Source organism: Marmota flaviventris, chromosome 12 (assembly GCF_047511675.1).
Source record: "Marmota flaviventris isolate mMarFla1 chromosome 12, mMarFla1.hap1, whole genome shotgun sequence".
Classification (NCBI taxonomy): domain Eukaryota; kingdom Metazoa; phylum Chordata; class Mammalia; order Rodentia; family Sciuridae; genus Marmota; species Marmota flaviventris.
The window spans coordinates 91,814,175-91,879,159 of NC_092509.1; the positions used below are offsets into that span (position 1 = coordinate 91,814,175).

Sequence of the window (64,985 nt, forward strand, 5' to 3'; positions counted from 1 at the left end):
CTTGCACTCTGTCTCCAAGTCTTTCAGCAACATGTCCCACTGCCTAGTACAATGGGACTGTGGAGTGTTATGTAAAAGCTGCACCCTTATGTAAAATGCAGTAGTATTTGCATAATGCCTAAAACCCTCCTAGGCTGACTTTAAACTGTCCTCTGTATTGAACAGCATGGTTCTAAAACAGATGAACTTCTCCTTAAGATAGGCAACCCCCCCACACCCAAACTGTGAAGTAAATGGTTTTTGGTCATCTCTCAAGACAAAGACAGATTAAAATAAAGATTCAAATAAGAACTTAACAAATGGGATATTTAAATGGTCAGAGATCAAGTATTCAGTCTTATTCATCATCAGGGAAATGCAAATTGAAACCATCATGAGATACTGCAAATCTACTAAAATTGTTGAAATCAAAAAGATTATCTCAATGGTTGTTAAAGATATGGAGAAACAAGACCTCTCATAACACTACAAGTGAGAGTATAAATTGGTACATGAGAAAATACATTGGTAATGCTTATAGAAGCAGAGCATGTATCATATTATCCAATAGAAGAGCACACATCTGTGAACACAAGGATGTGTCAAAGAGTTCCATAGCAGCACTGTTCATGTGGTGCCAAATCAGAAACAATCTAAATGGCCTTTAATGGCAGAAAAGGTAAACACATCTCAGACGAGACATACCTGTAATGTTCTATGTACAGCAACACAAATAAATGAACGATGAATCTCACAAACATAATATTACATGAAGGAAGCCACTCAACATATATTGTATAACTCTTTTTAAGAAGACAAACTAAAAATCCCTGGTAAAAGTCAGAAATATTACCTTTGGAAATTAACACCTTTGAAAGGTCATTTAGGAAGTTTTTAGGTGTTATTGATGCTCTATATCTTGATTTGGTTAGTGCAAAGCTGCCTAAAATTCACACAACTCTATCTTATGATATTTGCCTCTTTCTGTGTCTATTATATTCCAAATAGAATGTTTACATGAAAAATCTCTGGTTATGTTGGAGATCTTAAAAAAAAATGCTTAAAGGAGAGAAACCCTTGGGCAATTCCTGGGAGTTGCACTGAGTAAAAACCAGAGTCATGGGTCAAAGAAAGCCTGGAGTGAGCCAGTGGGTTATTCTGGTTTCAATGCCTTGATTACTGCCTACCCTAAAACTGCCCTAAAATAATAAAGACATAAAATAATGATACTGCCAGCCCATGGCTGAGGGGAATGGGCATGGAAGGATGAGTAATATAAAATTGCCAGCATCTTGATAGAGCAGAGCACCAGATAAATACATGTGCAGAATAGTCTCCACTCCCTGAGAATTCCTCCCACCATTTTGCATACTCAGGCACCAGGAATTTCAATGAAAAGACTTCAAAAATATTAGTGAATACACCAGGATGCTCCCTGAGGGTCACTGCTGCTAGACTGAGTGGGATGGGGGCATGTGTCTTCACCACTTTGTGGCTTCAAAGACTGTCCTGAGGCATGTATCTCTATCACCAGGAGAGGCACATTACTGGTCAGTAGATGACATGCCTTGGAGAATGTGAATTCATGAGAAAAAAGAAATAAGAAGAAATAGGAGGAGCTCAACTCCAATAAAACAATGTCAACAAACTGGATAATAAGTATCACATGAAGTAAACTGAACAGTTAAGTGGAGAATTTCAAGTTTGCATAATGAATATCTTAAATAGAAAATGGAAGATACTGGTATTATAGACCATACATAAGAAGCTTTCGGTAGAAACAATATTGCTTATACATTTTGCATGTGCTTTGTATTCTAATAGCAGCTCTGTGTTTTCCCCTTAAAAGCTGTCTTGTTTTCATTCCTTTATATGCAGTTTGAATGACCACTGCAGAATCCCATTGTCTGATAAAATTTTCTCTTTGCAATTTTGCAGCTCTGTATGTTCTATAATGTTGTTGAATTATAATTGAGGCACGTTTCTTAGTCTGAAATGAAACAAATGTTCTGTGCATTCTGAAAGTCGCCTGAATGAGAACAGCAGCCCTCTGCATTTCTTGCATTTGTCTCCTTACCACCCACCCTCTGTATGATGACTGGATCTTAATAACTGCCTTTTGTAACTGAAGGAATTGTAAGTGATGCTTCTTTGCACAAAGTTTTGCACGATATGTTCTCAGAATCCCGGTCCATTTCAGCCTCAATGACCTGAGTGGCAGCTGAATCCCAGAGTAGGCCCTGCTGCTTCCCGCCACCAGCTGACCCCTGCTCTATCTCAGCATTCAACCAGAGAAGCCTTGCAGATGTGCACAGGAGCCTGGGCACAGGGTAGCCCTGGGAACATATGGCCACCACCAGACCCCCACCTGAGTTCAGGCTGAGCCAAGGACCAACTCGGCCCACAATCAGACCCCTGCCAGAGCTCATACATGGTCCAAATTGGCCTCACTGACCTGCACTGGAACCCGGGCAAGGGGAGGTCCAGATCCATCCTGCCACCTGCAGAACCCCACCAGAGCTCCAGCTCTTCCCACATCCAACTCAAAGACCTGGCAGGAGACAAAGCTCAAGTCCAGGATAGCCCAAGTCCATTCAGTCACCAGGAGACTGCCACCAGAGCTAAGGCTCCACCCACGACTGACTCTGCCCACCGGTAGACAGTCCCTGAAGTTCAGTCCCAGCCCAGATAATCCTTGCTGACAGGCACGGGAGCCTGGCCCAAGGTAGGACTGGGACCAACTGCCACAAGCACCACCTCCACCCACAGGCAGAACCCGGCTCAAGCTCATATGAGGCCCAGAACCATTGTGTTGACCAGCTCAGGAGCTCTGGAAAAGTAGGCATTGTTCCATCCAGCCACCGACCGCCCCCCGCCCCCCACTCAGGCTCTGACCAGATAAGCCTTGCAGATGTGCACAGGAGCCTGAGCACAGGGTAGCCCTGGAAACATATGGCCACCACCAGACCTCCACCCGAGCTCAGGCTTGACCCACGACTGACTTCACCAACAGGCAAAACACCCTTCAGAGCTCAGAGCTCAGTCCAGCCCAGGTCCACCTCGAACACCTGCACCAGAGCCCAGGCAAGGACAGGCATGTTCCATTCCTCCACTGGCCGACCCCTGCTGGAGCTCAGGCTCAGCCAGGACTGCCTCCACCCACAGGCAGACCCCTGCAGGAGCTCATAAATGGCCCAGATCGCCCTGCTGACCTGCACAAGAGCCCAGGCAAGGGGAGGCCAAGCTGCATCAGCCACTTGCAGACCCCGACCAGAGATCCAACTCGACGACGTGGCAGGAGACAGAGCCAGACCCAGGGTAGCCAAATCCATCCAGGCACCAGGAGACTGGCACCCAAGCTCAGGCTCCACCCATGACTGACTCCACCCACTGTCAGACAGTCACCAAAGTTCAGCCCCAACCAAGATCAGTCTCGGTGACAGGCTCAACAGCCTGCCCCAAGGTAGGCCTGGGACCAACTGCCACAAGCAGGCCCCAAGCAGAGTTCATGCCAGACACAGGACTGCCTCTGCCCACAGGTAGATCCCTGCTGGAGCTCATCCATGGCCTCGCAGACCTGCAGGGGAGCCCGGGCAAGGGGAGGCCTGGTTCCCTCCCGCCACCTACAGAACCCCACCAGAGCTGCAGCTCTGCCCAGATCCAACTCATATACCTGGCAGGAGACACAGCCTGAGCCCAGGATAGCCCAAGTCCATCCAGTCACCAGGAGCTCAGGCTCCGCCCACAACGGACTTCGCCCAATGAAAAACAGTTGCTGAAGTTCAGCCCCAGCCCAGATCAGCTTCACTGATAGGCACAGGAGCCTGGCCCAAGGTAGGCCTGGGAACAAGGGCCACAAGCAGGCCCTGAGCAGAGCTTAGACCAGACACAGGACAGTCTCCGCCCACAGACAGACCCCTGCCCCAGCTCATCTGTGACCCAGATACGAACAAGGACCAGGTGTTTATCCATGATATCGTGGAGAAAGGCATCAGGCTCCATTGCCAAAAAACGGACAGGGGGGCCCAATGCCCCGGGGCCCACAACCACAAATCTACGGGGCAGTGGAGGAACCCAGCAACACCATCAGGCTAGTGCCCAGGACACATTGTCCATTAAATCCCTCATCAGACAAACCCGAGGGAGCGCAGGGTTGGACATCTGCGCCTCTGCCAGAGCAGTATTAAATCCAGAGATGGGAGTTCAAATCATTCCCACAGGAGTAAAAGGACCTCTTCCCCAAGGAACAGTAGGCTTATTATTGGGACGTAGTTCATCTACATTAAAAGGACTTATGATAAGTCCTGGGGTAATTGATCCCGATTATGTAGGTGAAATAAAAATTATAGCTAGTTCTCCAAGAGGTATATCAGTAATTTCACCTGGAGATAGAATAGCACAGTTGTTAATAATACCCAGCCTACATAATAAATTTCCTAGTCATAGTGTAGAAAGAGGTTCCAGGGGATTAGGCTCCACAGGTGTAGATTGGGCTATGTTGTCTTTAAATTTAGATTCTCGCCCAATGCTAAAACTAAATATTCAAGGTCATGAGTTTAATGGGCTACTGGACACAGGAGCTGACCTTAGCATCATATCTCGTCAAGAATGGCCAAAACATTGGCCATTACAACAAGCCACTCAAACGCTTCGAGGCCTAGGAGTGGCGACTAATCCCCATAGAAGTTCTATGATATTAGATTGGAAGGATCCTGAAGGATGTGAAGGAACTATACAGCCATATGTATTGGATCATCTACCTATAAATTCATGGGGACGAGATGTCCTAGATCAATTAGGTTTGACATTAACAAATAACATCAATCCTAATACGCCCACTACTAGGGCTAGACAAGGCTTTAGGAAAGAAAAAAGATTAGGAAAACAAGGGCAAGGTATAGCAGCACCAGTACAAATAGATCAAGGAACAGACAGACATGGGTTGGATTTTCAGAAAGGGCCACTGAGACAATCAAAATTACTTGGAAATCAGAAAGACCAGTGTGGGTTCCTCAGTGGCCCCTGACTAAAGAAAAGATACAAGTAGCCCATGATCTGGTCAAACAACAATTAGCGGAAGGACATATACAACCTTCCATATCTCCCCATAATACTCCCATTTTTGTCATCAAAAAGAAATCTGGTAAATGGAGATTATTGCAAGATTTAAGAGCCATTAATAATGAGATGGTTATTATGGGACCTGCTCAATCAGGGATTCCTCAATTGTCTGCTTTGCCAAAAACCTGGCATGTTTTAGTTATAGATATTAAAGATTGTTTTTTTTCAATTCCAATTCATCCCGAGGATAGTCCACGTTTTGCATTTACTATCCCTGCATTAAATCATGAAGGTCCTGATCAGAGATATGAATGGAAAGTACTCCCTCAAGGGATGGCTAACAGTCCAACTATGTGTCAAATATATGTTAACAAAGCAATCCAGCCACTTAGAAATCAAAATCCTGAACTACAAATATTTCACTATATGGATGATGTATTATTGGCACATAAAGATAAAAACATATTGCTGGAATGTTATGCCACACTTACAAACTTATTAAAAAATTATAATCTAGAGATAGCAATAGATAAAGTACAATTAAATTTTCCAATTAATTATTTAGGAGTTCTATTATCCTCAACCATGGTCCATCCACCAAAAATTCAAATACGAGTAGATCAACTCAAATCACTTAACGACTTTCAAAAGTTATTGGGAGACATAAATTGGATAAGGCCTTATCTAGGTATACCAACAGGAGAGTTGGGACCTTTATTTGATATTCTAAAAGGTCCATCAGATCCAAATTCACCCCGCATGTTAACTCCTAAAACAAGAAAGGCATTAAAAATTATTGAAACATATATGGAAAACATACATTTGGATAGAATTGATATAAGTTTGCCATTATTATTTATTGTACTACCAACAAAAAATATTCCTACAGGAGTATTTTGGCAAGAAGGTCCATTATTGTGGATACATTTATCTTATTCTCCTAACACTATTCTTACTAGGTATCCTGAGGCTGTAGGACAATTAATACTCAAAGGAATAAAAGCAGCGAAGGGAGTGTTTGGAATTTCTCCCAATAAAATTATTACTCCATATACTATGGATCAAATTGATGAGTTAGCTAATGAGTTAAATACTTGGGCAATAATCATGTGTAAATCTAATGTTACATTTGATAATCATTTACCATCTAATCCTTTGTTGTCTTTTTGGTCTAAGCATCCTGTAGTTTTTCCTAAAATGACAAGAAAAACACCTATCATGAATGCTCCAAATATATTCACTGATGGGTCTAATAATGGTACAGCAGCAGTAGTTACCCCAGATCGAACTTTTACATTTTTAGTACCCAAACAATCAGCTCAAAAGGTAGAGCTTAATGCAGTTTTACAAGCTTTTTTGATGTTTAAAGATTCTGTATTTAATTTATTTTCTGATAGTCAGTATGTAGTTAATGCTATAGTATCTCTTGAAGATGCTGGTAGGATTTCCCCTTCTTCTACTGTTTTCTCTTTGTTTTCCACTATACAAAGTCTAATCTGGGACAGAAAAGATCCATTCTTTATAGGACATATTAGGGCACATACAGGATTGCCTGCAGCCCTTAGTTTAGGCAATGATTTAGCAGATAAAATTACACATGACATACATATTTTCTCTACATTTGAAGAAGCTACAAATTTTCATAAAAGGTTTCATGTTAATGCTAATACTTTACAAAAGCGTTTTAAAATAACTAAAGAACAAGCCAGACATATAATAAAACAATGTCAAAATTGTGTGACATTTTTACCACAAGTTAATCTTGGAGTCAATCCTAGAGGACTGATACCTAACCATATTTGGCAGATGGACGTCACACACTTGCCAGAATTTGGAAAATTAAAATATTTACACGTTACACTTGATACTTCTTCTGGATTTTTGATGGGCTCCCTTCATGCCAGAGAAAAAACTAAAGATGTTATAGCTCATTGCTTACAAAATTTTGCCACTGTGGGCGTTCCTAAACAGTTAAAAACCGATAATGGTCCTGGCTATACCTCTACCTCTTTTAAACAATTTTGCTCATCATTTGGTATTACTCATATAACAGGAATCCCATACAATCCACAGGGACAAGGCATAGTTGAAAGAGCTCATCAAACTATTAAAACATACTTATTAAAGCAAAAAGAGGGAATTGGAAGGGGGTATATATCCCCCAAAGATAAACTTAAAATAACGCTTTTTACTCTAAACTTTTTAAATTTGGATTCATCAGGACTTAGTGCTGCGGAAAGGCATATGTATCCAAAAAATGTACATAAGCCTAAAGTACTTTGGAAAGATATTCTAACAGGACAATGGAAAGGTCCTGACCCAGTGATTGTCTGGAGTCGGGGGTCTGTTTGTGTTTTTCCACAGGGAGAACAGCAGCTGATTTGGATTCCAGAGAGATTAACTAAAACAATTTCTACAGATCGAAAAGAAGATGATTTGACTCAAATCCATAACAGCTGATATCCAGAACTCCAGCTTGGCCATTCTTACATCTGCGACAGTGATTAACCAGGATGCTTTTTTCAATAGCTATTTTATTATTGCATTTTTCCACATCATAAGGTTGTATTTTTATTTTTTGAGCTCATACAAACCTAGGTTAATGTTTTTCTGATCAGTTTTATTTTTTTGACTGTGGAGTTTTTAAACATTGCAATGGAGATTTCACCCAGGTAAAGCTACAAGGCCTTTACTATTTTCTTATGTGTTGTACGTTTGTGTACACTCTTGTGTTTTGTGTTATATGTCTGTATGTGTGTATGTCCATATTTCTTATATGAGGAGCGCTCATGAAAAAATGGATCCGAATTATTATTTTTTTTATTCACGTGATTTAAATGGTTTAATTTAAATTAGGTAAACAGCTGTTAAGGATTGTTTTTAAAGTAGGTTAACAGATCAGTTTGTTTACTTTCACCTTTCTTTTTCATTATATTTAATAATTCTTTTCAGGATAATGTCTCTTTAGCATCTTTGCCAGAATTCCTATCTTCATCCCAGTGCCGGTGAAGACAAAGATACAACCAGACTACAGCTTCTATGATAGCTATCACAGTAAACTGTATAAATTGATGCATCAATGAATATAACTCAACAAGTAATGCTCAATCAAGGAGTTAACTTACTTTGGGAGGAAACGGATTTTGGGAGGAAATCGACATATTGATAGATTCCTCCGCTTTGAACTGCTTGCAGAACTTGCCTGGACTATGTAACTATCGTTTGGTGCAGCGAATTGTGGTAATGCTGGCATATCTTTGCTGATGGTGTCACTAGTGATGCAATTTTTATTTCCTTGCCAGCGCACCCCATGTTAATTGTGGTAGTGCTGGCATATCTTTGCTGATGGTGTCACCAGTGATGCAATTTTTCCCAAGGAGCCGTCAATTGGCTTGGTGTCATGGCATTTCTGTATCCTCCTCCCTTCTGCTAGTGATGGTCTAAAATTTGGGGGCCAATGGCTATATGATGGACCGGTAGTCAGTGACGGGTATGATCCAATTGCAGTGGTATCAACCTAAGACAGGAGGCTGACGCCTAAAGGTCAGTTTTCCGATGATGGGTAAGAACCATATGTTGAATTGGACAACCTACCAGGCACGGTCCTTAAGCCACATTAACCTCACTCCCCCACTGGCACCAAGGCCAAATTTGGGGGCCAACAGAGGTGAGACAAAGAACCTCACCCCCCCACTGGTGCATAGACCTATCCACAAGTATGGCTGTATGCTGGACCGGTAGTCAGTGACGGGTATGATTCAATTGCAGTGGTATCAACCTAAGACAGGAGGCTGACGCCTAAAGGTCAGTTTTCTGATGACGGGTAAGAACCATATGTTGAATTGGACAACCTACCAGGCACGGTCCTTAAGCCACATTGCTTGTTGTTTAATTAATCAGAAGGGGGGAGATGCTGGGAGCCATTAGCCAAGTAGGTATGACAATTTCCTTGCCAGCGTACCCCATGTTGCAGTGACATTGAATGTAGGTGACCTTGTTCAAGGACCAAGGCGGATTAGGGCGTTCCCAGTTTAGGTTCCAGGTTTAAGGTTTAAGATTATTCCTGCTGGGAATAGGGCGTATCCTGCTGCCTGAGTTCCCCTTGAGTTCTCACGGGATTCAGACAGTATATTTTGGAGATAGATGCCCAGTGGAGGTGGATTTGGGCAGAGAATGTGGATTTGGGCAGAGAATGTGGATTTGGGCAGAGAACGTGGATTTCCCCAGAACGTGATTGTAGACGGCTGGTGTGAGTTCAGGAATAAAGAGTTGCTGTTTGAATCTACAAGCTGTGTGGTGGCTCGTGATTGTGTGCCCAGCCAGACTGTGGCATTTGTGCCCAGCCAGACTGTGGCAGTGATAGTTTCAGTTCCCACAGTCCCAATAGACTGCTTCCCATTTCAGATGCTAATTGAGAGCCCTAGGATGTTTTACTGGTTTTTCTAAACAACTGGACATAAATTGGAGCATCCTATTAGGTTTGATTCATTTGCTAAAGTTTCACAGGCCTCTGGGAAACATTTTACTCAAATTTAATGGTTTATGATAAATGGTATCACAGGGGATACAGATGAAAAGCAAATGAAAGAGATGCATGAGACAAGGTTATGTGGGGAGGGGCGTAGAGTTTCCATGCCTTCTTTGGGCATATCACCTTCCAAGGGACCTCTATATCCTCAGCAAGCAACACAGAAGATTCCAAACTCTGTCCTGCATTTTTTATTTTTAGTCAATTTTCATTGGAGGTGTCATTATGTAGGTATGATTGATTACATCATTGTCTACTGATGATTTAAATCCCCTCTTCCCTCCTTGGAGGATACTGCAGTAGAGTGGTAATCTTTCTGGTGACCAGCTCCCACCCCAAAGCTACCTAATGGCCACCAGTCACTAATCATCTCACTAGGATACAGAAGACACTCATCTCTCCAAAGATTTCAAGTGTTTTAGAAGCTGTGTCTTAGGAACCATGGAAAGATACCAAATAATATATTTCCTATAATATCATAATATGAAACAGGCAGTTGAGGATGGAACATAGTGGATGAGTAAGATTGTGGTAGTCCACTTTGATAATTTTATCTTATAATTTAGTTCACCAATTGGTACACATCAACATTTACTAGTGATTGAACACAAATTTTCTTAATCAGATATTGCCACAGTCTGGCTGGGCACAAATGCCGCAGTCTGGCTGGGCACACAATCACGAGCCACCACACAGCTTGTAGATTCAAACAGCAACTCTTTATTCCCGAACTCACACCAGCCGTCTACAATCACGTTCTGGGGAAGTCCACGTTCTCTGCCCAAGTCCACGTTCTCTGGGCTTCTATCTCCAAAATATACTGTCTGAATCCCGTGAGAACTCAAGGGGAACTCAGGCAGCAGGATACGCCCTATTCCCAGCAGGAATAATCTTAAACCTTAAACCTGGAACCTAAACTGGGAACGCCCTAAACAGGATTATCTTAAAACCGGGAACACCCTAATCTGCCTTGGTCCTTGAGCAAGGTCACCTACATTCAATGTCGCTGCAACATGTCAGCAACATGGGGTACGCTGGCAAGGAAATTGTCATACCTACTTGGCTAATGGCTCCCAGCAAGATATATCGGGAAGAACATGTTATAGGGAGTCAGCAAGTCAATTATTTGAATCTTGTCTTAGTATCTTCTATGCTAGTGATATTTTATGAGCTTATTTTTTTTTTTCATTTTTCAAATTAGGACAATTTTTTAAATCTTTATTTTAAGGCTCTTAACAAAATACCTGGCATATAATAGTTATCCACAGTATAGCTATGAGTTTTTCTATTATTATTAATAGTTGTATGCTTTTATTCTTCAGCAGTAACAAAGTTATGAGCCTGTTCACTCAACTATTTAGCTTTTTATTCATCCTCTTTAAACATTCGCTAATCATCCATTTATAGTCAAGTTTGTGAAAAAGGCAAAGATGAATTAGCCATTACCTGTTTTAGGGTAAAGGTGAAAGGATAATCATGAATAGTGGTCCCTCCTTCAATGTACGAAAGAATAAAATCTAGGATACTAACATAAATATGGAAAAATTCAAGAAAAAAACAGGGATTTCCCTCATAAATAATATATATGTTATGCATATGGAAGCATAATGTGGGTATGATTTCTAGATTTTTATAAGAAATCGTGCTTTAAAGTTATTAATGACATTTGGTATAAAATAATTCCCATTTTGGCTCTGTTATCCACCCCCCCAATTCAGTCAAAGTGAACATTTAAAATTAGATAAATGGAGGTGATAGGTATATTTGTTTTTTGGCATATATCCCCCAAATCTCATGTTAGGCAATGTAGCATTGTGCAGAGGTGAAAAGATTATGCTTAGGTCTCTGACCTCATCAGTGGATTAGTCTATCTGATGGATTAATAATTTAAATGGACTATTTGGTAGTACTTGTTGGCAAGAGGCAAGTGAATGGAGGAAGTAGGGCACTAGGGGTATGGCCTTGGGGTTCTTTTTGTCCCTGGTCCTTTCCTCTTTCTCTTTGCTAGAGATGCCAGGAGCTGAGAAATTTTCCTCTGCCACACCCTTCCACCCTGAGGTTTCTGCCCTGGAGCCCGATGATCAAGGATGAGACCTTGGAAACTATCAGCCCCAAATAAGTTTTCCTCTTCTTAGTTGTTCTTGTCAGGTATTTTGGTCATATTGACAAAAGGGTGACTAACACCCACTGTGTGATCAAGAGTGATGTTGAATAAGATGTGTGCTTTGAGAGAAAGCTCTGAAACAAGGAAAGGGAGTAACAGGAAGATCACACAGAATATGACTACCCATACAACAGAACCTTAACTGTCTCCTGATCGCTGTCTGTTATAAGGTTTACATATATGTTTCACCTCACAGATGATATTTTATAACAACTAATAACAATTACTAGAAATGTTGGGTAAATGTATTAATTTTGGGGTTATTTTAATAAAATCTCCAGATGGCCTTCCTTCATATTACTTAACTGTGCTCCTCAGGTAGAATTTAAGAAACAAACGTGATATTCTGCTTTTATATCTTCTCTCTACTGCTTCCGATTGCCAGTGTGGTTGAAATAAAAAATGATTCTTCTCTTGTTTGCTGAACATGCTTAGAATATAGGACAGGTTTTGTTAAATTTTTATTCCTGTAGCTAGAACCTATTTTAGCTTGATTCAAGGGTCACAGAATAAAACTAATCAAGAGGAGCACATATCCCTTTACCCTGACAGTAGAAGTTGAATTCCTGTTTGGTTTTGCTCTGTCTGATTTATCTCTTCTCCCTAGTCATCTTTATGGGCTGTCTCTGCCCTCCTCTTCTCTCTCAGTGTAAGAGCCAAATACATTTATTCTTCCTCAATTTCAACAGCCACTTGAATACTGACAACTCTCAGTTTTAGATCTCTGGGCAAGCATTAACTCCTGATATTCAGATCCACAGTTTCAAACATTCTGGAATTTTCCATCTGACCTTTTGCAGATGGCTCAAAGTGAAACCATTTTCACATCCAGACCTATATCTTTCTCCTCATCTCACCCAACTGTGTTATCCTCCATCTACTCACACCAGAAAACCTGGAAAGTGTCATTGATTCACTCTCCATTAACTCTCAAGCCCTGTAAATTCTGTCTTCTTAATTTCCCCTGCTTTCTATATGTATTATAACCACTGTCTTACTCAAACAATTTAGTTATTTAACCTATTTATGCAATAGCATTCCTAACTGTTTCCCTTTTTTCTCTTCTTGATTTCCCTACCAATCAATTGGCTCCACCACTACAGGTGACATTTTCAAAGTACGAATTGGGCTTTTTCACTTACCTACTTTAAAATCCTCAGGAGATTCATTAAACTCATTGGCAAAGGTATACAAATCCCCTAAGATACACTTAATAAATGAAGACAAGGTAAGCTGCCTTCTTCCTGCCATTTTCCCTCCCTCCTTTTCTGTCCCTCCTCTACCTAAATATGCACCCAAACAGAAACTGTATGATAATTTTCATTGGCTGGAATCGCCCATGGCTTCTTAAAGCAATAATTTTTAGCTGCACTGTTGCTATTACCTTCTGACCCCACCTTACCCACTCATTGTCAAACTTCAGTACAGATGTCAGCTCCTCCAGAACCTCTCTCCCATCCCCCCACTCCCTTTCCAAATCTGGAACTAGGTGTTTCTACCTGCTCCTTAGTAACACAGCAGCCAGTCCAGATCACTACTGTGACCCATTGCTTTCTATTCTGACACCTGGATGATCTATTCTCTTAACCTTGCTTTCCTTCACCTGGGTGGCTGAAAATTTAATTCATTGTAACCATTTACTAAGTCTTGTTAAAAAAAAAAATAATAGAATGCATTCAGTCTGAGATGTTATGGAATTTAATTTGATTAATGAGATTATTTGAGTGTATTATTTTTTTCTCTTTTTGCCTTTACAGATGAAGCATCTAGGAAGTATGTAACCTAATATATAGAAATTTTTTTCCTTTTAAATTTTGTTTTTGAGGAGCTTGGATTTTAGTTTACTTGTAGAGTTGTATGTGTGACTAGGTTTCTATCCCAAGCACTGCAAAAAAAATTTTTTGGACAGTTTTTTACAGGGCTGTGTAGACATAATAATTAATAGTTTGTGAAAAATTTTATCATAAAAGTGATATGTATCTAGGCAAGATACATATGCTTCTGAATTTTGGATTAAATTTTGTCAATGTTCTATGGTTGCAATTATGTTTGTTATGCATAAGATAATTACCAATAAATTATTAATTGTTAATAAAATCATTCTTTACCCACAGAAATGATTATTTTCTTTTTTATGTTAAGACATTTGAATAATTAATCAATGTACTGGAAATCAAATATTTTAAAAATTGATTTTTTTTGTTAAAGGTGGCAAAAATTAGAGGATCTTCAAATTTATTTTCTGGAAAGTAAAATTAAATTATTTTTTTTTTAGTTTTGTCGATGGACTTTTATTTTATTTATTTATACGTGATGCTGAGAATGGAACCCAGTGCCCCATACATACTAGGCAAGTGCTCTACCACTATGATACAACCCCAGCAACCAGTAAAATTAAATTTTCTATAATTACGAAATCATTTTCCTTAATCCTCATTTTTTTTTTTTTTTTTTTTTTGTATTAGGGATTGATCTCAGGGGCACTCAACCACTGAGCTACATCTCCAGCCCTATTTTGTCTTTTATTTAGAGACAGGGTCTCACTGAGTTGTTTAGCGCCTCACTTTTGCTGAAGCTGGCTTTGAATTTGCTATCTTCCCCTTTCAGTCTCTGGAGCTGCTGGGATTATGCCAGGCTTAATCCTCATTCTTCACACTTACTCTCCAGTCCATCAGTGTAATCATTCAGAATTTTTTTTTTTAACTTCTCTTTTTTCAGAAGTGAACCAATCTCTTGCATTGCTCTTAAGCCACTCTAGATATTGGTTAGAAAACTTGAGAACATCAGTAAGGTATCAATTTGCAATGTTACAGAATCATTTTTAAAATTGTTTCCAAAAATTGAATCTCATGTCATAGTAGAAGAAAAACTTTCCCTCTCTTTCTCTCTCACACACACAGAAAAAGACTTAATAAAATAAAAGATTAAAAACATACAGGGAAAAAAGGAAAGCAAGGTTAAAAGAGTACAACAGAAAAATACATTTTAACAGCAGGGAATGACATGACAAGGAAAAAAAGAATAAAATTGTTGAAAGACAGGTAGTAGAACTAGAAGTCAAAATCAATGACAAACATAAAAAGTCTGCCTATAGAAGACAGGAACTATAGAGAGAGTGAAAGGATATTAATTTAACTTTTGATGACCCAAATTTGGTAAATTTTTAAGAATGTCAGGATATTATTTTTTTAGGTTGTGTTGTTTTAAAATTTTTCTTGAATTTAAAATTTGGAGATTTTTCATTTTCATAATTTTAAGGCATAGAGCACATCAATGTATCATTGATGCAGCTGTGTTCAACTAGCTTGGTTCAGCACACTGGGGCACTTGGTAACTGTTATCATCTATAACAGCTGGGTTATGACACTGTTAGCTGAGAAGGATTTAATTAATTAATTAATTACGTGCTCTCTCCTACACTTTTATCTGGGCACACAGAAGCCAAATAATTGAGATTGACACAAAGGTGTAAAATAAGGTGTGCAGTTTTTTTTCAAGTTAATTGTTGCTTTATTCTACTTTCAGCATCTCATGTTTCTAACTTTCAAAAGCTAAACTACTCTTTCCTCTTTTTTTAGCTCTTGCTTTCTGAGTCTGTTAATGATTGTAAATATTTTAGATTTTTGAGTTGTCCAAATATGTGAGTAAAAATTGTCATAATACAAATATTAACGTGGAACATAAAAAGAATAAACTTTCTAGAGCCATGTTAATAGCAGATGATAAGATCCAAATTCTAAACCAGATATATTCTCTCTCTCTCAAACTAATAATATAATATATAATTTTTTCATTTGGCAAAATGATTACAAATGTCCACGCTAAATAATGATTTCATGAACAAGTACATAATTCTGGAGCTAAAGTAAGGGGCTTAATTGTGTTTTTTTTTTGACCCCAGGGGCACTTTACCACTGAGCCACCTCCACAGCCCTGTTTATTTTCTATTTTGAGACAGGGTCTCACTAAGTCACTGAGGGCCTTGCTAAATTTTTGAAGCTGGTCTCTAACTTGCAATCCTCCTGCCTCAGTCTCCAGAGTCGCTGGGATTACAGGCATGTGCCACTGGACCTGGATGCTTAATAGTTTTCAGTGCATCTCAAGGTATTTGATAAAATTTTGATATTTTGAAGGCACTGTGCTAGAAAGATAAGCCACAGGGAGAGGTGAAGCGATTTAAGAAAAATGTATAGATATTCATGTAACAGTTTCAAAAATAACAAGCAAAATGTTCACAGTAAGTATGAAACATTCAATGGTTGAAGGAAAAATAACCACCTGGAAAAATCAAGAAATCTAATGGAAATGTCATTTGAGATGGGTCTAGAGGAATCTAGTTTGAAGATTAAAGCAAAGGAGATTATCAATCTCTTTCAACTGTTATTCTCCAGGTTTAGATGCTCATCCCATTTCACTTGATGATACTCTGTTGCCAACTGTGTTTCTTCTGCATTTCAACTTCATAAACTCTCTGTTACATGACCTCTACTGAAAGTTAATCATACTAAATTAATCACTATTTCCTTGAAAGGAAAAAATTATTTTTTTAAAAAAAAATCACTTTGTCTCTACTCATTGCATACTCCCTGCAGCTTTCATATTTTTTCCCTTCCCTTAAGCAGGTTGCAAATGAATACAGAAGGCTTAGTTTAGTTTCACTGTGTTCCTTGACCACAACAAGTGCTATTGCACAGGTATTTCTGAAATCTCTTTGCATATTCTTTGATTATTGAGTCCCATATTGTATCATTTTCTGTATGAGCTTGTCCCTCCAAGCAAAGTGTGAAATTTCTAAGATGGGGCAATGGTTAATGTCGTTTCCTCAGGCACAATTGTCGAGTGATTTAAGTATTTCTGTGTCTGTATGTACCCTGATGGAATGAATTCTCTAAAAAAAGAACAGTATGTGTGAATGTAAAGCTTCTATAGCAGGGTTCATATAAGCCAGGTTGGTAATGAAAAGCAAACTCTGAATTCTTGGGTTGCCTCTTCCTCTGACATTGTAAACCACTAACAGGAGCACACCTAAAATTAAGGTCATGCAACATGGAAGCGCACATACTGCTACAAATCCATAATAGTAGTTCACCACTATATAATTCTCTCTGCCTTTCAATATGCTTTGCCAGTCATCATCTAAATGGTTTTCTTCAGCGGCGGCCTAAGGTGGCCACTCATTTCCCCCCCCCCACCCCCCCAGATCCGGGAAACACCTCCTTCTTTCAGATTGTGAGAAAAAAATGGGGCTTTCCTGCTTCTGAGAGCGGGGATTCCATCTCAAAGAACATGCATCCTCCACCCCGCCCACCCGCGCTGAAGGCTACCCAAGCCAAGGAGCATCTAGGAACGCTCTGGGCACCTTGCACCCTGCTTCCCAGAGAGGGGTCTGGAGCCCGGAATTCGCTAATTAGCTCGCCCCCATTGGTTGTCCCCAGGCACCCGCATTCCGTCACTGTGTTATGCTAATGAAGGGAAGGCTCAATGGAGCAACAGCTCCAGCCGACAAGTGCCTGGACAGCCGGGTTGGCGGCGCCTGGGGCCAAAACCCCACCGGGTTTCCTCCTGCCTTCCCTGGGCCGTGCTGGTTGCACGCCCTCCCCTGCGACCTGCAGCCCCGAGGATGCCCTAGCTGGAGGCTCTTTTACCTACCTCTAGGAAACTGCCTCACCTTCTTGTGGCGCTAACTGCCACCCCTCTGCCCTCTTTCTAGGCACCGCGTGTTTTTTCTTTTTTCCCGGAGAAGTAACTTTTGCATCCCGCCTCCCCCCCAGTCCTGGGGACCAGAGGCGGTGCCGAGCCTGGGGGCGGTTCCTTGGCAGCATTGATTCTCGTTGGAGCCAGACTTTTGCCCCAGGGCTGGGTTTGCATCATCCCATCACACCCTCGGGAGAGAGGAGCCAGCCCCCTTTCCAGCCTCGGCTTCCGGCGCCAAGCCGACCCCTCCCCCTCCCGTCCCCTTCCCCTCCTCGCATCCCTCTTTCTTTTGGCCTTAGCATTCTACTCATCTCCTCGCTCTACCCCCGCAACATCTTCTTTCTTTCTCCTTCCTCTTCCCCGTTTATTGTTTGATGCTTCCCACTCTTTGAGGAAGAATGGCTGATTTGGAGAGCGAAGTGCCCCCTCTGCCTCCCAGGTACAGGTTTAGGGATTTGCTGCTAGGGGACCAAGGATGGCAAAACCACGACAGGTGAGTGGTGTGGTGCAGTGTTGTTCTGTAAATACTGCTGAAAAAAGTATTTTTCTTGTTCTTGCAATGCGTTTATCACATTTAAAGAGCACTGTGTTTCATTGAATTCAGTATTTTCTGGAATAGTTATTTTATGTATCACATGCCACATATTCATGTTTTAAAAATAATATGTGGGCTGTTAGTCAGAAATGCTTTCCTGAAGTTCAGTTTGGCGTTAATGTTCTGTTTTAATTAAATAAAAGATCCATTATTGGTCCAATTAGGAATCCCCCTGCAGGCACACTGTGCAGCAGGCTTCTTTTCCTTACCTGCTGGCTTCCAATGCCAGCTCCTATTCCAGTAGTAACTGGAGACTTTATCTTGGACATCAGTTAGAGGATAATATTTCAATTAAATCTCTTCTTTTTAGGCAAAAATGTATATATTGATTAAAAATTTAAAGAAGAAATACCTGAGGTATTACTATGCTTGTGAATTAGGGTATTCTGATTAACTGGAGAGAATTACAACAATATTTAAACAAATTCAAATGCTAATTGACATGTAGCATAGTTAAATGATTGTTCAAAGGCAGCATAATGTTTATTGTGATTGAATTTATATTTATTTCAAGACCTCAGGATCATCAAGTAAAATGGAGATCTTCATTGTAGAAAGTGTGAGGTGAGTTGACTACAAGAAGGGCATACTTTGACCAAGGTTTGCTTTTTAAGTGTAATATCCAAGATGTTAACTATTCATGTGTTTGCCCTCATTTTTCTAAGGATGTTGCAGATAATGTCAGTAGTTAAATCTTTTGTTTAAATAGTGCCTAAAGAAACCACTGCTATATTGAAAAGTTTTGCATAGTTATTTAAAATTTCTATTATAATAGAACTTATGCTAGCCCAACTTTTAACTTAAAAATGAAGCCACATTTACTAGACAATTAAATATTAAACATTTAAAAATGTTCGACCATTTGAAAAGATGTAACTGATTTTGTGGTTTTATAAAAATTAATACTGCCAGTTTGGTTCCAAACAAATTGTTAATCTCAGAAGGCAAGATCCTTAGAATCAGAGAGACCCAGATTTCAATCTTACTAAGTAGTCAGTCTTGAGCAACTAATTTAGCCATTATGAGAAGCAATGATTTTATTTTTGTAATGGGAATATATATACCTCATAAATATCTATCTCTGTCTGGGATTGTGGCTCAGCGGTGGAGCACTCGCCTCACATGGGCGGGACCCAGGTTTCATCCTCAGCACCACCACATAAAAATAAAGGCATTGTGTGTGTCCATCTACACCTTAAAAATAAATATTTTAAAAAACTCTATCTCATAAAATTGTGACAAGAAGGAAGAAGGAGAGGCATAGGACTAACAGTTGGTACTAAGACTGCCAAGTGCTTTACTGTGCTGTGTGTTATCTCAGTCATACTGTAGGTATTTTACAGAAAAGGAAACTGAGATTCTGGGAAATCAACTATTTGTCTTGGTTCATATATCTTAGAATAAACATGACTTGAGCTCAGTTTTTTGTGACTCAAATTTCTCAAGAAACTCAAGAAAAGGGGAAACTTTTCAGTTTTTCCCTTTAACTCATTGAATTTGTAACAATAATTTTATAGCACCTAGCATGATTTAAGTTCTCATTAAATATTGGTTCTTTTCTTCACTTCTGATTTGTTCTGATTTGTAGTTTGATTTTTTTTTCATCCAGGATCCTAAACTAATTTGCAGTAAGTAAAGCCATCTCTTTTATCTTTAATAAGGTCAAAGATTCCTCTTTGCAATTAAGTCTGAGTAGCAAGCTTGTTCTACTCCATCAGATCAATTACTTACGCCTTGGGGATGCATTTCCTACAGAGTTGAGGAGGGGAGACTTTTAGATAGGAGTAGGTAGACAGCTCCCACCAACTGATTCTTTAAGTGCTCTGCTATTGTTCCTTCTGCTACTTTCTATGAATGCTTTGTTTCTGAGGTTCTGTCTCCCCTGCTAACTTCAGAAGCATACGACACCTGCATAGTGGAGAGCAAGCCACAGTGCTCCTGAGTAAATAGGGAATTGTGTAATATATACCTCAGTTGCCTTGCTCCTCAGTTGAGATCGTTCTGAAGCCTGTTCTACCTGGTGTCCAAGAGGACTAAGCTCCAGGTTTCCACAGTGATAACTGGTTTGATACTGCGAGTTTGTTGATTTAGAACACTCCTTTGCCCTACTGTTACTTTCTGGAGCCAATGCCTAAATAAACTTCTTATTCTCCAGTCCTAGCTAAAGTTCCACTTCTGGGGGAAACTGAATCAAGGGGGCTGCCTTCTTCATTTAGAGTTTTGTACTAGGAAGGATGGCGGAATTGAGTTCCAACTGTGCAAAGACAGACACTTTATACTTGATACTTGTTTTTGGAATTTTTAAGCTAAACTTTAGTAGGGTATGATGGATTTTCATGTGAAAATAAGTGAGGCATATGATAGATGAATGGAAAGGTGTTGTGAAAGAGAAAATATTGATGAGCCTTTTAGGATACAGAAAGTGCATATTCCACACCATAGACTTTCTTTGAAACAACTTTGGATAGTTAGGTCTCCTAAATTTATATTGTGTTACCTTTTGGTAGGTGAACATATCCTCCAACACATACATGTAATAAATGTATAAAACACACATATACACACATATATGTGTAACAGATATGTAATGGATATTTAATATATTTAATGGATACATATGCATTATCTCAGTGCTATATAACTACCTCTACCTTAGTTGCATTCTGATATCTCAGTAGAAGATAAGGAAACTGAGTTAGACACAGCAGTGCAGAGAATTTAGCACGTGGATAGCATTAGTTCTGGGATGCTATGAAGTAAGTTTGAGGGCTGCTAAACGATCAATTACTTATGCCTTGGGGATGTCTGCTACATCAAATGTACATATGATGCACATTGATTTCTTTGGCCTCCTGAGTTAAAAACAAAAATCTATTACAATGCTTTAAATGTCTTTAATGGCCATTTATCCATTTAGTAATACTTGAATGCTTGCTGCATCTCAGTGCCTCATTAAGTTAGGTTTGGGAAAAAATGCAGAAATATGAAACAGTGCTTCTAGCTAAGGAGGTGGCCATCGGATGTAATTAGAGGTGAATTTTCCCCAGAATAATGGCAGAATTGTTGATGTTATGATGATGTCCTTGTACTATTTCTCTTTTAAGACTTTCAAGAACATCCTTCACTATTTGTAGATAGCATATTCAGCATTTGCTTGAAAATAAGATAGCCAAAGTCACCACATTAGCAATGGCTCAAGGTATTCGATTGATTTTGAATATGATATTTAGTTTTCATTGATATCCTATGATTGACATTTGAGTAGAGGTAATCTAACTGATTTCATATGGAAGACATTCTGTGATATGTAGACTCATTGTAGTATTAAAATATATTGGTTTTTTTTGTTTTGATATTTGTATGATTTATAAAATAACAGAGATTTGGAGTATTCTTGTGCAGTTAAAGATAAATAAGTGTCAGGTTTTTAAACACCTTCAGACAGTTAATACAAACCCTTCTCCTCTTTCACCATTGCTTAGTAATTTTAAAGTTTAGAACACATTGCACTTCATGTGAATAAACTTTCACAATTCCAATTACTGTTAATGGATGATTCTCACCTGTAGTTTTAAAAGAGTAGGCCATTTATTTAATTAATACTATTCTCATTTTTGAAAGTCAGGTCAATGGTTTCAACTTCAGTAATTTTAAGTATATCTCTCATGTTTTATAGGCAGCGTTTAAAAGTAATGCAGGTAAGTCCCCTAGGATTAAAACCATAAAAGGATTTGAACAAGTCAATTGACAACTTAAGAGGTAGTTGTAAAATAGGGAAAATATTTGAATAGCTTTTAGAGTCTGTGCTATTTTACTTATTATAGATTGCAAAATATATTACTGTGTGCAATAAAATTAAGGGAAGGGGTTTTCCATTGGCATATGGGACAAATTTTATCTCCCAAAATAAATTATATATTGTTTTGCAGAGTAGCCATTTATCATGGAGTATTTATGTTTGCAAGTTCAGGTCAATAAATACACTATTTTTGAGTGCCATTAAAATGAATAAACTTTTTTTTTCTTTTTACTATTTAGTTGTATAATGAAATTACCCACACATATGCAATATCTGTAAAAATGACTTAACATTTATTTTTCTAAAAATAATCTAGATAATTGTGTTTATTTAACACTGTCAGTTATACTAAGATCAATTTTTGTGAATAAAGCAGTAAAAATTAGCAACTGAGGTAGACATTGGTGCCAAAAAACCTTTAAATATATACAATGTAATTCAAAAAATGCAGAGAAAAATATAATGATGATTACTCTTTTTCAGTAGTTACCAAAATTTGACATTCATATTTTATATAAAAACAGGATCCTTTCCCTTTGATCAACTCATAAATAAAATTGAAATGTGGGTTTTCAAGTTACTTAGAATTTATTTTAAAAGTTTGAGTCTATTTACCTACTCTCACATACCCACTTTCTGTATTTAGATATGTATTAGTAATATCTGTGAATCTTGCACTTTTAACTCTGAAAATACATCTACATGTAATAAGACTTGGACTGGGGAGTTTAGAGTACGATAATATAATTTTCTACTTAAGGATTGTAACATAACACTTTCTAATAAGTAGTCACCTGCAGCTTCAACTGGGTGTTGAGAATGAATGCAAAACATACTTCAAGTGATACCAAGGAAATTATTTCACTAACTTAATTCTACCAAAATTTTAAAATGCTTTTTTTCCTTCTCTGTTATTAATATAAACTTCTTAACATCAACTTCTTCAGAAATAGATTTAAAAGAAATAGATTTATATTTAAAAGAAATATAAAAAATACACAAATGAAGGGTAAATACTCTTAGCTAAGTGCTCTTCATTTTTGAAATAAAATTAAAATTAAACAATATATGTATTAACATGGACCAGAAACTAGATCATGGTATTATTTCTTTGCTGACCTTAACACTGAATATTTCTGTGGACTATAGCAATTCATGTTCCTATTAATTAAACTGCTTCAGAAATTCATAAATCATTTTGTCATTGATGGTCCATCTGTTTTTTATTAGTGTATTTATGTGTTGCTAATGCCATCTTACTTAGGCACCAGGCTTGTCTAATCTATCTTTGGAAGTAAAAAAAGAGTTTTATACACTGAAATTTAACCAGTTGCTTTATGTACTTACTGTATGAGATTACATCAGTCTGGGTGTCATCCCAGCCCTCCAATCCCCCCACCCCCACTGAGGATGGAACCCAGGGGTGTTCTACCACTGAGCTGCACTGCAGGCCCTTTTTATTTTCTGAAGCAGGACCTCACTAAGTTTCTGGGGCTGACCTTGTTTTGCTATCCTCCTGCCTCAGCCTTTTGAGAAGCTGGGATTATAGGCCTAGTCTCTCTGGCATTTTCTAAGTAACATTTAATATTCTTCATCAAGATTTTTTAAAAACTGAGATTTTTCCTAAGTAATTAAATTTTTCTCTGCAAAAGTATTCAAAACCAAAGATAATGATCCAGAAAGACAATTTATTTCACTTTTGACAATCCTTGATTGCATATGTGATTATGGATATGGAGATTATATATATACAAATAACGGGATCCTTTCCCTTTGATCAACTCTCTCTCTCTCTCATATATATATCAGGAATAGAACCTAAGGGCGTTTAACTACTGAGCCACACCCCCAGCCCTTTTTTTTCTTTTTTTTGAGACAGGGTCTTGCTAGATTACTTATGGCCTTGCTAAATTGCCAAGGCTGGCTTTGAACTTGCAATTCTCCTGCCTCAGCCTTCTGAGCCACTGGGATTACAGTCATGGGCCACCATGTTTGGCCATATGGGATTTTTTTTGGATCACCAAAGGATTCTAATCATTAGGCAGCAATCAAGCTGCAGTTTATGAAAAGACATGCAAACATTGTGAACTCTAGTGAACAGAGTAAATTATGTCCATATTGATTGCAATATCTCTTCAAGTTCTTTGAGAATAGGATAAATATGAATGTAGCTATCTTATTGAAGAAAGAGGATTTTCAGATAAAATGCCTAGGAATAAAACTGTAAAATGGGTCAATCCAATGTGGTAAACCTGAAAGTATATTGAAATAGATCAATGTATAGGGTCAGAAAATTGGTACAATCGATATAAAATTGGTGGATGACTGTCATAATAAGCAGGTTAATATTATCTCTACATTAGTAAAATCAATTCTATTTTTGCTTAATAACCTCTCCCAGAAGAAAATTCTGACAGTTGTGGAGAACTAGGTCTTTCTCTTTTCAAAGTTAATTCTAACCCATTTAAAAACATACTATAAAAAACTTAATCCCACTGGCATTATTCCTTTATATGCAATAAACAACTACCAACCATGAAGAAGGACACTAAGTAGAAGGGATAAAATCATGAACAGAATGGATCTAGTTCTGACAACAGTGAAATTTACAGTAGTAAAAACAGACATTTTTTTTTTTTTTTAATTGCAGACATAGACTTAACTATGATTTTGATGGGCTACAGAGGAAAATTGCTAGATGCTGGGAGAAGGCAAGACCTTGTTTAGTCCAGCAGACTAAACATCTGCATTTCGAGAGCATTTATCAAATTACTGGGTCTCTTGAAACATGGGTCTTAGAAGCTCTGTGCCTTTCCTTGGATTTGCACTGTTTGAATTGTAGTTTGCTAAGCATGAAGCCATGATTGACCTATTGGTCAGAACTATCTTGTTTGTAAATGAGAATTCCACAATAGATGCAGATAGCCAATGTGGTAGATAACAGAGAACCTGATCTCTTGAAGACTATTATGACTTGCATTGAACTATCTTAACTCCAATCTTTGGGGTAACCAAATTTCTACCTACAGAGTCTTACTTGATGTATTCCCACATTCTTTCAGCATTTTCAGTCTGAGTGGAGTGCTACTATTGTATTCTAGGATGTTCCCTGAGGATAGATAGCCTTAGCACCTTGCATTATTTCTGCTCCAAAGTTAACATCTTGAGCAGGGAAAGCTTGGGAAATTCTTTTGTGCTGTCTAAGGTCTTCCACCACAAGGCAGAATATCATGTGGGGAGGGTGTGGTAGAGGAAAGGGGCTCAAGACATCACTCTGAGAAGCAGACAGTTTCCACTCACCTACTACAAAATATGTACCCCTAAGGTATGTCCCCAGTGACCCACTTCCTTTGCTCACACCCTACCTAGCTACAGTTACCATCCTGTTAATCCCTATTAGTGAATTAATTCACTGATTGGGTTAAAGTTCTCATAGCCCAGTCATTCATCCTTTATACTTTCTTGCATAGTTCATACATGAGGTTTTGGAGACACCTCAAATCTAAACCATAACAATACTCACATTGATTATTTATATTTGGACTTATTCCTAGGCTTTTAATTCACTTTTTAAGTAAAATTTTTTAGTGGCATAGAAGATACCAATCTTTTAATTTGTCCCCAATCTGGCCAATTTGGAACTCTAGCTGTCTAAGTTTGAATAGGGTCCTACTGTTCCAGGTCTGCTATTCTCTTTCCTCCCCATGGATAGCCAATACTACTTCTCTGTGATTATTCCTTTGAATTAACAATGACAAATTCAGGGGCTTTTTAAGGTCCCTCTAGAAGTCTGAATGCCTTTAGCCTTGTTTTGCCATAAACAGACTTAGAAGTAATTGTTCCAAATGGTCCTGAAGAAATTATAAAATTTAATTGAAATATATAAAATAGACAAAAATGGAAGGTTTATGGAAGGTTTAGCTTTATTTCAATGTGTTGACCAAATATCAGGTAAATTCATAGCCTTATTACAAGTCTAAAAAAAGTAGTTTTATTGAAAAATCAACATCACTATCAAAATAATCTGGAAAATTTTGAGAATTTAAGAGTTAAGAGGTCATTTTGAAAAACAGAACACTAACAAATATTAATGCCTATTTGAGATAGGTCATATGATCTAAAGTATCCAAATAGAGAGATAAAGGAAACAGTATAACTGACTATAAAATCAATCACCTCACACATTTTCCAATGGAATAAAAAGCTATCTATGAAAAGTAGGAGAAAATAGAAATTAATGTTTTAGGATATCAACAAAGGGATCAAAACTTTTCAGTAGTAAAATTGAAATAGCAGTCACTTACTACCTCTTTAACTCACACATCCCTTATCTTGGAATTCTATTTCTTTAAAAGGATAGAAAATTACCATAAAAGAACAAATACATTAATAGATTTGACTATGCAGACTATGAGTCCTTTGAGCCCAGAGCTGTGAGCTTTATCTCTTTTCCAAGTATGGTGTTTTCTAGAATGCATTCAAGTAACACTTAATGGATGGATTCTAGTTGATCTTGTATACATGCTCTCCATCATTTGATGGTCGAACACTGATTCTTGAAGTCTTCCCACATGTTTGCTGCAGCCTGATAGGTTCTTCTCATTTGCCTTCTGGTCCCTGCCTGGTTTTAGAGATTGGCCACCTCTGTTTTGAGATTTTTGTAGAGGCATGCAAATGAGGACCTGCAGATCCCCTACTGGGTCGGGCTCCATGAGGGTACTCAAGTGCATGTGAATGATGATACTGTGTTTCTGGCATAAATGACTGAGTTGTATTGGGCCTGGAGAAGAAGTTAGATAAAAGGAGCCTATCTTGAGGCTGCTGATGGTTAGGCTCATCCACCACTGCACTTTGGGCTCCACTGGAATCACCATGGGGTTTCATTTGCCTTTGTGGCCCCACAGGGCTCAGGTGTTCCACTTCACTTGTGCCAATAGGTGGCAGTAGATTATTACGCCTCAGGGGTATTGGTGAGCCAGAGGAGAGCCAGTCAACTGCCAAAGGGACTTGTGATCCTCTGGGGATTTCTTCCACAGGTCTTGGTGTTCCAGTGCATAAGTGGCTTGTGCTGATTGGAGGAAGGGTACGTGGTGGGGGATTACCTATCCTGGCAGACTGCACTTTATATGACAGAGATGATGTACTAAGCTCCAAGGCTCGGTTTGGCCAATTTCGGGTTGAAAACATGGTACTGGACCCAGGCCTCATAAGTAGCTTGTCATCAAGATCTAGGAGCTTGTCAATTAGGTAGAGATTTCTTGGCTGTAGAGGCATCCCAAGGAGCCTATCTTGAGGCTGCTGATGGTTAGGCTCATCCACCACTGCACTTTGGGCTCCACTGGAATCACCATGGGGTTTCATTTGCCTTTGTGGCCCCACAGGGCTCAGGTGTTCCACTTCACTTGTGCCAATAGGTGGCAGCAGATTATTACGCCTCAGGGGTATTGGTGAGCCAGAGGAGAGCCAGTCAACTGCCAAAGGGACTTGTGATCCTCTGGGGATTTCTTCCACAGGTCTTGGTGTTCCACTGTGTAAGTGGCTTGTGCTGATTGGAGGAAGGATACGTGGTGGGGGATTACGTCTCCTGGCAGACTGCACTTTATATGACAGAGATGATGTACTAAGCTCCAAGGCTCGGTTTGGCCAATTTCGGGTTGAAAACATGGTACTGGACCCAGGCCTCATAAGTAGCTTGTAATCAAGATCTAGGAGCTTGTCAATTAGGTAGCGATTTCTTGGCTGTAGAGGCACCCCATGAATCAAGAGATCATTCGCATTTGGCTGATGACCACTTGCTTGACAGAGACTCATCAGATTCGAGGTGACAGACAGCATCTTGGACTGTGGCACTCGAGGTAACACCAAAGTATGTGGTTCACTCAGCACATAGAGACTTTCTGAATCTGGTCTGGTGACTGCAACATTACTCTCATCATCAGAAGCAAATCCTTCCCAGTAACTACGTGTCAATTGCTCCAAACAGCTCACAGTTTGGTTCCACACATTGTGAAACACATAAGCAAGAATGTCCTCTTTCATGCAGTAAAATGGATCAATGGGAGGGTACCCTAATTTCTGTTTCTTTGTAGCTGCTTCTGATTTATTTTCATGAAATCCCTCTTCCATATCTGTATTGTCGAAAGCTAGATATTCCTCAACTATTCCTTCTGAGAAGATTATACAGTCTTCTTCTCTTTCCACAGCACACAAACCAGGGGATGTTGCTGAATCTCTTTCTTGAGACAAGGCTGCTTCATGTGAAGCTGAAATAGCAGGTGGGGATCTAGGATATAATCCATAACCTTCACTTGGAGTAATTATCTGTTTACCCAGAATCCTGAGGTGAGGAAAGCTAGATGTCCACTGTTGGCACTCTTCTTGTAGACTCTTGGTATGCACACTTGACTTTTGCTCATATAAGAGCTCATCAATGGCTGTGAACATGGCCTGGACTTTTTCAGTGGCATTTTTATCAAGTTCACCATATCCCCAGGAGAAGTCTGAGCTGCCTTCTGTAGAGATCCCTGTGCCACTATAACTTGGAAAAGCAGATCCTGAATTCCCAGTGTTGCCTGATGTTAAAGGTGATTCTTGAGTGAAGTCAGACTCACTTTGGGAACTTGTGTCTTTTTCATGGCCATCATTAGTAGAGGAAATTTCATCCATTTGCTCTGGAAGGGGATGATGATTAAGAGCATGTTTTGTTACTCCTTTCAGCTCCAAGGTCTGCGGCACCGCCTTCCAAGTATGGTGTTTTCTAGAATGCATTCAAGTAACACTTAAATATTTGCTTTGCTTATGTTAGAACCTGCAGTGGGAAAGGAAAAAAAAAAGTGTATTACGTAACATAAAGAAGGCACTTTAATTTGTGGTAAATGCATATGGAGATTAGTACTCGATGTTGAGAGAGAACATTGAAGGGATATTTAACCCAGTTGAAAAGGAGTAAGTTTCAGGGTGTTTTGCTGTGTTTATTTCTGCTAGAAGCAATGCCTTCTGTGTTTTAATTTTAGATTGAACCCAGGGCCTCACACATGCTGGATGAGCACTCTACCACTGAACCACAATCCCAGCCCAAGAAGATACTTTTTAATTGGGCACTCAGTTTTGTATATTTTGAGGTATCAAACTAAAATAGAGCTGTTTGGGTGGCAATTTATAATTGAGAGAGGGGACTGGGAATTAGAATGCTATTTCAGTAACCAAAATAAAATATAAAATAAATGATCTAATGACAACTTTATCATTTTTAATTTTTTTCCAGTCATTTCTAATCCATTCTTGGAATTTCCCAAACCAGCACACAGTCTTCTCTAACCCCTGCTCCTTCTGTGTCTATTATGACTTTATCTACTCTATTATCCAGTAACTCAGTAATTATCATAATGCCTGTCCTCCCATTATCTAGCTCATCCCCAGATCCTCCTGACCCTACACATGAAGTTTTGAACATACGCACATCTCTTTCTACCACACCAGCCTTATTCTAAGCACCTGTCATTTCTCACCTGAACTCTTCATTAGTCAGGAGAAACAACTATTCCATTTCTAGAATCCATTTTCTCTTTTATAGTCAGAGGGATCATTTTCCCTCTAGAACTCAACACTTTTTTAAAAAAAATTTTAATAGACAAATAATAATTGTACATCTTTATGGGGTAAAATGTGGTATTTTGATGTGGTTTCAGGTCAAACTAATGAAGCACCTCATATACTTATTCTTTGTGAGAATATTTAAAATCAACCTTTTTACTCATTTTGAAATATACAATCTATTATTAGATCACTAAAAAGAAAGATAACTATAGTACATAAAACTAAGCCTGTCTCTCCCTCATTTACATCGTTGAGTAAATACAAGAAAAGCAAAATCTTCCAACCTGGAAACTCTTCACAATGTTAGTAGTAAAAGAAAACATTTATTTATAAATAAGTATTAAGTGAGAATGTGATGCTCATCTTAGGCAGGTCCACTCAGAGACTAGAAAAGATAGAACTATCATTTTATTAGGCAATATAACCATTTATATCATAGCTTTCAAATTGATAATAATCAGTCTAAAGTAAGACTAATTAGACTTGGTAGCACCATGTATCACAAGTAGTTCACCTTAACTTTACCTTTTAATTGTGGTGAGTAAACTAGTGACCTTTATCCAAAGGGAAACCTGAAAGAACAAACAAGGCTCATCCTCAGAGAAAAAGCCCATTTACTGAGGAACAGCTCTGCTTATTTATAGAGCCAGGGGTGGTTTGACAGTTGGCATGGGGTACTTTCTGATTGGTGGGTAAGGATCATGTGAGTCAGCAGGGATCACCTTTGGACAGCTCTTCTGGGGGGGGGGGGGGGGTAATGGGGAAGTTAGTCTTTGGAGCCAGGGCAACTCAAAACCAAATTTCTTATATCTTTAGTATGGGAAGAAGTTCTGTCACCTGGAACAGGTACTCACCAAGAGAGAGGGCCACTATCTCCTTTGATGTTTATATTTCAAAAAGATAGTCCCTGGTTCTTGGGGAAGATTCCTGGGTTGCAAAGCTGACAAAAGGAAAAAACAAACAAACAAACAAAACCCCACAACCTTCCAGCTTTCACAGGAATTTACATTTCAATTGCTAATCTTCTAAAGTAAATATAAATAAAAATGGGCAGAGAAATCATTTCCTTTATTTTCAGCATGGAGAACTAAGCTTCTTATTTTTAGTTTTTAGCTTTTGATGTTAACACCAAAAACATTTTCATATTTTCCTGTCTTGCTAGGATAAAATCCAGTGAAATTTTAAGGGGCCTGTATGGTGGCAGGATCCCCTGGCCTCTCTGGCTATCTTGCTCCATGCTCCCCTCTCAAACATTTTCAGCTACATTGTTCTTATTTTATCAGAATTCATCCCACATTGCTTAGCATAACAAAAATACTTTTCTGTTTCACCATCCCTTCACCTGAGTTAGAATTCCTTATCTTTTTCATTTCATCTTCAATGTTCCTTTCATTAACAGCTGCCTGTTGCAGGAGATTTTTAGCTTCAAAAACACAAGGGCTGTATCAGTTTTTGTTGACTATTGCTTTATGCTGGGTTCAAAGTATTTCTTTTTGGCAAAGAAAATAAGTACCTTACTAATCTTTTGTGATGAATGGGTAAGAAAGAATAATATGAAAATTAAGTTATTAAAAAAGAAAAGATAATATGATTCAATATTAAAAATCTGGAGGTCAGAAACTTTTTAGGATTAAGGGATTGGAAAAAATAAGACTGTAGAACTAATGTCTTTAAAAAAGAGAATGACAAATTTGATATAACATGTCTCATGTGTACATAGGCATACTCACACATATAAGTCAAAAGTCAGATAATAGAGGGAAACATACACCAATGGTTGAGTTGTTGTATTGTGAAACATTGTCAGAGTTTATTTTATAAATAATTAACTAGAAGATCCAGATGAGATTGAGATAACTTCTAACCATAGAAAAAAATGTCACCTGTAAACTAAGCAGTGCACATTAAAACGAGATGCCATATTTAATAGTTCTTATACTTTTTAATATGGATGGAGATAGAGTGAAACAGAAACTTTCTTACATTGCAAACAGAAATATAAATTTGTATAACTGTTTGCAAAATGATTTGTCAGTATTTTTCAGGAACCCTGAAATATTTGTACTCTTTGATCAAGTAAATCAACTTTAAAAAAAAAATAATGTTATTGTATTTTTTATACCTTTATTTTATTTATATGGTGCTGAGGATCAAATCCAGTGCCTCACTCATGGTAGGCAAGTGCTCTACCACTGAGCCCAAGCCCCTGCCCCAGTAAATCAACTTTTGACAGTTTACCTAAAGGTTGTATTCTGAAACTCAGAATACAACTCAGTGTTTCCTATTTATAATTCACTTATGATAGTATAAAGCTGGAAATAATCTTAATATTCAAAATTGGAAGAATGTCTTATTAGTTTATGAAATTTATATATTAATGGGGTAAATTTCTGTGTAAGCATAAGGTGTTTGAAATAATATGGGGAATTTGTTTTTCTGTGTTATTTTTTTATGATTCCCAGATAATGCACAAACATTGTAAATTAATAACAGAACCAGCATTCTATTTACTGAGACCTGTATCAAAAGCAAAAACATTAAACAGGAAAGACTTGTTGAAAACATACTTTATATACAAGTCATCTTCAAAATCTCCTACTTAGGTGAGCTCAATTTAAGGAAAATATTCAGTGAATTTTTTTTTTTCAGGTAAAACAGTCAAATCAAGGTAACTGCTTGTTGAATTCAGCATGTAGTTTTTTTGCCCTTAGCTAATAGCCTGTTTAGTTTTGGTTCTGTTTTCCTGGAAAATTATTGACCAGGTTTCCAAAGACATCAGAGATTCCAGTAAGTGACACATTACGTGGCTTATTGCACTGGTTGTGAAAATGTTATCCCTCCCATTTTCCTGCGAATGCTGTAGGCCAAAAAAAAAAAAAAAAAATAGTCAAAAAGCCAGCAAAAACTACGCAGAATAAAAACAACACAAACAAAAATTGTTCAGACACATAGACTATCCACCTAAGGCCTGATTTTCAAAATCAGATATGGCATTTTTACTTTATGATGTTTAAACACTGATAATAAGGATTTTTTTAAACTTAGCTGTTTGATTCTGTTTGGCTTCAATGACTCGAATATGCACATTTTTATATGATTTGTGAAAATTATATGTACAATTTCTTCAGCAGTGGTTGTAATGTGGAGCTGCTTTCTTTGGTTTCATGACATGATGTCATTTTTCTCATTAGGAATAAAAATCAATCCCTCACTCAATTATACTGTTAGCTTGCAGTTGAAGAGAAGTTTATAGAAAGTGTAAGACATCATCCACTTTGCCAGGTGACAAAAATGAGATAAAATATTGCAGAACATTCCTTGGCAGCATATGCATCACCATTTGCCACATAAGAATAATTAGATCTTATTGTGTTTTTCTTAATAATTTTGAAAGGAATAATTTGATAAAGAAGTTTGATTTCATTGACAGTGAAAGAGGCATCTTGGGATAGTGAATATATTTTCACTTGAAAGAATGTAGATAAATGAACAGCAGGTTTGTTGACCTTCTTAAGTAATTACCTGATTTGATTCACCAATAATGCTTCACACATATCAAACTTGTTTTTCACATCCCTTCCTAATCTTATACTTTTCTTTTAGCATCATTTTCATGAAATTAAGTGGGCACATGTATGCAAAATAGAATTACTCTGCTATTAGTGAATAAATATGTGCCTGCTGAGCCAGATAGTCATTTTTCTTTTCAGTGTGTTCTTTTTTTCTACAGAGATCATGTTTAGTTCTAAAGTTTGCATGAGAAGAATATCCACAGGGGCCATGAAAATTTACATCTTTACTATTCCTTAAGTCCAAGCTGCATTGTTTACCACTATGGTTACATTCCTTCAGAAATGGAGTAAGATGTTATTTGCTATGTTTTCAAAATAAATTCACTTTCAAGATTATGACAAAAATTCAAATACTACTAGAATTCTTGGGAAAATGAGATGTTATGCCATTTCTATGTCTTTGCTAAATAGTAATGTTTTAGTTTTATTAACGATATGGAGACTCCTGAAAAGAAAATATCATTCCTTCCCTCCCTCCCTCCCTCCCTCCCTCCCTCCCTTCCTTCCTTCCTTCCTTCCTACTTTCCCCTCTGTCTCCCCTACCCCAGCCACTTCTGACTCTTTCTTTTTCTTTCTTTCCTTTTTTCTTCTTTTTCCTGCTTATTCTACTTAGGTTTAAGAAAGAGGTTGGTATTGGATAGGCATCTTTGTAATGACCTGATGAAATATGCAGAAAGGACAATGGATTTGGAAAGAGTTTGAAATTCATTGTGTTTATAAGTGTTTCTGATAATCTAAAATTTTTAATATAATGTCCTGTTTCCTATTGCATTCTGAAATCCCCAAATAAATCACACTTGATTTGATATGTTATAGGCACAATCATGTAAGGATATCAACCAGGCCGTCTTCATAATAAAACAGGAAACTTGATAGCAAAGGATGTGGCAAAATGGATATAGTGAAACTCCTTGGGGAAGCAAGCCTCAGGCCTTTTAATTTGTTGTGAAAGCATTTTTTTTTTTTTTTTAAATGTGGCTTCAATTACAACCTTCAATGGCTATTCTATAAATTAATGTAATTGGTAAACTTTTTTGGTTGTTGTTTGTCGTGAGTCACAGAAAAACTGAGATGGTAAGGAGCTGCAGGAAGAGACTTAGAGGAAGCATTGTTCCATATTTAGGAGGGGACTTAATCCTAAAGAGGGGGGTTCCCTGCCACAGGGAACCTTACTGCAAATGCTAGATAATTAATGTTTCATGGACGATGTCAAAGGTGGCTGTCCTGGGAAGAGAAGGTGATGGTGGCCTCTAAGGGGATTCCTATTTAACTTTGGATCATTCTCCTTTATGTGTCCCTATCATACAAAAACTGCAGTCACTCAAATCTTAATGAAATAGCAAAGTAGTCAAAGTTTATTTTTGTGATTCTCTTACTCCACACCACAATCCCACTCCTTTGAAAACAGTCCTCCCATTTTGAACATCTTCAAAACCCCCACATCTTCCTGCCACAGGCTGATGATTCTCCTACTCCATCTCTTCCTTCTGTTTACACTGACAATTCCAAGTATCAAATCTATGTGTTGGTCTTCAAACAAAAACAAAAATAGCCCTTTTGTTCAGTGTCTTTGTATTATCATCTGAAGAAAATGATTCAACAGACCTTACAGATTTAAGACAGGATGGAGGACCCCAGGGGTTATTTAAGCCTGAGTTAATTCCCATCCATCTCTTGATTTCTGATGAGTAAAATGCAGCAAGATGTAAAAATAGAAGTTTACTGATATATGGCTGCATGTTGGGTACATTGAGTGCTGTAATATTGATCTCTCCCTTAAAAGTGAGATATTGGTAACGTATAGGGACACTATAAGACAATAGGGCAGAAACTGTCATACCTCCGGTCTACACTGCAAGAGAGGAAGACTCATAGACATCATGAAAAAACAAGGGAAGAAAGTGCCTCAAACAAACCAAGATACTACAACAATAGAATCCATGAAGTAGGTGAAATGTCAGAGAAGGAGTTCAGAATATACATAACTAAAATGATTTGGGAATTAAAGAATGACCTAAGTGAGCAGATACAGGCAAAAACGGATCACTCCAACAGAGAGATGAGAGCAAATACAAGTTGCAGGAAAAAAGAGAAATAATTGAAATGAAAGAAACAATAAGCCAATTTAAAAACTCAATAGATAGCATCACTAACAGACTAGATCACTTGCAATTCAGGACCTCAGACAATGAAGATACAATATACAATCTTAAAAATAAAGCTGACCTCACAGAGAAGATAGTAAGGAACCATGAACAGAATATCTAAGAATTATAGGATACCATCAAAAGACCAAATTTATGAGTTATCGGGATCGAGGAAGGTTCAGAGATTCAAACCAAGGGAATGTACAATCTCTTCAATGCAATAATAGCAGAAAAATCCCCACGCATGAAGAATGAACTGGAAAATCAAATACAAGAGGCCTATAGGAAACCAAATGTACAAAATTACAACAGATCTACATCAAGACATGTTATAATGAAAATGCCTAGCATACAGAATAAGATAGAATTTTAAAGGCTGCAAGAGAGAACAATCAGATTACCTATAAGGGAAGTCCAATTCAGATCTCAGCAGATTTTTCAACCAAGACTCTCAAAGCCAGGAGATCCTGGAACAATACATACCAAGCTCTAAAAGGTAACAGATGCCAACCAAGAATCTTATATCCATCAAAATTAAGCTTCAAATATGACAATAAAGTAAAAATCTTCCATGACAAACAAACAGTAAAAGAATTTACAGCAAGAAAGCCCACACTATAGAACATTCTTGGCAAAATATTCCATTGTTTTTTTTATAAAAAAAAACAATAAAAATCTGTAAAGGGAAGAACTACAAAAGGAAAAGCCAACCAAAGGAGAGACCGAGTCAAGCTAAATATCAAAAATAAACAAAAATGACCTGTAATACAATTCATGTCTCTTTCAACTTTTTGATAAATTTTTACACATAAAAATTTAAACTACAATATCATCTCATTTTTCAGGTTTTTGTTTATTTCATATTTTTTATTTCCCATTTCTCCTCACAAAGTTATATAAATATGTTTTCTAAAAGTGTTAGCATTTTATATGTTATATTTTAATATGTAATTAATCTAGTATGTGTATATACATTGCCTGTGATATGAGATGAGGTATACTTTACTCTCTTATAATTAAAAAGCCATTATTTAAGATTCAAAGATGGAAAAGATCAATCAGAGGAAAAAATGTTTACTAAGGTATTTATAAAGATAAGGGCAAGGTTGAAGGTAACTAATAAATTTTGTGAAGCACCTTTTCTTCTGTAAACTTGGAGAGGTAGGAGGTGAAGTAAGAGAGAGCCATTATGAAAAACTTGTAGGGGAAGGTGACCGAACTGAAGTTATTCCCACTAAAAGCATGTAGAAACCAACTCACCGTCTATAATAGAGTCTTATAGGAAGGAATAAAACTCCTTGCTCTACTCTTGTATATTTTAAGTTTATCTCTTTGGTGTCCCTTTCTGATAGAATGCAACAAGAAACCACATAACAAGGAGACTTATCATGCAGCCTACAGCATGTGTCTCATCCAAAGGTGAAAGATGGATAAAGGAGCCAATAGGGCAGCCATTGGTTACATGAGGCCACTGAGTATTTGAAATGTGTATAGTCTAAATTGAGGTGTGCTATGTGTTAAATAGACATTAGATTCCAAAGAATTACTAGGACTAAGAAAATGAACATGAAATATCTTGCTAACAATTATTTTCTTTGCAAATGATATTGGTTATCCATTGGGTTAAATGAAATATATTAAAATTAATTTCTCTATTTGTTTAAAAAAAAGAAGGAAAGGAGAACAAGGTAACATTCTGTACCTTGCTGGTAGTACCATGTATCCATATATACATGTTGTCACTTTTTATATTTTTGTTATCAAAATACATATAACTATAAAGTAAATGGGGTAAATTGTATCATATATAAATTATATCTCAACAAACATGACTTTAAAAAGAAATCTAGTTTATGAAGTGTTTTAACAGTTTTGGGCACACACTAACGACCTGATAAATAATGACTATTATTATGATTCATTAAAACAACCAGCATCAAGCTGTTTCATAGTCAGGTAGGAAGGGGGAGAAATAGACAAACTCTAGATAGAGTGGGAGGGGAAGGGAGGGGACATGGGGTTAGAAATAATGGTGGAATATGATGGACATGATTATCCAAAGCACATGTATGAAGACAGGAATGGTGTGTATATACTTTGTTTCCAACCAGAGATATGAAAAGTTGGTCTCTATATATGTAATATGACTTATAATGCATTCTGTTGTCATATAAAACAAATTAGAATAATAAAATTTGAAAAAAAGCTAAGAAATGGAAAAAACGTAACTATAAATGGCTACATTTGGACAATGGCTATGATATTGGACAGTGCCACCATTTGAGTCTCTTCTCCTTCCAGCCTTAAATATGAGCATGACTCCAGGCTATTTTTGATTTCCTGCCTTTAAGCATTCCTTTGAAGCCCATCTGCTGGTTTTTAAATTTTTTTGTTTTTGCTTTGTTTTTGTTTCTTTGTTTAGTAATGGGGATTGAACCCATGGGTGTTTTACACTAAGCTAAATCCTCAGCATTTTTTCTTTTATTTGTTACTAGGGATTGAACTCAGGGGCACTCAGCCACTGAGCCACATCCCAGCCCTATTTTGTATATATGGAAAGGGTCTGACAGAGTTGAGGATGGCTTGGAACTCTTGATCCTCCTGCCTCAACCTCCTGAGATGCTGGGATTACAGGAGTGGGTCACCTCGCTCAGCTTTTATTTTTAAACAGTGTCTTATAGGGTTGTTAAAATTCTAAATTTCCCAGGCTGGCCTGAAACTTGCGATCTTCCTGCCTCAGCCTTCCCAGTCCCTGGGGCTTAACTTTAGAGAGGTGGGCTGGAATTGCAGGAATGTTGAGCTTCCACTGAGCCTACAAAATCCAGTGTGATGGTGCTTACCTGTAATCACAGAGACTCACACGAGTGCTGAGGCAGGAGGGGTCACAGTTTGAGGCCAGCCTCAGCAATTTAGTGAGAACCTTTCTCAAAAAGTATAAAAAAGGTGGGTGATGTAACTCAATGATAGAACACGTCTGAGCACCAAAATCCTCAGTATTAAAAAAATAATAATAATAGAGTTGGTAATTGTATTAGGTGGTAATTGGCCCTGCTAAATTTTATTGGTATGAATTTCATAGTCCTAAGGGTAAACATGTCTTAATAAGATAATAGCTACAGATGCTTTTTTGCCAAATAAGCATAATATTACAGGGCAGTATCCAATACACATTTTTAATAAAATATTTCACGGTATGCTATCTCTATATAAGAAATCGCTGCAACGTTTTTGGCTGAAAAAAATTGTGCTGACAAAATTGCAGTCTAGTCAGGAATTGACAGGATGGTGCTTCTCTAGCCACCTGAATTTCATTAGAGAGGACTTGACTAGAAATGGAATATCTGCTTCCAAGATGGCTGACTCATGGGTAGCACATGATGGTTAGCACATTGGTGCTGCCTGTTACTGGGAGACTGAGACTGTAGACCTGGGATTTTAGTTCTACTCCAGGAGGGCTTTTAAACAGAAATGTTTGGACTTTCTTACATAGTAAGTATTCCAAGAGACAGCAAGTGGAGGTAGCTACAAACTTAATACCCGGGCCCAGAAATCTACATGATACAGCTTCTACCATATGCTATGGGTCAAAACAGTTAAAGAGACTGTCCAGATAAAGAGAGTTACTTTTTCAACCACTTCTTGATGTGATGAGTATCAAAGAATTGAACATGTTCTTCTTACTTCACAATAAGCCAGCAAGAAAGATGACTTATGGGTTTGATTCCCAAGAAGTCTTTGGGTGAATATGTCAGCTGTAGAGATTCTGAATTGGAACTATGTTCTGAGACTGAAACAAAATAAAACACCACACAACGCAAAACAACAAAATAACTTAAATAAGCAATAAGACATTTAGAACAAAGGAATCTCAGAGGATACAGAATGAATAGAAGACTAAAGGCCAAGTGACCTTCCCCAACCCTATAAACTCCTAGCTTTTGGCCTGTGTACACTGTAAAAAACTTAGTTGCTTTACAGAAGATAAAAACATGAATCAGTTCAGTTGCTTAATATTAGAAGTTCTGTCTCACATAAAGGCATTTCAAAACGCAGCTTGACAAAATCTAGAGATTCCGGCACCAACTAGGCTCCCTCCACATACCAGGACTAGTGGATCCTATTCAAGACTCGGCCTTGGACCTCAGACCCTGTTTCTGGAGACTCCTTTCAGGGAGAAGGAAAGCAGGAGATGTACACAGACCCTTGGATGTGTCACTCTCTCTCCTATGATCTGCCTCGTGTCTGTGCTTCACTGTTCATGAGGCTAAAGTGTGGGTCCTGTTTTGTCACAGGGCACAAATATGCTTTCATGAGTGGTGGGATCCTGGGGCGAATCCCAAAGACAAGCATGTGTAACACACACACACACACACACACACACACACACACACACACACACACAGTAGGCGCTCAATAAGGCCTCTGGAATAAATAAGAACTCTAAGGCTTGCAGAGTTCTGTGACATGTCCATAGTAACTCAAAGGGTCAGTGGAAGAGAATGGATCTGAATTGAGTCTTCTGACCCCATGGTCAGCCTCGAATCCACATTCAAAGCACAGTCTACACCCCTCTTGTTCTGCTCTGAATCTTCCCAGTCCCCAGAGAGCTTCTAACTTGAAGGCTTGAACCTCAGGGGAGCAGTACTCTCTGTTGGGGTCCTGGGGTAGGTGAATGATCAAAGGCGCTGTAAAAGGCGCTTTGAGTTCACGAATGGATGGAGACATTGGTGATTGTGTATCTTGGTGGGCTAGGGGTAAATGGTAGATATATTAGGATGTGGGCCCAGCAGGAGGAGATAGGTCACTGAGGACATGATCTCTGGGTGCATGTTTTGTCCAGAGCACCTCCCCTTCTCCACTCTCTTCATCAGGGACCAACAGGGTCAGAAGGTGCCCCACAGGGTCTGCACTGCTGGCCCCCAGGCAGCTCAAGAGCCTCCCACCTTCCCAAGCACTTGAGAGTCCTTGTTTGCCCAGGGGACCTACGGGGACCTCCAGAGGACCCAGGAGTCCCTCTTGCCTTGCTCTATCCCCAATACTACAGAACCACCCCTTCACTCTAATGGATGGTGGCCCAGCCCCAACTCAGAGCAGGATGCAACCCAGACAAATCTCCCTGGTCCCCCTGAAAGCATCCAAGCAAGGAGATCTGTGAGGAAGAGACATTTATTAAAAACCAGCCATGTCTGCCATGGCAGAAACAGGGGACAGAGGAGAGCACAGCGGGGGGAGGGGCATCCCAGGAAAAGGATTCCCAAGTCTTTCTTGCAGACCAGGGAGGGAGTTGGTGGTAGAGCACTTGTCTCCAGGCATCCTGTCCCCAGCAGGCCCTCTGGACTGGAACTCATAGGAAGGAGGTGCCTGCAGGTGGCACGCCTCTATGGAGCACCTGCGCCATGCTGATCTGATCCTTGCCACTGGCTGAGGGGAAAGACACGGACTGGCCTGAGCCTGAGCGCATCACGCCCCCTTCTTGGTACCCACCCAGGGACAGTGGGTTATGTCCTGGGGAAGGCCATCAGGGATGGCGCAAGGGCCGCATCAGGCTGCATCCACCCACCTGCTTGGCTGCGCCTCCATCTCAACTGGCTACCATCTCAGGAACAACTTTTTTTTTCAGTCTGCATGACAGCCCTTCTGGGGTCCGAGCCACCCCGTTTTCCTGCCTGGGCGCCGCCACGCAGCAACAGCACATCCGTGTGAGGCAGGCGAGGATCCTCCTGGCCACCCTCCGCCAGGCCTTGGTGCCTTCCTGAGAGGAGCCCGCTGTCCCTCCTTGGGCTTGCTGCCTGGGGAGGGCCTGCTCTCCTCCTGACACTCCCTGGGGGCTAATGCTGCCCTCCACCTGTGACCTATGGCCTCCAGACCCAGGGCCAGGAGGCAGGGCGGCAAGGTCCTGCTGTGGGGCCCTGCCGGGGGCAGCTGGGCTCTGGGCCTGCAGGCTGGGGAGGGCCAGGGCAGGCAGGCTGCCTCCCTTGCTGCCCCTCTGCCCGGGCCACAGGTGCTCCCCACGCGGCTGCTGTACAGCTGGCACGACCCGCCTGGATTGAGAGGTGGGCTTCCTGGTGCTCCTCTGGCGGGGCAGGGTGGCTGGGAGAGAACCCGCAGAGGACCTGGGCTGCAGCCCCGAGTGCACAGACCTCCTCTGGACCGTGAAGCCCACCCCCTGCGTGTGCTGGTGCCTGAGCAGGAGATAGGTAGCCATGGCTTCATCAAACTTTCGGCCCTTCAGGGACATCCAGGTGTCAGTGAGGTTGAAACCCAGGTCAAGCATGACCTTCACTGTGGAGGGATCTGGGCCGAAGCGGCGATGGGACTTCCAGGTAGCAATCTCAAAAGGCCACTGACCCCATTTCAGCCACTCGTGGGTCGCGACTTGGGCCATGCTGGGCCTGTCCATGGTGTCCACGGTCAGCATGTCCGCCACCAGCTCCTGAGCGTTGAAGGACAGGTGGGCCGGTAAGACCCAGGAGCGGTGCAGCACCTGGTCCCTCAGCTCCTTGAAGGTGTCCCCTTTAAAGGGCAGGTGCCCCGTCAGCATCAAGTAGAGGACAACACCCAGGCTCCACACGTCCACCGGGGGCCCGCTGTACGCCCCCGGGAGGAACATCTCTGGGGCCCAGTAGGTGATCGTGCCGCACACCGTGTGCAGCAGCTCTCCCCGCCTGAACTGGCCGCTGACGCCAAAGTCGCACAGCTTGATGCGGCCTTGCGCGTCCAGCAGGATGTTCTCCGCGTTCACGTCCCTGTGCACGATGCCCTTGGCGTGGCACATGCGCAGGGCGCTGGCCATCTGCTCGAACAGACCCCGCGCCTCCAGCTCAGGCAGGCCCACCCCCTCTGGGATGTACTGCAGCAGCTGGCCCCAACCAGCGTACTCCATCACCAGGTACACGCAGTCAGCCGTCTCCACCACCTGGAACAGCTGCACCACGCTGGGGTGGTCCACGGCCTTCATGATGGCCACCTCGGCCTGAAGGAAGGCCGGGTCCAGCTGGCCCTTGCGCACGGTTTTCATGGCCACCTCCGCCCCCGTCAGGATGTGGCGGGCTAGCCTCACGGTGCCAAAGCTGCCCTGCCCGATGCACCTCAGCACCTCATACTGGCCCATCAGGGCATCCTCCGAGGATGAGCTGGCCTCCAGGCCCCGCTGGGGGCTCCTGGGCGCCCTACTCTGACTCTCACTACTTTCTCTAGGCATGAGGAGCGGCCACGCCACCCGAGGACGCTACCTTAAAACAACAAACAAAACCAACAAACAAAGCAAGACTAAAACAACAAAACAACACAACAACACCCCAAATCAAAAAAAACAAGACACAAACCAGAACCGCCAAACCACCAACCAACAAATGCACTAACTAGCTGGGAGTCCACCACCAAGGTCACACAGGTCACCATCAAGAGCTTCCTGCACAGTGGACGAAGCCCAGCTGTCGCCGCTGCCTTTTATAGAGCCCGCGGAATGCCCTGACAATCGCCCCTTGTGAGGTCACGGCCACAAATGGCCCTGTGCGCCCTGCCTGGCCCATGGTGCTCCTCTCCCTGGGGGTTCTGGCCCCCAGGACCTTGGCACTGGTCATGATGTGAAGATCAAAGTCCACAAGCTCACAGATAGGTGCGTCCTGCCCACCCACAGTGTCTTGCGCACCTACCAAAACCTGTAGTGGGCTCCAAGGCCCTGGCGTGTCTGGTCCCAACACCCACAGCTCCTTTGGCCTTCGGCCCATAGCACCTCCACTCTCCTTTGCCACCTCAGGGAGGTTGGTGTCCTAATGTGGTGGCCCTTCACTCACATCACCACACCCTCACACAATGCCCTGTCCCCTAAGACACCCGGGTCTTAGCTTCTTCACTCCAACGGGGCTGAGAGCAAACGAGCCTTGGTCCACATTTCCCCCAGAATTTCTGAGACACTTCCCTCTCTAGGAACCCTGGAACCCCCAAGGCAGTGGTTTCAACTAAAAGCGATCCAGGACACACTTGTAGGCCACCAATGGGTCCTGCCTTGGGACAGAGAAACACAGGTGTGCCCAGAGGCCTTGCCCTGTCACACTCCTGCCCCTCGCCATCTTAGGCTAGCTCATCACAATAAATCCATGGGTTCAACTTCTGGGTTTCCCGGGGTCTGATGAATCCAAGGTCAGGTGGCCAGGAGGTTTGGTGTGTGCACAGAACTAGCTTCCTTCTCCCTCACTTAGCTTCCTAGCTTTGTCCTCAAGAGGTGGAGAGGAAGAAGGAGTAAACTCAACTCTACCTCCTCCTTCCCCCAGCTGTCCTACTACCACCTTCCTTTTTTTTCTATCTTCCTTACATTTTTTTTTTTAATCCCTCTAGTTGTGGACACCGGAGACTAATATACCACACAAGAACTTGACCCCTTAGCTCTACACTGTTCCCCACATGAACTTCAAAATGGTGCTCCCTAGTCCTCAGTCTCAACATTTGAAGGCATTTCAAGTGAGCACCATCTTACCACGCTTCATAATTGTGTCTGCGTGTGCGTGTGTGTGTGTGTGTGTGTGTGTGTGTGTGAATGCATGGGCACAAGTGATATTGGGCACATGTGATATTGGGGAGCTATCTAGAGTGTGCCTGCTCCCCGAGTGTACCAGAAAATGCCATAATTTCTTCCTTAAGGCTGAATAATAGTCCATTGTGTATATATGACACAGTTTCTTTATCCATACATCTGTTGAAGGGCACCTAGGTTTGTTCCATAGCTTAGTTTTTGTGAACTGAGCTGCTCTAAACATTGATGTGGCTGTATCAATGTAGTAGGCTGATTTTAAGTCCTTTGGGTATAAACCAAGGTGTGGGATCGCTGTGTCAAATGGTGGTTCCATTCCAAGTTTTCTAAGGAATCTCCATACAGAGTTGTTGCATCAATTTGCAGTCCCACCAGCAATGTATTTAGTGAAACTTTTCCCTATATCCTTGCCAATATTTGTTGTTATTTGTATTTTTCATAATTGCCTAACTAGAGTGAGATAAAATCTGAGTTAGTTTTAATTTACATTGCTCTAATTGCTAGGGATGTTGGACATTTTTTTTTTTTTACCAGTTTTTGAACAATAGTATTTCTTCTTCTGTGAAGTACCTTTTCAGTTCCTTTTCCCATTTAATGATTGAGTTATTTGGGTGGGTTGTTTTCTGGATTGTTTTTGTTTTGTTCTGTTAGTGTTCAAGTTTTTTTGAGTTTTTTTTTTTTTTATAACTTCATTTTTTTTTTTTTTATTTTTTATTGTTGGTTGTTCAAAACATTACAAATTTCTTATATATACTGGAGAATAATGCTCTATCTGAGGTGCTGGTGGTAAAGATGTCCCCTTCTGTAGGCTATCTCTTTACACTCTTGTTTCCTATGTTGTGAAGAAGCTTTTTAGTCTGCTATCATCCTATGTATTGATTCTTGGTTTTACTTCTTACACTCCAGGAGTCTTCTTGACTCCTAAAGCCAAGATGATACAGAGTTGGACCAACTTTTTCTTCTAGTTATGGCAGGGTCTCTGATCCATTGCTTAGGTCCTTGGTCCACTTTCAGTTGAGCTTTTGCACAAGCCTTTTGGTGCTCACATCATACCACCCTGTGACATAGATGTTGAATATGGACCTACAGGAATTGATGTTTACCCTGGGAGGATCTGGTCTTGCTTTGAACTATTCCTCTTTGTCATTTTCCTACTCCTTCCTTTGGTAATGGGGACATTTATCCTGTGTGTGTGTGTCTTGGGAATGTGCAACTGTTGGTTTGATTTTTTACAGTGGCTCACATCAAATATTTATCCTGGGTCTTGAGAGAAGACTCTGAACTTAGATGTTTGAGCCATATTGGAACTATTGACTACAGGAACTCTTGGAGATTAACGAAATACAATTCACATTGTCTCACAGACAACAGTTCTGGGAACTGTGGGCAGAATATTATGTTTTGGATCTTACATGTCCTCATTAAGCCCATGTGTTAAAGACTTGGTCCCCAATGCAGGAGAGCTCAGAGATTAGGCCTTGAGCAGAAGACAGGATCATAAAGGCCTCTGACCTCACAAACAGATTATAAGAATGCTAGGGGATCCATCACTCAAGGGGTTATTTGGAGGTAAGAACTTGAGAATGTGCTCAAGGTTGGAGGATATAGATCATTGGGGGAATGCCCTTGAGGGTACATTTTGTCATTTATCCCAGGCTCCTCTTCTCCCTCCCTCCTAATATTTGCTTCCTGGCCACAATGAGGTAATCAACATTGCTCCACTACATGCTTTCTGTCATCATGTTCTATCTTGCCAGAGGCCCAAACCAACAGGGTCAAATAATTATAGACAATAAACAGAAATAATACTCAGATACTATGACATGGTACAGTAACTAGAGATGTTGTCCTCTACTGTGACTTTGTATAATTATCAGAAACTGTATACAGAGAAATTGTGATCAGGTACAGAAAACACAGACAATACCCAGATACTGTGACCTGATACATTATCCAAAGACATTATCCAGATACCAGGTACACTAAACAGAGACATTACACAGATACTGCGACCAGTAATGAAAGAGTATTAGTGAGGTTTCTCTAGAGGAACAGAACCAACAGGATATAAACAGGTATGGTTTTAAAAAGGGGATGTGTTAGGTTGTCTTATACAACCAGAAACTGGATAGTCTTACAGTGACCATTTGCAGACTGGAGAGCTGGAGAGATCAGTAGCTTCTCAGCCCATGAAACTGGAGTCTCAGAATAAAAGGAACCATGACACCACCCCTGTCCTGGACCAAAGGCCTGGAAACCCCCTGGAGAGTTGCTGGTCAGGGTCTGCTTTGGAAGAATGAAGGAAGTAGATTCTGATGTCCTCAGGTGATCACAGCAGTAGTCAAGAACCCATTCAAGAAGAATTGAGCTTGTTTCTGCTGCTGCTTCCTTGTTCTTCCAACTTTTATTCCATCCAAGACCCCAACCTATTGAATCCCCACGCTTACAATGGGTATCCACCTTAGCTTGCTGTCCCATATGCCAATCATTCCTAGAAACAACCTCACTGAGACACCCAGAAGCTTTTAATACTAGGCATCTCTTAATTCCATCAAGTTGGAAATTCAGAATAACCATCACACCAGATATACAGCAGGTAGAGTAACCAGAGATGTCAGCCAGATACCATGACTAGGCATAGCAACCACAAACAAGTATGTACCATGACCAGAAATCATAACCAGAGAAGAAAATCAGATATGTAAAGTGATCAGAGACAAAATCCAGGGTCCAATATCAGGTATAGTAATCACAGATGTTAGGCAGTATGACCTGATCCAGCAACTGGACATTATCCAAGTATTGTGAGTAGTTACTATAATCAGACATTAATCAAATAATGTCACAGACTTAAGAGACATTAGCCAGGTTCTGTGACCAGATGAAGTAAACAGAAATGATACTCTAATACAGGGACCAGATATAGTAAACAGATATAATAACCCAATGCTGTGACAATGTACAGTGAACAGAGACCTTAGCCAGATACTTGACCAGGAACAGTAAGCAGAGACTATGCTACTGTGACGTATTACAGAAAGGAGAAGCATAGTCAGATACTGTGACTAGGTACAGTAAACAGAGAAATTGGGCAATTACTGTGGCCAGGTATGGTAACCAGAGACATTAGCAAGATACCGAGACTAGGTACACTTAACAGAATCATTATGCAGATACTGTGACCAACTACAGTAACGAGATACATTAACCAGGTACCACAATCAGGTATAGTATGTAGAGAAAATACAAGATACCATGAGTAGGTACAGTATCCAAAGACTTTAGCTAGATACCAAGTTCAGTAACCAGTGACAATATCCAGATACTGTTACCAGATATAGAAATTAGAGACATGAGTCACATACCACGAATAAGTACACCATTCAGAGACAATTGCCTGATATTTATCCAGATACATCCACTATAGCCCAAAGCCTGTTACTGTAACTGGGTGCAGGAACCACAGATAATAGCCATAAACCATGGAGAGGTACCAAAATCGGACATTATCCAGACTGTATGACCAGGTACAGTAACCAAAGGTATTAGTCAGATAACCTGACCATGAATATTAAACAGAAACAGCCAGATAACATGACCAGGTGCTATACCCAGAGACATTTGTCACATACCATTACCAAGAACAGTATATAGAGATGAAACCTAGAGGTAGTAACCAGATACAATCTCGGGACACATTAGCCTCCTACTATAACCAGTTCAAGTAACCAGAGACATAGCCAGATGTAGTGAACAGATCCCATATCCAGGCCTGATGCAATGACCAGGGAGAAACAATGTCCAGATACTATGCCTGAATACAATCAACAGAGATATTAGCCTACTACTGTGACCAGGTAAAGTAAACAAGACAATAGCTAGATGCTATAAATAGATATAGTAACCAGGCCTGATTTAGTGACCAGGTAGGTAATGCTCAGATACTGTGCCTAGATACAGTTAAGAGAGACATTAGCCTGATATGGAAACCAGTCACTATAACCAGAGGTAATATGCAAATTTAGTGATCAGGTTTGGGAGTGACAGACAATAGCAGATACAATGACCACATGCATTAGTATGGCAATTAGACACAGAAGCCGGATACTGTGATAAGGAATAGCAACAGGAAACATTAGCCAGATACCCTGATGGCATTCAGTAACTATAGACATCAGCCAGGAACTGTGACCAGTTACAGTAAACAGAGACCATATTCAGATACTGTGACCCAGTACAGTAAGCAGAGACATTTTCCAGACACTGTGACAAGGTACAAGGTACAAGCAATAATACCCCAATATTTGACTGGATAGAGTAAGCAGAGCTATGAATCCAATACTGGGACCAGATACAATAATCAGAGACATTAGCCAGATACCATGACCAGTTATGGTAAACAGAGACAATATCCTAACTCTGTGACTAGGTATAGTAAACAGAGACCTTAGCCAGATTTTGCGGTTAGGAACAGTAAGCAGAGACAATACGTCATACCTCAATGAGTTACAAGAATCAAAGGCATTAACCAGAGATTGTGACCAGGGACAATAACCATAGACATTAATCAAATACCATGACTAGATACAGTAACCAGAGTCATTAGCTAGGTATAGTGACCAGGTACAATATACAGAAACAGAATCCAGACATTTTGGTCACGTATAGTACACAAAACAATACCATGATGAGTCATTAGCCATATACTGTGACAAGATACAATAATCAGAGACATTACCTAGATACCACGACCAAGCATAGCAACTAGAGACATTAAACAGATTCAAATACCATGACAGAAAAAATATGGAGACACCTTGCCTAGGTACACTAAACAGAGACAATATCCAGATACCATGCCCAGGTACAGCATCCAGAGACATTAGCCAGATACCTTGTCCAGGTATTGTAACCAGACATATCAGCCAGATACCATGACCAAGTTGAGTAACCAGAGATAATATCAGATACCATGTCCCAGCACAATAACCAAAGACATAAGCCTAATATTTTGCCCTGATACAGTAAACAGAGACATCACTCTAATACCAGATACAGGTGCACTAAATAGACACAACAACCTGATGCTCTAAATTAAATAGAGATTCTGTGGCCAGGAATAGTAAGAAAAGACAATACCTCATACCTCAACCTGTTACAATAATAAGAGGCATTGTCCAGATACCATGTCCAGGTACAATAACTAGTGATGATAACCAGATTACATGTGGAGCTACAATAAGCAGAAATATTAAGAAGATGCCATGAATAGATAATAGATTATCTAGAGACATTAGCAAGATACTGCAACCATATTCAGTAGCTGAGAATTTAGGAAGACATGGAGAACCAGTAAAATAAATAGTCATTACCCAGACTGTATCCAAGTAGAGTAACCAGTGTCATTAGCCAGATACCATGAAAAGGTCCAGCCTACAGAGACATTAGGCAGATAATATGACCAGATATAGTAATCTGAAACATTAGCAAGGTATGGTGACCAGGCATAGTAACCAGAGACAGAAACTGTTACTGGGTACAGTAAACAGATTCTGTCAGTGGGAACAGTAAGTAGAGAGAATACATCATACTTCAACCTGTTACAAAAAGCAGAGGCATTAACCAGAAACATTAGCTAGAACTTTGACCAGTCACAGAAAACACAGACATTACCCAGATACAGTGTACAGCTACTGTCACCAGAGATATTGGCCAGATACCATGACCAGGTATAGTATGTGGACAAATGGGTCAGACATCTTGAATAAGTACAGCATAGAGAAAAATGTCCAGTTACTCTGATCAGACACAGTCACCAGACATTAATCATATACTTTGACAAGATACACTAACTAGACACATTACCCAGATCCATGACTGGGTACAAGAACAGGAGATATAAGCCAGACAATGTGACCATCTACAGTAACCAGAGAAAATATTCAAATACTATGACTTGGGTACAGTAATCAAGAGACATTTCCCAGACATTGTGATCAGTTATAGTAACCAGAGACATTCGTTAGATACAGTGGCCAGATACTATAACTAGAGAAATTAAACACTTACCATGACGAGGTACGGAAACCAGAAAAATTAGCTAGTTACCATAACCAGGTTCAATAACAAGAAATATAAGCCCAAAACCATGACCAGGTTCAATAAATAGAGGGAGAAAGAAAAAACAAAGCAGATATTGTGACCAGTTACAATAAGCAGAGTCATTAGGCAAATACCATGACTAGGTACAGTAACACATAAGATGACCAGGTACAGGAACCAGAGACATTAGCCAGATATAGCAACAGGCACAGAAACCAGAGCCATGAGCAACTCCTGTGAGAAGTATGATAACCAGAGACTATTTAGCTCGATTCGATGACCAAGTACATAAACCAGAGAAATTATACACTTACTCTGGCCAGGTTCATGAGCCACAGACATTAGCCAGATACTGTGGCCAGTAACCAGAGACACTAACCAGATACCAAGGCTAGGTAGAGTACACACAACAAGATAATACCAAGATACCATGACACAGTACAGTAACCAGGACTTTGGCCAGATACCAAGACCAGACACAGTAAAAAGACTCATTACCCAGATACTGTGACTAGAGAAATCAGACACTTTTTCAACTACTATGACAAGATACAATAACCAGAGAATTAAACCAGATATTGTGACCAGGTACAGTAAACTGAGACAATACCCAAGTATGGTCAAGAGGTACAGAAATCTGAGACATTGGCCAGATCCCATGACAAGTACATCAAGCAGAGACCCTGATACCTGACCAGGTACAGTAACCACAGTCATGAGTCACATACCATGACCCAGGACAATAACCATAGACTTTAGCCACGTAGGATCCAGGTACAATAACCAGAAACAGCCAGGTACTCTGACCAGACACAGTAAACAGAGACAATACACAGATACCACGACAAGGAATGCTAGGTAACCAGAGAGGTTGAGTCAAATACTATGACCAATTACAAAGCCAGACACTGTGGCCACATACAGTAAACAGAAACAATATTTAGACACTGGGATAAGGTACAATAAGCTGAGAGACAAATAAAATAAACAAAATACTACCCATATACTGTGACTAGATACTATAACCAGAGTCTTTTATGCAGATACCTGACCAGGTACAGCAAACTGAGACACCAGCCAGATGTCATGACCAAAGAGAGTACTAGAGACAATACCCAGAGAGATGACCAGATATTGTTCCAATTGGCATTGGCCACATATTGTGATCAGATTCACTAACAAGAGACATTTGATACTGTGATCATGTAAAGGGAACAACATCCAGATACTATGATCAGATATAGTAACCAGAGACATTAGCCAGGTATCACGACCAGGTACAGTAAACAAAGATAATGCCTACATACCGGGATCTATTACAATAAGAGACATTACCCAGATACTGTGACCAGGTAGAGTAACCACTTAGACAATTGCGGTGACCAGGTACAGTAAACAGAGACAATAATTAGATAACCATGACCAGTTACATTAAACAGGCATTAGCCACATATTTCTGACCAGGTATAGTGTGAAACACTGGACAGATGACATGACCAAGTAACCAGAGACTTTAACCAGATTCCATGAACAGGTACTGTTCAAGCTGCCCTGGGCTCAGCCCACCTGTCACTCCCTTGGTGACTTGGCTAGGGATGCCTGGGGCCGTAGAGGTTCTGCCCTGTGCTGGGTTGCACTGGAGAGGTGGCCCTACTTCTCCATATGCCCTTCACCTCTGCACCAGCTCTGACCACAATGGGTGGGGGCCAGCTAGCCACACAGCACCCTTCCTGGTTCCCCAGGCCTGACCTCCAGAGCCAACCTCACCCCACCTTGCCCACCTGGGCACCTTTCCTACCTGGAGTTCAGTGTGGGGATTCTGAAGCCTCTGCAGCTACCATGTCCTGCAGCATGGCCATGGCAGTCCAGCGCCGAGTCCCCAAATGTCCCCAAAGGAATGGAGATGAGGGCTGCACCGCTATACCGCAGACAAGGTGGTCAATAGGAATGCAGGGTGGACAATGGACACCTAACATGGGGCCCAGCTTCTGACTGGGAACCTCGGATCAGGATTATACCGTGTTGAAGCCGGAAGGAGCTCCAAGTCCCTGTTCAGCAAGTTTAGGGCCGCCGCGCGCTGGGCAGTTGGCCGTGGGCCCTTGGCCACAATACACATCAACCGCCATCCCACTGGAGCATGTGGATCATCCACAAGTAGAGCTTGTGAGCATCTGAGCCCAGGAGAGCTAAACTGCGAGGGGGTGGGGCTGCCGAGGGCTTGCTACAATGTGTGAAGGTGGACCCTATTGCCCTAGGCCTCGCCCCCAGGGTGCCCTCACGGTGCAGTGAGGCCAGGGCTTGAGGGCCAGGACAGGGGGGCCGGTGTGGTCCTCTTTGTGGAGCTTAGGGCCCCCAGGGCTTGCAGGGATGGTCAACGTGAGGGCAGGGATGTCAGGGCAACTTCATGGAGTTGCATGCTGAATCCTCCAGTTCTGAGACCCAGCTCCCCAGGGGAAGAAGGACAGGTCCGAGTTCCAGGCACATATGTGTGGGCGCGCATGCAGCTGTATGCAATGTGGCCTTTCACCTACTGCTTGAGATGCAGGAGCAGGCACTCACTAAGCCTGTGGCACGCAGGTAGCTCAGCTGCCTCAGTGCCCTGCTACAGAGGGTCATGAACCCACTGTCCCAGGAGGAAGGTTTTAGAGATGGCTGCTTGCCAGGCACAAAATCGAGAGCCAGGGCTGGGACCTCCAGGTGCAGGGATCCCACCCTAGGCCTGTGGGACAAGGTTCTGATGGCTGAGTCTGAGCTGGCCCACCATTCTGGGGCGCTGCAGGTGAAGACATATCCCTGCTGAAGGTGGGAACTGGACAATCAGGAGGACATAGCCTGGCCACCTGATGGGGTCAACAAGCAGTAGGTAGACTTGTGAGGATGTTTGACATCCCTCAAGCCATGACAAGTGGATTCTATGTCCACTCTCCTAAGGCAGAGCCATTTTGTCCCCAGTCAGGCAAGCCAAGGGAGCTCCAGGAGACAGGGAAAAGGTGAGACCTTGGTCCAGTGCTTCTGGCCCACTTCTGTCTCATCACTCTCTCTCCACCTTTCCCAGCTCACTGTATAGTGCTCACCCTGCAGCTCCAGGTGCAGCCTGTGCTTCCAGAAGTGGGGATGTCTCTGGACCTCAGGCCCTGGGTGGGACACAACTCAATTAGTCCTCACACCCACCGCCTGTGTCCACATGACATATCAGCACCTCTGCCCTCTGGCACCCTAGTTGCCTACTCTGACCAAGGCACATGTCCATCTATACTGTCTGGGGCCCCAGGCCCACTGAAATCAAAATGGACTGCCTAGCTTCCTCAAGTGCATAATTCCAGGGGGCTGTCACATGGGACCCTTCCCACGATGCCATGGGTGGGGGGACATAGCAGCATATTTTATCCTAATCCATCATGGAGCAAACAGTTATTGGATGTATGGGTCTGATCCCTGACCCCTGGACCTCATTTCCTCTGGTGAGAGGACTGTATTGGGTTTTCTGATGTGATTCCTTTATGGCAGGGGCAGGGGTCTGGGCTGGGACAGGGAGGAGGGGACAGCCAATGAACTGAGCCCCTGGAGTCTGACTTCCCATATGAACCTCCTGAAGATCCAGAGGGGATCCTCATTCCTAGGATGGTGCTCAGAGTACACCCTGGAGCTACAAGAGGGCCGACTCCCTCTGTACCCTACACCTGCTGGTCTCTGGGAGGAGACCATGCCTCCAACTTTGTGCACTGAACTCTGCTTCATTTCTACCAGTTCCTTGGCAGAAATGCTGTTCTCTCTGTGCCAAAATGAGGAAAAGGGACTTGAAAACTCAAAAACCTTGAGAACATTGTTTTAATGTATTTAATTACGTTCTGGTCATTTTTCTCCTCAAAATTTGTCACAACACATAGTGTGATTTCTATCTTAGATATGTGAATTAGATTGCATGCCAATTTTTATTTCCCTGAAGCTTATTTTGCATATATGTATATATGCCAAACATTATATTGTGGGAGGCCGTTGTGGCACGTGATTTGAGTTGCCTCCCTGGCTGGGTGAGAGGCACTCAGACACAGCTGTGTCAGACCTTTCCCCACCCTTCTCCAGGTCCTAGGGCTTGTCCTTGCAGAGGCGTATCTGGACACTGCCCCAAAGACCCAATCTTGTCCTGATCTTGGGATGCTGCCCCCCTTAACCTTCATTGGATGGAATTTTCCTCAGAATTTTTTGTTCCCCAATAAAAGTCCACTCCCTGGTGTGTTCTCTGGCATGTGCTAGCCTCTTCAGTAAACCTCGCTACTGCATTAGGTGGCTGGAGGTTGGAGCTAGGAGAAGCCATCCTGGAGCTGGCTTTAAAGGTAATTAGAGTGTTGCCTCTTTAATTTAAAACTCCCTAGCATTTTGCTCAGAGTTCGAACCTTCTTTAATGAAGCCAGTGCTAGTTGCTGGCTAGATTATACGTTTACTTTCATTGATGCTCAAATTTTTATTAAGAGTTTTATAGGCAAAATCTGAAAAAGGATAATATGTTTCACATGTATTAGAATGAAATACCATTTTATCTTAAAATTTATATGTGAATAGGTCCTATACATAAATATCACCGACTTATAACTACATGACAATAAACTTTTAGTTTCCGTGCCATACTTGATGGTTAAAGGAAAACCCTTAAACCAGTTAAATTTTGCAGAGTTCATTTAAGCAAGAAAATGGACGAGTGGCCGGGTGGTGTACACCTGTAATCCCAGTAGCGCAGGAGGCTGAGGATCACAAGTTCATGCCAGCCTCAACAGTGAGGCGCTAAGCAACTCAGAGAGACCCTGTCTATGAATAAAATATAAAATAGAGCTGGGGATGTGGCTCAGTGGCTGAGTGTCTCTGAGTTTAATCCCTGGAAGCCCCCACCACCAAAAGAAAAAAAAAAAAAAAAGGAAGGCAAAGAAGAAACAAGGACCCACTGACTTGGCAGCCTAGGACTGGATCAGCTTCAAAGAACTTGGGTTCCCTGTGTGGCAAGACAGCCCCTGTGAACAGGAGCCTCATGGGTTGCAAAGAGCTTGAGTCCCAGGACTCTGAAGTTGATGGCTCAGTCGCTGCCCTGGGCTGAGACTTGGCTGTGTTACTTTAGTGTCCTCCACTCTAGACTTTCAAGTAGTGTGAGCACTAACCTAGTTGGAGTTTGTAACCTGAGGACTCAAGTGTGGAGACATCCTCCCACCAAACCTAATTGGATAATAACACAACAAATACAAGATTAAAGGATAAGTAGCATCTCTGATTTTTCAAAAGTTATTTTAGAAAAAAATATACTTGAGGACTGTAAATAATTTATATGATTTCCCCTATTTTTGATTCAGAGCAAAATGAAGTGGGCAGTAACTGAACTATTATCAACACTGGTTTGAATATAGCAAGCAAAATGACTATCTCGTGAAGTGTGAAGTCAAAGCATTGTGAAAGGTGTGAACAAGGAATTTCTCAATGATCAATAGTTCTGGGATCTGTATTTTAGGAAAGACCTACAGTGTAAATAATGATACATAGAAAAGTGAAGTTGAGAGCTGGAGACACAGCTCAGTGGTAAGGCACATGCCTAGTGTGCTGGAGGACCTGGGCTCACTCTCCAGCCCTGGAGGGAAAGAAAATTAGGTTGAATATTTTCAAAGCTCAATATTCATATGTAATATACTTCAGAATGCAAGATATTTTAGTATAATGATCATTAAAAAGTCTCATTTCACTGGGTACAGTGGGGCCAAGCCTGTAATCTCAGTGACTTGGGGGCTGAGATAGGAGGACCACAAGTTTGAGGCCAGCCTCAGCAATGTAATGAGGCCCTAAGCAAATTAATGAAACTCTGTCTCAAAATTAAAAAGCAAAAGGGCCAGGGATGGAGCTCAGTGGTAAAGTGCCCCTGGGTCCAATCTTCAGTAATAATAATAATAATAAAAGGCTCATTTCAGCTGGATGTGGTGGCACACATATATAATCCTGCAATCCCAGCTGCTCTGGAGAGGCTGAGTCTGGAGGATCAAAAGTTCAGGGCCAGCCTAGGCCACTTAGTGCGACCTGTTCTCAGTTGTAGAGTGCCCCTGGTTCAATCCCCAGTACCAGAATAAACAAGTAAATACATATATACTTATATACACACCTCACATGAGACATTGTTCTATGCCATATAAAATTGAAATAGCTGAATATGTAAGTAAAGGAGAGAAAAGAAATGATGAATACCCCATCACGGAAATTATTTTCACCAGTTCCTGATCTCTCTTGCACCTATTTGTTTTGAAAGGAAATCATCAGTGTACTTTTATTACTAAAATATCAAAACTATGAGGATCCTAATATTTACTGAGCACATAATTTAATGTTTATGTTTAATTAATTTTTATGAAGCTTATGAATGCTTCCTAAATTCAGGTCAGTACACTTCAGAAAAATAGATTTTAGATGAACAATAAACTGGCATGTTTATTTTTCAACTATGTAACGACCACCCTTTAAATCTATGTTCAATACTATCTACTGAAGTTATTTTCTTCTACTTCTATTGCATATTGAAGAGCATTGAAAATTGAAAATTTATTTTTCTATTGATGAATTAGCTGTACTGTTGGTTTATATTGCTGATCATTTTGTATAAAATCACAGTTAGTCATAGGAATGTTTGTCTTCCAAAAAATAGGATTCCTAAAACCTGCAACAAAGAATTGTTCTTCCTTTTGATAGGTAACTATTCAAAATTAGCTTACACTTACGCGCCATGGAACCATAGAAACACTTTTAGAGGTAACATACTCACCAACACTTATTGTTGTTTGTATGCTGTTCTTGGACCTGGGGTGAACCACATAGCACCCTGACAGTGCATGGTGGCAAGTGACTCACTTCATGGTGGCTGGGAAGCACAGAGTGGGAATAAGAGGCCAAGGCTCCTCAGCCCCATGAAATCAGGCACCTAACAGAAAACTCTTCACTAGCCTTCCCCCCAAAGGTCCCGTCTCCTCCCAATAGCACCTGTGGCTGTGACCAAAGCTTTCCCACCCGCGCCCGTAGGGGTCATTCCAGATTCAAACTTTAGTAGTGGCAGTGCTTCATTTAAAAAGGAAAGGATTGGAAGTATACCCTCCATGGTCTTTTCCTACAGATAGAAGTCTACAGGTGGGAGAAGCCAGGAGCCCACCTGGGGTCATCCCAGCAACCAGGAGAGACCACAGCTTGACCAGGGAGGCCAGAGCAATGGAGGCATGGAGTGGAGGCCAGGTTCTGGATGCACTGGAAGTAAGAACCAGCACAGCTGTTGACAACTGAATGAAGCATAAAGAAAGAGAAGATGGCACCAGGGTGGAGCTCAGGGGCAGAGCACTTGCCTGGCATTTGTGAGGCCCTAGATTCCATCCCCTGCAGCACAAGAGAATTGTTTTAAAAGAAAGAAATAGGAGATGCAAGGTCAGGCCTGTGCTTCTCCTTCCTTTGTTGCAACCAGACAATAACAAACTCTTTCACCTTAGGTTGATATTGGTCACCCCTGGGGCAAAACAGCAATATGCAGGGAGATGTCAGGGAGATCTGCTTTGCAGCCATTGGAATTCCAGTTCCTCTGGCTTGCCTTCTTGTCCTGGCAGATGCCTGAAACTTTGTTTCTGTTCTCCCACTAGCTGAGGGTGCCTGGCCTCGGACCAGCAGGTAATGCAGGCACAGGATGCATTTATCTGATCCAGGGTCGCTGTCAGTCTAGACCCCAGGAACGTCTTCGAGTCCCCTGTGTCACCAGATCAGTCACTGTGAAGGTGCTCTTGGCAGGAAGGCTGCCTACAGCTTCAGTTGCTACAGGGTGGGGCCTGGGGAGTCTGTAGCCACCTGCCCTTGGAGTGAGGGAACTGATCCCAGTGATGAATGCAGCTGCCTCCTCCCCAAAATCACATTGTTAGTTGATTGCTGAGCCCAGAAATCTGCTGCTTTGGGAAAAGAGAAAGTGTAATACTTTCAGCTACAAATGGGCCAAGGACCTGAACAGAGACTTTTCAGAGGAGAATATACAATCAATCAACAAATACACGAAAAAATGCTCACCTTCTTGAGAAATCAGAGAAATGCAAATTAAAACTACTCTAAGATACTATCTCACTCCAGTAAGATGGCAGCCATTATGAAGTCAAACAATAACAAGTGCTGGCGAGGATGCAGGGAAAAAGGTACACTCTTACATTGCTGATGGGACTGAAAATCGGTGCAGCCAATTTGGAAAGCAGTATGGATATTCCTTGGAAAGCTGGGAATGGAACCACCATTTGACCCAGCTATTCCCCTTCTCAGACTATACCGAAAAGACCTAAAAAGAGCATAGTACAGGGACACAGCCACATCACTGTTTACAGCAGCACAGTTCACAATAGCTAGACTGTGGAACCAACCTAGGTGCCCTTCAATAGATGAATAGATTTAAAAAAATGTGGCATTTATACACAATGGAATATTATGCAGCACGAAAAATAACAAGACCATGGCATTTGCAGGGAATGGATGGCATTAGAGAAGATTATGCTAAGTGAAGTTAGCCAATCCCTAACAAACAAATGCCAAATGTCTTCTCTGATATAAGGGGGGGGGGGTGACTCAAAATGGGGTAGGGAGGAAGAGCATGAGAAGAAGATTACTACTAAATAGGGAAGAGAGGTGGGAGGGAGTGGGAGGGAGAAGGGGAATTGCATGGAAGATGGAAGGAGATCCTCATCGTTATACAAAATACATGTATGATTATGTGAGAAACAAAAAGAAATTAGTCACATTAGATTGGGTAGAGACAGGTGATGAGAGGGGAGGGGTGGGGAAGGCGGGACAGGAAGGGCAGCAGAATAAAATAGACACTAGTATTGCTGTATGTATATACGTGGCTGTATAACCAATGTGATTCTGCAACCTGTACACTTGGAAAAATGAGAAATTACACCCCATTTGATTCAAATGTAGGATATGTCAAGATCATTGTATTGTCATGAGCAAGTAATTAAAAATCCCTGAGAACCAGTTATCTTATTTGTACAGAAAAAGGGATTTCATTTTCCATGTATTAAATGTACACTCAGAGCCAAGGAAATGAGTAGCTCAGATGGGGATCCACACCTTGCCTTGACCTTTATCCCAGAAGACTTGCCCCTGAGGTAGAAAATCTCCTGTCCTTCAGGGGCAGCTGTCCTGGTTTTCCCAGCTCCAAGGAACAAATTTCTTCCATTCTTTTTTCTAATTTATCCCATGTCTTTGCAATTACAAAATCCCTGTATACATTCAAAAAAGTTAATTTTGCATGAGTGAAGGAAGGAGTAATCCAATAATATTTCTGAAGCATCCTTAGAGTCAATATGTAGCCCATGCCTCATGATGCTTTCCTTACACAGTCACTCTGACTTGCAGGTCACCTGGCAGAATTCCTTATTTTATTCACCAGATCCACATTTCAGACTTGTAGGTAGTTTTGCATTCACTCACACAAGCATTTATACTGTACCCACTATTTGCCAACCACTGCTTCACATTAGCTTACGATACATCAATAAACAAGAAAAATAATCATCTGCCTTGTGGGTGTCATTGATCTACACTCAGACATTGGTCTAATGCATCTTCCATGGTGTCTCACACAATCGTCCAACCCAACCCCAGCCAGGCCCTCCACCACCCCCAAGTCCTCTCATGTGGTGTCCTCATGCAGGCCAATGTCAAAAGCCAGCTTATCAGTTAAAGACCACCAGGTGGAGAGGCAGCACAGATACTAAAAACACAGAAACAGAAGTGATTACTCAACATTTATTGTCACAGTGGAGTCCTGTTCTGACAAATGATTTTATAAGTGTCTCTCTCTGCTGCTTAGACTTCTTCTAAGAATCGGGATCCCTCTGAACAAAGCCCAGGTTTTTAATGGCTGAGGCAGAACAGCCCTAGCACAGCATACATTAGGAGCAATATTTAAAGGAAATGTGTGATTTTTCCCTCATAAAAGACTAAGGAAATGTTCTGTGTCACAACAAGAAAAGTAACTGAAGATGTGTTTCTACATGTCTCACTTCATGTGACATTCATGCTCCCCAGCTTAAGCAAAGTGTGATCTGACAGTGAGAACCGGCTCCCACGCAGAAATTGAGAAACTATTCAATTTTATCTTCTAGTTCTGTTTTCCCCACATTTTTTTTAACACTCTTAAATCCATACAGAATTGCTTGATTTTGGTGTGCAAGATGTCATTTTACTGAAATGACATTTGATTGTGCATGTGTTTCCCTAGGAGGAATTGGTTTCTCTCCATACTATCATCGCCTCCAAACCCTAGGTTTTCTTAACTGTATGGTCATGAAGTTTAGGGTCATTTTTCAGACCAAATCCCAGCACCCTGTTAAGTGCTATAAGGAAGAGGACACAAAATGAATGTGGTATGAGCTTGCAGTACACCACCAACTGCACAAAGCACACTTAGAGCCAGTAAAAACAGGACCATGTGAAGAGGACACAGAGATTGTTCTGGTGATTAGGAAAGGCCAGGCCCCTCTCTGAAAGCTTTGGACAATGAACGCACAGGCTATAAAATTCCCATAAATGGGACAGGGCCCATCCAGCTAATGGTGGCCAGTGAGTATGTGAAGCAGGAGATGAACTGATTGGGGGGAAGTCAGCACCATAGGGATGTGTCATCTATGTGACCTGGAGACTTGGAATTGACCTGCTGACTATGAAGCACTAGCTCTCATGGTTATAGAAGAGGCTTCAAGGGTCTCCAAACCTGTATTGAGAGAGCACAGGACCGTATGTCTGACCTAGAGACAGGCAACCCACAGGCATTCCTGAAGTTCACAGACTTCAGATATGAACTGTGTTAAACGTCTGTTTTTCTTATAGAAAAACCGACAACTTTACATTTCTCAGACTTCCCAGACAAAAACAAGGTGATGCCTGATGAATCTTCTGTGAATTTCCTCAGTAATATTACAGTCCTCAGCACTGCAGTTATTAACAGACATACTGTCTTCTAAGTTTCACAGTAACATTGAGGTAGATATAGATGCTATAATTATTCTACTAACTTCATTAAGTTCCATGGAAGCATGGACTTGGCCTATTCACTCTGTACTCCACACAGAGTATAGTGCCTAACACACAGAAGTTAATCAAGCAAAGTGATTAAAGGACCCAAAGAAATTTCAGACACAAAAAAGTTTAGAAAATCCAGCAAAGTATCCCAGGCTGTGTGGTGGCCAAGTGTGCCTGAACCCAGACCTCAGCACCAACATGCAGAGTAGACTCAACTCTGAGACACCCTTAACACCAAAATGCAAAGAGTAACCTCAGCTTCACCACCAAGTGTGCAGGAGATAGTGGCTGGGTCAACAGACACCAGTGATCAGACAGCTGTCAGGTCCATGGTGAGCTGGGATTCTTTTTCATAGTTTTAACGAATTTGTGCTAGGTCATAAATTTTCATGCAATTCATATGAAAATCCCAAAGACAATTCTTCACAGAACCAGAAAAAAACAATCATGATATTCATGTAGAAAAATAAGAGACACAGAATACCCAAAGCCATCTTTAGCAAGAAGAGTGAAGTAAGACACATCATAATAGTATGGCTTAAACTGTACTACAGAGCCACAGTAACAAAAACAGCATTGTATCGTCATCAAAATGATACATAGACCAATGAATGGCACAGAATCGAAGACACAGAGACAAATTCACAAAAACACAGTTATCTCATACTAGACAAAGGCACCAAAAACATTCATGAAAGAAAAAAAAAAAAAAGCCTATTCAACAAATGGTACAGGGCAAAAATCGGAAAGCCACATAAAATAAAATGAAAGTAAAGCCCTCTCTCTCACTCTGCAGAAATCTCAACTGAAAATGGGTCAAAACTTAGAAACTAGAACAGAGACCCTGTGCTTAATAGATGAAAAAGTAGGGCCAAATCTTCACTATGTCAGCCTAAGATCTGACTTCCTTAAGGGGACTCCTACATTCCAAGAAGTAAATTCAAGAATCAATAACAAGATGGATTCAAATTAAAAAGCATCTTCTCAGCAAAGGAAACAATCAATAATGTGAAAAGAGAGCCTACGGAATGGAAGAAAATCTTCACCACATGCACCTCAGAGCATTAATCTCCAGGTAATATGCAGAACTCAAAGAACATAACACCAAAAGAAAAAAAAACAAAAAACAAATAACCAAATGAATAAATGGGCTAAGGAAGTGAACAAACACTTCACAGAAGAAGCAAAAAATACATGAAAAAATGTTCAAAGTTTAGCCATTAGAGGAAAGCAAATCAAAACTACTCCAAGTTTCATCTCACCCCAGTCAAAAACATGATTATCCAGAATACAATCATCAAGTAAGAATATGTTGGTGAGGATGTGGGAAAGGGTGCATGCACACATTGCTTCTGGGACTGCAAATTGGTGCAACCATTATGGAAAGCAGTATGGAAGTTCCTCAGAAAACGTCAAATGGAACTTACATTTGACACAGCTATTCCTTTCCTCATTTTATAACCAAAGAATTTTAAATCAGCATATTACAATGACACAGCCACATTATGTTTACAGCAGCTCTAATCATAACAGCTGAATTATGGAGCTAACCTAGGTGTCTTTCAACAGATAAACAAATAAAGAAAATGTGGTGTGTATGAGCATATATATATACATATGTGTGTATTTGTGTGTGTGTGTGTGTGTGTGTATATATATATATATATATATATATATATACATACATATATATATACATACACACAAAAAAACAATCATATATGTATATATATGCAGGAATACAGCTCAGCCTTTAAGAAGAATGAAATCATGACAATTGCTGGTAAATGGATGGAGTTTATCATGCTAAGTGATAATCCAATCCCAAAAAAACAAAGGTTACAAGTTTTCCCTGATATGCTTATGCTAGTCACAGGAAGGGGGCAGGGGCAGGTAGGGAAGAATATAGTTGCTTAGATTGCATTGAGGAGTGAAGAGAGAGGAAGGGGTATAGTGGGTAGAATGGATAGTAGAATGAATCAGACATTATCATCCAAAGTACATATACAAATACATGACTGGTGTAATGCTATTTCTTGCACAACCAGAAGCATGAGGGATCATCCTACATTTATGTATGATATGTCAAAATGCCTTCTATTGTCATGTAGAATTAGAACAAATTTTTTAAAAGTAGATTAAAAAACATATCAATTTGCAGAAAAAAATATGACTACAATATCTGCCCATAAATGGATCCACCTGGAGACAATCATGATAACTGAAGCTAAGCCAGTTTACAAAAAACAAAGGACAAATATTTTATCTGATATGTGGAAGCTAACCCACAACAGGAGGATGATGGAAACAGAAGTGCAGTAGATTAGACAATAGGGAATGAAGGGAAAGGAGGGGGCATAAACAAAAGAAAGACAGTGGAAAGACTCTGATGAAGCTTTCCCATGTATATATGTGTAAACAAAACAGTGAATCCCACCACCATGTACATCCTAAGAATGCAACTCTAAATAGATAAGGTCTAATTATACAAATATGGACTATATCAAAATGAATTTTATGGGCCAGGGTTGTGGCTCAGAGGCAGAGCACTTGCCTAGCATGTGTGAGGCACTGGGGTTAATTCTCAGTACCAAATATAAATAAAATAATATAAGGGTTCATTTACTACTTTAAAAATTTAAAAAAACATATTTTATAACTAAAAATGACCAATAAATAAAATTAATAAAATGAAACATTTCCTAGGTTCCTTTAAACATTTTGATAGCACTGAACTCAACTTCGAATGAATGGAAAGAAAAAGGGCTTTTAAGAGTGGGTTTAGTCTCTCCCACTTTTCTGCCAAATGATGACACAACTATTGGGACAGACTTTTCTGACTTCTAACCTCCAGAACTGTGGGAAATAATTTTCTATTCTCTATGAATCTCATAATTTTACTGATAGAAATTAAAATTTAAAAATTGCAATATTTATATATTTACATATAATATATAAACATATATATTTATATATATATTTATAAATATATAATATGTTATAATATATAATGGACATGATATATAATAGATATATTTGTAAATATTATATATTTATATATCTATTACATATAATTTATTTAAATATGTATTTATATATCTTACATATAACAGTACCTTTGAAACCGGGGTTCGAAGATGAAAATCCATGGCTTCTGCTGGTAGGTAGGATCTGTGCGCACAGGGTGGGGAAGCCTCTGCAGCAGAGAGGAGTCCTAGCTCCTCATGGCGGGCAATTCCATCCAGTGCTGCAGCAGACCCCAGCAGATTCTCAACCGTCTCTTCTTCTTTCGCAGTCTCTTGGAAGTCGAAGAATCATCTCCAGGAAACAAACCAGGCTGCAACTTCCGTGGAACTCGGGCGGAACTCCGGCGGAACTCAAGCAAATATCCAGCTCAACAATCTTCAAGGTCTGGGCAGCTTCTCTTCTCCAAAACAGCCTCCAGGGGTTTATATAGCACTTGGTCCAATGCTATTGGTCCAAACTTATGCTAATTAGGACTTGAAAGAAGTACCAATGCTATTGGCCCAAAGTTATGCTAATTGGGTAGGACACGTACGAATGCCATTGGTCAGTCTTTTGTGAAGTCTTCATAGTAGATTCATTCATAAAAGCAGCCCCGAATTCCCACACTGGCAATGAATGAATGGGCTGGGAAGCAGCTTAATGGGAAAGTGGCAAAGCCCTTGCCTCCCATTCCCCAAGCTGTGCATTCGATCCCCGTTCTGAAAAGAAAAAGAAAACAAAATTACTGGTAAATTATTGCTGGCAAAAAGGAAATAAACAAACTTTATAAATACATAAATCCTTATTCATAAACATACCTGCTCTGCATTCTGCAGGATCTGTCAAGTGACCCCTTATCCTTTACCTCTTCAAAACAATTAAAATAAATAAAACAATTAAAATAAATCAAAACAAAGGTCCAGAGACACCTGCCCAAGCTTAGGCCCTTCGCAGATGCACTGGAGCCAGGGCTCACTGTAGCCCAGTTTCATCCCACCAACAGCAAGATTCTCAGGCCCAGCCCAAGAATGCTTCCACTCACTTGCAGACACCTGCCAGAGCTCATATACAGTCCAGATCTTCCCCCACCGACCTGCTCGGGAGGCCAGACACAGGGTAGGCCCATGTCCACCCCTCAACTGGGAGACCTG

The 64,985-nt window shown here is 40.6% G+C and overlaps 2 protein-coding genes across 2 annotated transcripts; both read right to left on the minus strand.

Annotated features, from left to right (window-relative positions):
• Positions 1-26,337: 26,337 nt before the first annotated feature.
• On the minus strand, positions 26,338-28,588 carry LOC139707843 (primary cilium assembly protein FAM149B1-like). The gene is made up of 2 exons (XM_071619745.1): positions 27,400-28,588; positions 26,338-26,922 (listed from the first exon to the last, which is right to left on the minus strand). The coding sequence occupies exons 1-2, from the start codon at positions 28,586-28,588 to the stop codon at positions 26,420-26,422; spliced, it is 1,692 nt and encodes a 563-aa protein (XP_071475846.1). The 3' UTR covers positions 26,338-26,419.
• A 12,128-nt stretch (positions 28,589-40,716) lies between these two features.
• LOC139707800 (serine/threonine-protein kinase MARK2-like) lies at positions 40,717-42,336 on the minus strand. Its single transcript, XM_071619678.1, has one exon. It carries the CDS (start codon positions 42,334-42,336, stop codon positions 40,717-40,719), a length of 1,620 nt encoding a protein of 539 aa, XP_071475779.1.
• Between the last annotated feature and the right edge of the window lie 22,649 nt (positions 42,337-64,985).

Bases quoted from the DNA above. Each gene is read 5' to 3' on its own strand.
- LOC139707843 (XM_071619745.1), bottom strand. From the start codon at position 28,588: ATGCATTCTAGAAAACACCATACTTGGAAGGCGGTGCCGCAGACCTTG. The intron at 26,923-27,399 runs GTAATCCCCCAC...CTGCCAGGATAG, and splicing joins AGTGCAGTCTGCCAGGAGAC to GTAATCCCCCACCACGTACC.
- LOC139707800 (XM_071619678.1), bottom strand. From the start codon at position 42,336: ATGCCTAGAGAAAGTAGTGAGAGTCAGAGTAGGGCGCCCAGGAGCCCC.